This window comes from Thamnophis elegans, chromosome 4, assembly GCF_009769535.1.
Source record: "Thamnophis elegans isolate rThaEle1 chromosome 4, rThaEle1.pri, whole genome shotgun sequence".
In the NCBI taxonomy this organism is placed as follows: domain Eukaryota; kingdom Metazoa; phylum Chordata; class Lepidosauria; order Squamata; family Colubridae; genus Thamnophis; species Thamnophis elegans.
Window position 1 is genome coordinate 43,097,404 of NC_045544.1, and position 67,835 is coordinate 43,165,238.

At 40.2% G+C, this 67,835-nt stretch overlaps 2 long non-coding RNA genes across 3 annotated transcripts; one reads left to right on the plus strand and one right to left on the minus strand.

Moving 5' to 3' along the window:
• Positions 1-43,747: 43,747 nt before the first annotated feature.
• Positions 43,748-48,655, minus strand: LOC116508141. Its single transcript, XR_004255287.1, has 2 exons — positions 48,311-48,655; positions 43,748-44,062 (listed from the first exon to the last, which is right to left on the minus strand). It is a non-coding gene; the product is annotated as an uncharacterized LOC116508141 (long non-coding RNA).
• Positions 48,656-49,748: 1,093 nt separating this feature from the next.
• LOC116508123 lies at positions 49,749-54,504 on the plus strand. 2 transcript variants are annotated; one of them, XR_004255280.1, is made up of 3 exons: positions 49,749-49,975; positions 53,455-53,555; positions 54,177-54,504. It is a non-coding gene; the product is annotated as an uncharacterized LOC116508123 (long non-coding RNA). The 2 variants fall into 2 exon arrangements; XR_004255279.1 differs by lacking the exon at positions 54,177-54,504 and having other exon boundaries at positions 53,455-53,776.
• Positions 54,505-67,835: the final 13,331 nt, after the last annotated feature.

Genomic DNA, 67,835 nt, shown 5'->3' on the forward strand with positions numbered 1-67,835 from the left:
TGTTGGAGGAGGCGGCGGCGGCAGCAGTTATTCTGGGGGTGGGGGCTCATTGGCATCTTCAGCGGCAGCCCTGCCCCCAGTGAAAAAACTGAAGATGGAGCAGATCCACACAGATGATGTCGCCGCAACATGACTAGAGGAGGAATTCTGGGAGTTGAAGTCCACAAGTCTTAAAGCTGTCAGGTTTGAAGATCCCTGAGGTTTTTTTCCTAAAGGGTTATGGGTGCAAGGATCTTGTAACAACAGCTTTAAGATTTGCGTGCTTCAAATGCCAGACTTTCTGAGCCAACATTTTGGTTGCTAAGCAGGAGCGTTGTTAAGTGATACTGATACTATATAACACTTTTAATTAAGCGGGTACCTTGAATAAACATAACTTTGAGTTTCAACTAATACTGATTTCATTGTTGTCTTAGGTGACATCTCTGAAAAAAATTCAGGTGCTCAGGCATGAAAATGTGCCACTCAAACACTATACTTTTCTGTTCACATTGAAAAAAAATTAGAGTGAAATTAGAGTGACCAAAGTTACAATGGCATTGAAAAAAGTGACTGATGACCATTTTTCACACTTAGCGACCATTTTCACACTTAGCGACCATTGCAGCATCCTCATGGTCACACGATCAAAATTTTGATGTTTGGCAGATTCGTATTTTTGATAGTTTCAGTGTCCTGGGGTCATGTAGCTGCCTCTTTTGTCACCTTTTGACAAAGTCAAATGGGGAAACCAGATTCACTTATGTGAAAAAGTGACTGATGACCATTTTTCATTCGTTGCCAAACATCAAAATTTTGATCGTGTGACCATGAGGATGCTGCAATGGTCGCTAAGTGTGAAAATGGTCGCTAAGTGTGGTCATCACTCACTTTTTTCAATGCCATTGTAACTTTGGTCACTATACCACCTTTCTTGCCACAGTTCTTAAGTGAATAACTAATAAGCAGCTGATAAGTTAGTAACATAAGTGAATCTGGTTTCCCCATTTGACTTTGTCAAAAGGTGATTACATGACCCAATTTTAAATTTTGTTTCTTTGCCCGGCGAAACTTCTGAAATAATTTTCAGTTCCATTATTAATATTTTGGAACAAAACAATTTAAAACATAAAATAATTGCATATTGTGGAGACAACACGACCGCAAATTTTGGAGGAAAAGCGAGAAGAGGTACATATAATATTTTTTATATATTAAACAAAAACCTTAATCAAAACATTATTGGTGTTGGTTGTGCATTCAAACAGCTGCTGACTTGTTGCCCGTAGATGTGGAAAATATTATTGTTAAAATATATTCTTATTTCTATATATACAGTGTGCGCGTTGAAATGGTTAAAGAATTTTGTGAAAATGCGGAAGTCGAATATCACAAAATACTTGGATAGAGTAAAAAGCACTGGTTAGCTCTTTTGTCAGCTGTCAAAAGAATTTTGAAAATATACGATCCTTTGAAGTCCTACTTTCTATCACAGGATAAATGTCCTAGAATTTTATAAGAGTTTTTTGAAAAAGAATCTTCAAAAATTTGGCTAGAGTTTGTACACAATCAAGCAGCTGTTTTTCAAAATAGTATAAAACTTATTGAAGGTGACAGAATTTCGGTAATCGAAGTAGCAAATGAAATTAATAATTTAAAATTTCAGTATCAAGAGCGGTTAGAAAATATTTTTATTCTCATAACTATCCGTAATAGTATAAACCAGCTAGAAGAACAAGGTGCAATAAATCGTGCAGACATCATGAATCACATTAAAAATTTCTATAGTAACTGCGTAGATTATTTAGAAGAGTGGACGGTACATTACAATGATATTGAACATTTTCATTGGGTTGCATTAAAACAAGAACTTAATTGGCATGATGTGCAAAAATCATTCGATCATATTAATCAAAATTTCCCAAATAGTAATATTTCTAAAAATAATCTTTTTGATGAGGCATCATTATTAAAAAATATATATTGATAAGGAAAAGGTTGAATCTTGGGCATCAGCAAAAATCACAATAGAGAACAAATGGTTAGAAATATTTCATCATTTTGAAACAAACCATATTCCATACAATAATGCATAAAAAATTGTGGAATACGCTCTGTCCTTACCAGGAACGAATGCTGCAACTGAACACGTTTTTTCTACGGTAAATAAAGTGTGGACATCAGAAAAATCACAATTAAGTGTTGAGACTTTGAAAGCCATTTTATGTGTGAAATATAATTTAACAAATTCTTGTGAAAAATTTCATGACCTTTTAAACAACGACAGCAATCTACTAAAAAAAATTCACTCAAGTGAGAAATATGCCAAAGAGTAAAATTATACTGTACATAATTTTTGTCAATATATTTAATAAATATAAATGTAAATAAACGTATTATATTTGTAAATTGTAATTATGTTGAAATAAAAAAATATTACAATACTATTTTTGCGTTGTATGAAAATTTTTGTTGCTCCGTATAAAATTTTTAATCAAGCCGCCCCCCCCCCCCCCCGGTCAAAGGTGTCCCTCTTTACCAATCTGAAAATCTGGTCACCTTAAACTAGGCCATAATTGAGTCTGTTTCACCCTTCCCAATTCTTTAACCCACCTGACTTATTTTCATTAAAAAAAATAAATAGGTGGAATGTTGTAAAGCAGAATAATAACCTCCAACACAACCCTGACCCCCAGCAGCAAATAGTCTGCTGATAAATTAATACTGCACATTTGAATATGTATCACATATGGCAGCCATTTTGTGAATTAGAGAAACTTCTCCAAGCAGCCATTTTGCAAGACTATGGCACATTTAGAACATAGCCTCAAATGCTGAAATACAACTATCGGCCTGAAAAAAAGAATGTGGATGACTGCTTACAGAGAAAGGGCCAACTTGAAATAAAATAGTTTGTACATTTAACAAAATGTCTTTACTAGTGAAATTGTTTTATCTTTTCTGAATCTTTCTTTTCCGTCAGTGCTGCGTGGTACAGAAGTCATGGTTCCAAGCTTTTAAATTCACAGGCACGCAGGAGAGGGTTCCTCAAAGAGATGTTTATTTAAGCAACACAACTGACAACAACAGAACGGAACAGAACAATGCCCGCTTGACAGCTATTTATATTGACAGCTGTCAGGCAGGGAACCAATCGGGTGGTGGTAATTCTCCCACATCATTGTGACTGCCATCTTGACCATATCTGTGGACCACCCTCAATTGTTATCCCAGGGTCCAGAGGGAAAATCATTCATTGTCCTCAAGGCAATTTTTTATGATTAAGGTGAAAGGAAAAGGCCAGAAAAGTACTTTGAAATTCTAAAAAAATGGGGATTACTGCTCCACATCAGCAACCGTAGGGAACAAAAGAACAGGCAGTTCTCCTTTAGTGACCACAATTGATTCTGGTGATTCAGACTTTAAGCAAAATAGTCACTAAATGAACGGGTGACTGAGAGAAAGAGTGAGGTAGATTGCAAAGATTACCAGTTGCCACTACTTAATTGAGATAAAATTCCGTGTACTGTTTCTTCTGTCTGACTTATTGCTTTTCCCTTTCCTTCATAGGGCAGGAAACAAACTATATTTCCCCTGAGCTGCAGTTGCTTGCTTTATAAAGATACACCACTGGAGAAATGGACAAGACTGTGAATTCCTTCCATGTGTTTCAATTTGACTAAAAATTAATATTCATCCTGGGAACAGCTTGAGAAAACAAGGTGAAGCTCTGTGAATCATCACAATAAGATAAGTTTCCATTCTGCATAGTTTATCAAGCTCTAAAAATGTTTTAAGGTGCAAGAAAATTCCACAGATGATGTGTAAGGTGACCAGATGTCCCACGTTCAGTGGGACAGTCACGCTTTCCAATAATTTGGGTTGGTAGGTGGCTCGCTCGCTCCTCCTGCCATGGTGCTGCTCCCTCACTGAGGAGGCTGCCGCATTGACTTGCCTCCTGCTGCTGTCCCCAGGGGGGTGGCAGTGCCTATTGCTGCTCCCCAGCCGAGGGAGGGAAGCAGCTGAGGCGGCATGCCCACCATACAGTGAAACATGTCCTGGCACTTTAAAGTGCATGCCGCCGCTCTAGGCCAGCCATACTCATGAGTGCGGCTCGGAACAGCGAGCTCTCTAGTGGTGGTGGTGCTGGTGGCGGCGGCAGCAGCAGCAATGGCAAGAGCCCCGCTGCCCAGCCGGATTCACCAAAAGTGGCACCAGCAGCAACAGGACATGCTCAGGGAAGGGAGAGCCAGAGCCGCCTGTCCGGATTTGCACTCCAGCTGCCGCCACCGCTTCTACTGCTGCTGCTGCAGCCACCAGAGACTCCTTCCCCTCTGCCGCCCGCATGGAATGGGGAGTGAGCATGCGAAAGGAGGAAAAGGAAAGGGCGATGGCTCCAGGACCCAGAGACCTGCGGGAGCGCCAGAGGAACTGGCCAGAGGTTGGGGTGGAAAGGATTTCTTCGCCTCCGTCCCACCCTCCGGTGGCTTAAAGGGGCAGGACCCAGTTACCAGGCAGCCGGCATTGTGGTGGCAAACCTGTTACCATGTGCTTTGTTACAGAGGCACCTGGACTCAGCCCGAGAAGCAACGCCTCCAAAGGGCTGTCACCTGAGGCCGCCTCACCTTGTTTCCTCTGCCCTGCCAGGTTGCTCAATTCTCCACTCTCATTTTTCTCAGCCTCCGAGCTATTGGTGTGTGTGTGTGTGTGTGTGTGTGTGTGTGTGTGTAGGGTTTAAACCATCGCCTTGCGCCAGAATTGATAGGAAATAAAAGGCTGAATTGTTTTTAGCCTACTTAACTCCCCAATATGCAAAATATCACTTGGAGTTAAGTAAGACCTTTAAATGATATTTGCTTCAAAACGCTTAAGAAACTTGGTTTCCCTACCTTTCAAGGAAGGCTTGGTGTTTAACTAGTTCTAATCCATCTCAGTAACAGATGATATTTCTTCAGGCAACCAGCAAACTATGATTTAGATTCAGGATAGCATAATTCAAAACAAAAGGGAACTGGCAGAACATTCAAACCTTTTGCGACTAATCCCAAGAGGTTATCTTTTAGACTCAAGGTACTTTTCTCCTCTTGAAAATGCTTGTTTAATTGCTTTTTGCGCTTATCTATAGATAGGTATGATACGTTAATGAGTATTATTTATTTATTTATTAAATTTATATGCCACTCATCTTACTATCCAAAGTGATACTGAGAAGCTTACAATACAATAAAACAGCAATATAAAACCATTAAAATTAACAGGAACTTAGATAAAATTAGGAACCCAGTATATGAGTGACAATAGGTGGAAATTTCACTTTTACAATGCTATATGTATATGATATACTGTGTACATACACATACACATACACACGATTGTAAGTCAATTTGAATTCAAAATGTAATTGTATTGTGACTCAGCAGTTCTGCTGAGAGGGTTTTCGGGATACAAAATTCAGTGTTGTGACTCAGCAGTTCTGCTGAGAGGTTTTTCGGGATACAAAATTCAGTATGCAGCTGGGGCTTGTGGGAGGAAGTTTGGGAGATAAAAGGAAGGATGCTGCCACGCCCCAGTTGCTGGAGTCAACATCGTTCCTTCGTGTGTTCCATGTCTGGTACAATATTGCTTGCTTATTACTCGTGATTATCCCTGTTACACTTGGATAAGTGCTTTGGTGTTTTCATGTAAACCTGATCCGTGGAGAAGGTGGAAGAAGGGCAGCGTTTGTAAGAGCTTTTGTTTTGAATTCTTATCAGAGATTTATGTTTATGTTATTTCTGGGCTTGAAGCCAGTTTGAACTGAAAACTGATAAAGAAAAGTCCTTTTAAGTTTGCCTGTCTGCGTTTGTTAACGAGCCGTCAAGGGGGGGGTCAGAACAGAATTGTATCCACCTAATTTCTTTATATTAACATGAAGTAGGGTTGTGGGGAGTCAGAATAGTCAAGATGCTGGTTCCAGCCTATAATTGAAAACTATCTTTTTTGATCTCCTATTGCAGGTGTTCCCATCTTGAAGGCTGTGATATGTTACAAGGGCTGATCAGACTAATGGTTATGGGGATATATGGTTACAGGTTTTTTGTTTAGAACAGTACAGGTAGCCCTTGACTTACAACAGTTCATTTAGTGACTAATCAATTTACAATAGCACTAAAAAAAGTGACTTAGGACCAGTGGTGAATCTTACAGGTTCACAAATGTGAGCATGCACACGTGAACAATTTGTCCCACGTCCCATGGCGTTTTAAAAATGTCCCAATTTTTTAAAATTTTTTAATCAAGAACGCCCCCCCCCTCTCATCAATGGTGTCCCTCTTTACCAATGTTAAAATCTGGTCACCTTAATGATGTGTAATCCTTGCAGAGAAGTTTGGTTTGTTCTTTTCAAGGCCATAACAATTTTTATAGCTGCCTAGCTTTTGAAAGCTAAATGCACATTCATTATTTTCATTAGTTTTTTTTCTTCTTCATTTCTAAAACATTTCCCTTAGTTAGAAAAGTAATGGACACTTGCATACAAAATTTACTGAATGGCAGTTAGGAAGCTTTGATGCCAGGATCCTTATGTTTAATTCATGTCTAGGTTAAATTGATTTAGCCTCTCATTTGACCTGAGTCTAATCAAGCTATTTTATGAATCAGTGGCCCCAAACTTCAATCTAAATAAGTAATCCAAACATGTTTACCACTTAGTCCAAATTGATTACGTCTCAGTTTTCTTCTTAAAAGATAGAGCAGAATTATGCTTCCTGCTGTTAAATTACCTAAAATAACACATATTAATATTTGTGGATGAAAGGACGTTCAGAAGCGGTCAAGCTGATTATGGTACAGGATGTATGTAAACAACTTCAATTCATTCATATACTCCCTGTATCTAATAAAAGGAACTATAGTTCAGAAACTATACAGAGAGTTTTGTGACACTTAAGCCATAAGCTTTACTTCCCTTCATCTGAAGCAGGAAATTTATCCTGGGAGAACAGTACACTACACCACCAAGAATCATGATGGCAGAGTGGTTAGAATGCAGTATTGCTGGCTAACTCCACTCACTGCCAGGAGTTTGATTCCGACTGGCTCAAGCTTAACTCAGCCTTTCATCCTTCTGAGGTTGGTAAAATGAGGAGCCATATTGTTGAGGGCAATATCCTGACTCTATAAACCTCTTAGAGAAGGCTGTAAAGCACTCTGAAGCAGTACATATATCTAAGTGTTCTTGCTAGTATTATCAGGCCAATGTTGAAGCACAGGATAAATTGGTCTGTAGTCTATGAACATATATTTACATTTAAAATGTATAATTTAAGTTGCTTTGTTTTTGATGCCACATTCTGGAAATTGTCAGCTAGGACACACACAATAAATATTCCAAAAGTGCTTTTTCAAGAGGCAACTGGACTTTCACCAAATCGTCCAGTTGCCCCTTGAAAAAGCACCTTTGGGACAACCATGACCTGGATGACTGCAAATCTCCATAGACATTTCTCTGGAAATAATCTAAACATTATCAATGGTATTTATAAAGTTACCACTGATGATTAAAATCATTTATTCCTTATTAGATAAGGCTCACTTTGTGTCACTTAATTTAAATCGAAGCCACTTCTGGGCTAACAATTTTGCACAGTATCAGTTGAAATACCCTTTACATTTGGAAAATTCTACATCATCAAACATCACAGGGGAATAAACTGATGCAAATTGAAATCACTGTGAATTTTCAAGGCAAATAATTAACCCCAGAAATCCAGTTATGGGTTCAATGGAATCTTATTACAATATAAGTGATGGAGTGTATTTTCTACCATACCAAATGAAAAACAAGTTAGCTTAATGCATGCACGTTAAATTACACTGTAATCGTAATTTGGTTATTCAACAACTTCCAGTTATTTCCCAAGACTTGATCGATGACAGCTTTCATTTGCTTAAGAACAGACTAACCTCCATTTTATGGGAACAAGTTTTTTTTTAACAAATATTGCTTTTTCTCAGTACAATCACCAGATAAAACAAAAGAAGAGATAGAAAAAAGGAAGAAGAAAATATTTTTCTATGCTAATTGGAGGGGAAATGATTCCCTCAAATCCTGTCCATGTTTCTTAAAGTGCAAAGTTCCCAGCCTGGTGTTACCAAGACGTGTTAGGGGTACCATTTTTCATCATCTCCAGGTTGTATGTCTATTGCCATCTATTGGTAGCCAATTGGATCAATTCCTTGTAGTAAAAATTAAAAAAAAAGAATCAAGGGCAAGAACACTAGAGGAGTAAACTATATTGTGAATATAATGCAAAATATTTGCATGAAAAGAAGATACATTTTTAAAATTTTTATTAACAAATGATAGTTTTAGAAATACATTAAGGCAATCAGAGGGATGTGGTGGCTCAGTGGATAAGACGCTGAGCTTGTTAATCAGAAGGTCGGCAGTTCAGTGGTTCAAATCCCTAGTGCCGTGTAACGAAGTGAGCTCCCGTTACTTGTACAACCTAGCCATTTGAAAGCATGTAAAAATACAAGTAGAAAAATAGTTACCTTTGGTGGGAAGGTAACAGCATTCTATGTGCATTTGGCATTTAGTCACATCAGCCACATGACCACAGAGATGTCTTTGGACAGTGCTAGCTCTTCGACTTTGAAATGGAGAGAAGCACCTCCCCCTAGAGTTGGGAATGACTAGCACATATGTGTGAGGGGAATCTTAAGGCAATCAGTGATGACTAAGACTGGATATTTTTGAGTGGATGTAGACAATGAATGGGAAGCCTTTTAATCCACTGTTTCTTTAAGAATTTTATTGACAAGAATTAAAATGCAATTGTCTCCTATTAAAATACTGTTTCATGCTTTCCATTTTTAGAAGTATATTTTACTTCCATAATTTTTGTTTAAAAAGATTTTCAGTCTTTGGGGAACCATAAGTTAAATGGATGAGTCAATTTGAAACACCAAAATAAAAACGACATGCTCCTATGAGAAATACAACTTTTCATAGTAAACCAAATTAATGTTTCTTCATTTAAAACTGTAAGAAGACAGATCGGATTTTGCCAATGAAAATACTTGTAGTCATTTCAATGGTTGTTTTAATTGGCAAACACTGTCCAAGTAATGCCCCCTAATCTGTACAAAAATGTTATTGGGAGAATTTGAAGTAGACATGCATGACTGGTGGGCCACATTCATCCCTTCTCCTCACTCTGCATGTCACAACTGCAATGGGCTGAAACTGACAGCATTTTCAGACCATAGACCATATAAAGATCTCTCTCATCACCATCTCCTTATGGAAATACCTTGGACTGAAAGCAAGCCTTGATCTGAGGTAATGAAGAGAGGCAAAACATGAATGTGAAAAGGGGGAAAAGTTGGCTTGGATCTCTTTCAATAAAATTATGAGGGCCTAATTAATCTCTACATGGTGGCTGAATCACAGTCAACTACATGTTAAAATGGTTAGGTTTGTCTAATGGATCTTTCTAGGATCGGTAAAAGGTAACTACAGGATTCTAGAACTACAAGGAGAATTGGACTGTCAACTATTAGTCAGAAAACTTGGCTCATATTTTCACCTTACCTTTGGGGAGCATCTAACATTGATACAGAAGTCTAACCATCAAACAGAAGAAAAACATGTCTAAATTCAGCTGAGGACCATTAGGGAAACAATATCTATTTTTTTTTTTTTTGCATGTTATAGCTATGTAGCCATAAAAGATGTGGTGGCTCAGTGACTAAGACGCTGAGCTTGTCAATTAGAAAGGTCGGCAGTTCTGCGGTTCAAATCCCTAGAGCTGCATAATGGAGTGAGCTCCTGTTACTTGTCCCAGCTTCTGTCAACCTACCAGTTTGAAAGCATGTAAAAATGCAAGTAGAAAAATAGGAACCACCTTTGGTGGGAAAGTAACAGCATTCCGTGAGCCTTTGGTGTTTATTCATGCCGACCACATGACCATGGAGACATGGAGTCCCTTTGGGAATAGGGCGGCATGCAAATCGAATAAATCCAATCTAAATCCAATCTTCGGACAATGCTGGCTCTTTGGCTTTGAAACGGAGATAAGCACCACCCCTTAGAGTCAGGAATGACTAGCACATATGTGCCAGGGGAACCTTTACCTTTACCTTAGCCATGTGGTGGCTAAGGTAGTGGAAATTAAGATTTAAATTATTTCATCGAATATTACTCTAGCCTAGAATAATATCCTGAATGTGGTTGACCATAATATTGAGAAATCTTTCCCAGCTTCCTCTTGCATTTGTCCTGGGGTTTCCTATATGTAGAAGGCAGTATAGTTAGCCCTAAAAAGGTTGCCAATTCCATGTGTACACATTACTCAATATTATGCTGTGTCTATGCTTTGATTTACTCATTCAAAATGTTAAATATTCTAACTCTACATAATTTTCTAGAGTACCTTTCAGCTAAGGATCTCTAAGGATCTCTAAGAACTAGTTAAATGAATATAACTATTGTGCAAACTAAAATGGAAGTCTAATTGAACAGTTGTCAAAATCAATCATGTATTCTGATTTTTTTTAAAAAAAAAAACCCTATAATTTGCGACTTTTGTTGATCCCGGGGTAGCATACATTGTGCTGGAGATGTTTTCCAAAATGATATCCCAGTTCATACTAAGTCTGAAGCTCAGAGAAGTTCCTGATATTTGAAATGTTTATTTGACAAACCTAGTGCTGTAATATGGCATTTGCTTCCAATGGCAAAAAGTTGTGATATCCAAAGCATCCTGCAAGCAAAGTTGGAAGAGTTGCTGTTGTTGTGACTCTCACCCTTTTCAGTCTGACTTGAAGACTTTCCATTTATCCTTTTTTAAACAATGTTTTAATCCAATTATCATACAAATCTCTAGACATTTTTCTGTTTCTGCTGTTTTTACCCACATTTTATTTTTCATCTTATTATTAGATTAAATGTTCTTCCAAACTCATTTCTGCATTTTGCATTCCTTATTGTCCCTTAGACTTCTGTTTGGGCAAGTCTGTGGTCTTTTCAGTTCTCCTTAGGCAAGACAAGGTGACTGCTTTGTTGTTACTGCTTGTTGAGCTTTTTGCCTACCTTTGTGGCGCCTTTTCCAATCTGCAGTATCCTAGAAATGTTTTCCTTGTCTTCTTTGTTGCTCCTTAATTAGGAGTTTGATTTCCTGCCATGGAGCACAGAGCAGAACACTCCATTCTCAAGGAAAGACTTTTGTCCAGAAAGTGGAGAAACTAGAATAAATAAGAAATGGCTCCTCTGAAAGGAACAGTTTTTTCTGTACAGTATAGGATGTTGGGTTATAATCAACAAATATTAGGTATCTTAAAACCTTTATAAAGGAACAACACATGAGGCTCCATAATAATTGTGGAATTTTATGCCAGAACTATAAATTTAATGATGAATGTCTGAAAAGTGTTTTCCTAGAACTCCAAAATATTTTGCTCCAGCTCCATGTTTATCAATGCCTTTCCGCTTATTTTCACAGTTTTCTGAAAGTAAGCCAGCTCCAAAGCAATGAAAATCTCCAGCTTGTCCCACACCTTACTCATTTGTCCCAGTCTGCAGTCCTGGGAATGGAGGGTTGACTAACTGACCACCCACTCTCCATTCCAATTCAGCTAAATTCTGTTTGCATCCCTTTATGTTGAGAAACGTAGTGTGTCAAAGTATGAGCAAATAAGTTAAACTGCCAACAATCCTCAAATGTCTGCCTCTGCAATGGTGGAGGAATAATATTTTCTTTAGGTTCACCCAACCAAGAATTGAATTTAATAAGTGTTTCTTTGCCCTGTCCAAATGTTGTGTGCTTTTCCTTTTATAGAGGCATATGGAGTGAATGATTTTAGATCTGTAACAGTGACAAAAATGGTAGCTTAGAGTCAACTAACTGAGGTTTAAGTTTTTATTCTCCAGTTGTTGTGACATAAAATAACAGGAAGAAGGTGGGAAGGAAGGAAGGAAGGAAGGAAGGAAGGAAGGAAGGAAGGAAGGAAGGAAGGACACCACTGTAAAGAACTGCTTTCTGTCTTTCTACCTAATTTCAAATTTGATTCTGAAGGTTAAACAGAACTTAGATATTTTTAGCTGTAGAATATGTAAACCACAGAAAGTATGTAAACTTCATATACATATTTGCCTTTTTCAAAAGAATTCACTGCAGTAGGAAAAACATATTGCCCACAGAAAACTGGCAGCCTTGCAGGCCAGACTCATAGCTGAAATCCCTGGAATGTTTTTGTTTTGCATGCTAAAGCATATAGCTTTAGAAATAGCATTAAATATTTTCATCTCATGGGTGTGTTGCATTTCCTTAAAGATATATGTGCAATTTACCAATATTCCATTTATAATTTCCCGCTAGCCTTAGAAAGAAAGAGTTGACTGACCAAAGCCCTTTCATACATAAATGGAACTATAATACCAGAATATATTTTTTTTAACATATGTCCTAAGAAAAGCATTCTGAGTAGGTATCAGATCACAGTATATGCATTCCATGTCCTCTGGGATTCAAAGGAATCTCTAGATTAAAAGCCTTAGTTTGCATTAGTTTGCAAACCAGAGTGAGCTGGGTTGGAGTAAAACTGGACTTGCATTATGCTTGCGGCCTACAAGCCAAAACATGCGAAAACTGTCAATTCAGTTAGCAGTGAAGGCTGTATGTGGCAAGGGTATGAGCCAAGATGGTACCCATACTAAAAAAATGTAATGTGAAAGCTTTGATTAATCAAAACCATGACAGGTAGCATTGGTTACTATCTACAGCCATGGCATATGGAAGATTGTGATTTGGGACATACTGTAAGTGAATTAATTGTAAAAAGAATAAAGCAGTGCTGTCTGTAATAGGGTTTAAAAAAATCAAGATGATGGTTATGGCAGTGCAGTTGAAGCCCTGCCCCTTTATATAGGCATACATTATCAGTGCATGAAAATATAAGACACACATTCCGGTAGAGAGAAGTTCTCTGAGGAGATGGGCTCCAGCATGAGTCTGAAAGCTCAGGGGAAAATAAAACCTCTGGTCCCGGTGACTGAAACAGATTGGATCCTGCAACATTATCCTGGGACACATATATTTACTTTCATTCGTGATATTATCAGTGTGTATACCAGAGGTGTCCAAACTTGGGAACTTTAAAACTTGTGGACTTCAACTTCCAGAATTTCCCAGTCAGACTGACTGGGGAATTCTGGGAGTTGAAGTCCACAAGTCTTAAAGTTCCCAAGTTTGGACACTCCTGGTGTATACAAAAAAAGAGAGCAAGATTTCAGTCTTGGTGCTACAACCACCATCTTAACTTTCAGGTCAAACATACTCTCCTCCAGTTGTCACTGGAATGAAATACAAGAACAAAAATATACCTGTATGTCTATTTTCTATGTGTTATGTCTCTGTAAAACTAAGGGCATTTATACCGTATTTCCTAGCCCCAAATATGCGCATGTTAAATTTTTAATTAGTTGTTCCAGTTTTACACTAGCATTTTCCCTCTTATCCTGAAACAATATTGGCTGTAGACTTGATCTATAATCTTCCTTCAATGATGTGGTTCATGATGTTGACTTGAGATGGGCTGACATGTACTGACATGAATATATATATATATATATATATATATATATATATATATATATATATATATATACACACACACACACACACACACACACACACACACACACATATATATACATATACATATACATATACATATACATATACATATACATATACATATACATATACATATACATATACATATACATATACATATACATATACATATACATATACATATACATATACATATATATATATATATACATACATACACACACACACACACTTTTATACTGTTTGTAAGAGTTGCGTAGAGAAATCTCCCAGGTATGTTTACCATCTCATTGTTCATTCTTCTTATTTTACTTGAAAGGATCACACCACCAACATTCAGTGGGAAGCAAATTTGGGGGTTGATGCTTTGAAATTATTCATTTGTGACACAAACATGTGAAAGTCTGTTTGTATGAATCAGATCCAGGGTATTGGACATTTAGCTGGTAAAGAGTGAGCTCACTCCACCACCACCTGTAAGCTTTGAAAATACATTATAGTGCTAAGATAATTAGCATGATGAAATGGGAGAAATCTTCCAGCACCTGTCACCGTTACATGGCCTATATTTAGTGAAGATCACTAAACCCATACTTAAAAATAAGAAGCTGACAGTCACAAGAGTTGACAGTTGCAAGGTGAAGTGGGAAGGATCTTTCCTTCTGCACCAAACAATTACCCCCCCCCCCTTCATCTCCAGCAGAATTTATATAAAAGAGATGTAAAGAAAGAGAATGTAGAAGCTACCTAACTTTTGCACTGGAGTGAAATAAAATAATTACACTGCAGGCTACCAGACAAGGGTGTGGAGATACAGGAAAGGGAAGTATGGAAAAGGGTGGTTAGGGACATGTAAGAGGTGATGGATGAGAAAAATGTGAATAAGAGAATGATTGCTGTGAAAAAAATAAGAATCAAAATGTATATAGTTGGTTGCCAAGCAGTAAAGCAAGCAATGAATAGTTACACAGAGAAAATTCATATGGTTTATAGAGGAAATAAAACAAGGTGGATGTGGGCAAAGAGGATTAAACAAGGAATGGGTGAAATTAAAAATAAATTATTAAATTATTTGAAATGAAACTAAAATGAGGGAATGCTGGAATGAGTATTTCATGGAGAGCGTGTGTGTGTTTTGCAGACATATACATCCTGTAAAAACTTGTGAGCAGATGCTTTCAAGATCCATCCTAAATATAGACACCAAATAAAAGAAATACTGTAAAAATGCAAGGATTTTTATAAACTACAAATAGGAATATCTACATATAAAGAATAAAAGTAATGTTCTCTTCAAGTTAAATTCAAGTCCTCTTGACTTTATAAGACCATGTTCATGTAATTCTCTTGACAAAAATGTTTCACAATTGCCTTTTTTTAAAACTTTCCAGTCTAACCTGTAGACCTTATAAAGGTCTTCCCACTAGGCTCAAGCATGCTTAGTTTTTTTAGTTCTGACAGTCAGCTATTTTTTCCACTAGCTGAGACACTTAAGGATTTTGACACAGTACAAAATACAGTACAGCTTATGAAAGGGATTTTCATAAGGGGGGAAAGGGGAGTGGATTTTAGGCTTTCAAAATATGCTTTATTCCTAAATTTCTGAGGTCCATCAGTTAGAGCAAGGTTAAGAAATTTCAACATATTGGCCAAAGAACTTGTCATCAAACCAAAGGCCCTGAAGGAACAAGTAGATTCCCAAAAATGTGCTATTAAATTATATTAAATAAATGACCCTTAAAGGCCTATAACCTTTATTAAATTGGTATAATTTGGTTGTAGATTTTTTTTCCCGTATTCAATTATATCCAATTCTTGGAGATTGCCTGGAAAAGTCCCTGTAGTTTCCTTGGGAAGGTTTTTCAGAAGTGGTTTGCTATTGCTTCCTTCCTAGAGCAGAGAGAAATTGACTGCTCCAAGGTTACCCAGCTTAATTTGTGCCAATGGCAGGATTAGAACTCACACTCTCACCATATCTAGTTTGATGCCTTAACCATTACACCAAAATAGCTCTCTGTTGTAGTTACATTTCAAGGAAAAGTAAATTAAAATAACTTTTTTTGCCCCTACCCATAATATTAGGGAGGAATGAGAGGTGGGTTGCCAATTTCTTTACTACCAGTTCAGACAGAAACTCCCACTGCCACTACTACCAGTTCGGCCAATTCAGCCACACCAGCAACAACCCACATTTGGGAGAAATGTAGTCCTCCAAGCATATTGTACCATCTAAAGACCATTTACAGTCCATAATTTGACAATGGTGGGATAATCCTGGTGCAAATCTTTTACCTCACATCCCAAGCAGGATTCCTGCCAGGTGCCCTTCCTGGGTTGCTGGAAAGCAATTATTAAATTGCTCAACGTCAGGCCAGACATCACACAACTTGAAACATTTTCACTAAAGTACTTCTGGGATCTGTTGCAGCAAATTCTAATATGCCGAGTTATTCTCCTTCACATTCCCTTCAAAGTTTTTATATCATTTCTCTCTGTCTAAAATAATTTAGATGTTCAAATTTCTCCTACAACAAACTTTATGCATGTGATTCTATCAATGGGGCACGTTCTGCTGCTGAAAACCTTTTGAATATATTAATATTATTGACATAGTTTCAGAAGAAAAGAAAGAACATGCGAAACTCTGTCTTACATTCATACTTTGTAGACATAAGAGTGAATAATAGGCTCATTCCTATAGTATACTAAAGAAAAAATGTGTTCTTTGCAGTGGCACCACATCAGAATAATAAAACTTTCTTTTAACATAGTCTCTGTGCCAAAATTAACTACAGGAAGAATATTATTGTTACTTGTTGGAATTGTTATGCTTTCCCACTCTGATGTCCAAATTCAGCAGCTGAGCATTCATTTGAAAGACTTCCTCTGTTGACTTTTTGCCATTTTGCGATGGGATTAGGTCTGCATAAACTACTCTGTGCTCATATATACTCAGAGGTGTATATATTTAGCAAGGGGTTATCTGCTTAGTTGCTGGGTGGGTGTGGCCATGGTGGGTTTGGCCTAGTCGGCCTCCTACACCATGGCAGCAGGGGGGCATTTTTGCCCTCCCCGGGTGTTAGATTGGGTAATGGATAGGCACACACAGTCTTAACTGTAATAACAGCTCTTTATTAAGTACAACAAGTGAGAACAATCCAGCGAAGGTTGAGTCTGACAGCAGCCCTTTTATAGGGTTCTGTCAGACCCTTCGACCAATAGGATTAAACCTCTGTTCCCGCCGGAACAGAGGACCTTGGTGGAAACCACTGTAGTTAGAACTAATATCTAACACCGGACTCCAGACACTTTCCTCGAGCCTCTGGGAAATGGCCTGTTTCCGCCCTTCCCAAACCTCCAGTAGGCCCGTTTTTCACCCTCCCTGAGCCTCCAGGCATGCCCTGCACTTACCTGCATCCAAAATGGGAGGGGTGGGGTGGGGCCAGCAAGGAGTGGGATTTGGGGGTTCTCCGAACTGCACAGAATCTTAGCTAGCGGTTAAACCATTAGCTAGAGATTAAATCATAATAAACCATATTAATAATTGGCTGCTCAGGCCAAAGGTATTAAAAGAGACTTGCATGCACCATCATGGCTGGTCATTCTATTTTCTTGTTAGAGACAGGAGGAAAAAGGCATACACTAACCTGAGGAGAAATGGTTGGTTTATGTTTAAAACAATAAAAGGACAATTCTCCTAGTTTTGGAACCAGGATTGGCAGTTTATTCTTGGAGCATTGATGCAAGGCAGGTCGAGTGGTGGATTTTTTGTTTTTTTTCATGGTTTACTTTCTTTGCTAGGGCTTCCACTTCAGTTATTATCATTATAGATTATCTACTTTAAGATCAAGAGGAAACATGAAAATCTGTGACATTATCATTCTTCTATTTTTAATAAACCAAGAATAATCTTTGAAATGTGAATTAATTATAAGAGAGTTGGAAAACTGGACGAGACAGGAACAACTTTAAGCTTTTCTTTCGTAGCCTTTTCAAGTCAAATGTGGTTGCTTCTATTTCTATGGAAAATGTAGCCAAAGAGGTCATCATTACAGTACAAGGCTATGTTCTATCACTCATTTATTCACAATAAAGGAAGGAAGTTGCACATATGACACCTAATTTTGGCCTAATTTCTCTTTTAATGACTAGATTTACTGCTTCGTATTGTCTTTCCAGAAAGCAAAGTAGCATTTCCAAAGAGCAGCGCTGGCTGATTTTCAACAATACCTTGATTCAGACAAAGATTATGTGACTATCATCTATGGATAAACTATTAAATGCCAGGAAATAAAGTTCACCATCTGGTCCACTGAATAAATACCAGACAGAGTAATTCAAGTGTGGTTTTGGAACTCTGGGCCAAATGGGGCCATGCCTTCATTAAAAACAAAACCAAAGAAAATATAATAACCCAGTGTTATGATCATTATTGGATGCAAACACTTATAGCAAAAATAAAAATGCAAAAGGCTGTGGATGAAAAAAAAATGCATTTATACTCTCAACCTTGGAAGGAGGCTAGACAAACTGCTTCAGAAACGCATTATTAAAAAAAAAGTTTAAGTGTACCTAACAGAAAGGTGACAATCAGAAAATAGTAGAGAGTAAAATGTGGCCTTTTGGACAGGTTATTGAGAAATTCTCTTTTAACCATTTACCAAATGCATTGTTCTGACCTAGGCTTCCTGATAAAGCATAAATCACAATCTTAATCCCAAAAAACATCTTTTATTTATACGGCTGTGAATTACAGTCATTCACAGCCTGTAATGATTCACAAACGGTCTGTGAAGAGTCCGACAGATGTATGCTCAAGTTGCCACAGTCTTTCAGGGTAATGTTGATAAGCACCCACCTTTATCTCCCTTGAAATATTGCCAGGGACCTAATTGCCAATTAGTTTTGCAAGGTCAAATGTAACACAGAGTCAAACAGAACTTCTCAGAGCTTGAACTGATCAGACGAACTAATTGCTTCCTGCAAAGGCTCACATCTGTTTGCTCCTCTTTTATGTCTTATGGGAGGGGGCAATCATCTCCAAACCTTATTCCTGAGTCACCCCTTTTTTCTTAGTTGTTATTGCCTTCTGGCAGCTCTGCACATGCACACACTGGGAACAGGCTCACACTGTTCTTCTACCTTGCTGATGTCAGAGTCCGGAAGTAGCATATCACTATCAGATGGCCTTAGTTCCCTCTCTGCCTCTGATGCAGAGCCCTCATCCGAGCCTTCCCCAGACTCCACGACTGGGCCATATTCCTTCCCAACCTCCTCACTGTCTGACTCTGCTGCCAGCTCCACAGGCTGCCAGCGGACCACAACATGCATGTGATGTGGGTGACCATATAAATTTAATTAATTAAATGAATGAATGAATAAAATGTATGAATATGAAATACAAAGGATAATTGCATGTTTGATCAATGAGAGTGCATGATAAAATGAATAGTTTTGTAAAGTGGAATGCATTGCATCAATATGATTGTTGAATGCAATGAATTGTTGTATGACAGATGTAAAAAATAATAATCTGAATGATTTGCAGTGAATGTTAGTGATATTGTATGATGCAATGAGGAATATGGACCCAAAACCTAATGAATAGAAAACCAGAGTAGTTGCTTTTGGAGGGAAAAGAGAATGAGCACGGCAATTTATTTATAAATGGGAATAAACAAAAGCAAGGAATTGACTTTATGCATCTTGGTTGAATGGTTACTAAAGGAAGAAAAATGCATGGAAAAACATTTAAGAGGTATAGATGGCAGTACATGGTGGTTAGGTATGGTCTTTTGCAAAGAATTAAGGAATGAAGGAAGCAAAAATAGCTAAGAAAGTACTTAAAACTTGGATCTGTCAATGATAGATTTAAAACAGTGAGATTGGGATACTAAAATGTGTGCAATAATGATTGTGGATCTCTGACCTGTCAGTATACAAGAAGAAAATATTTTGAGTTGGTTTAATTATTTAGGGAGAATGAATGAGGATTAGTATACATCAAGTATATGAAAGAAAAGTAAATGGAATGAGAAGAAAGGAAAAAACTAAAAACATGGGTGGAGGGAGATCCTCAAAAAAATAGAGGTGAACACTTCCAAGAAAAAAAGGCAATGTATGGGAATAATTAATGTGTAAGCAAGATGTTTGTAAAAACTAATTTTAGCTATTTATTTCCTTTTCTTATCTCGTACCATTTCTTTCTTGGCTTACTATCTCTTACTGCATTTCTATGCTTTCCATAACATGGCTTACTTGAAAGTGATCATAGCGAAATTGATTTTGACTTTTATTGTATTGTATCTAATAGATTTTAAGCTAACATAGCAGAATATCAATTCTCTCTTGGTGAAATTTTGCATTACCAGATATGTGTGTAATGCTTTGGAAAGGATGCTACTGTCGCTTTGTGTTCAGTATCCCATAATCGGAGATATATTTCATATATTTCAATTTATATAACTATTTTTTTCATTATGGATTGGATATCAACCCAGTGCTCTGCTTGATAGAGTGTTAATACATGCAGGTTCCCCCTCCAGGGGTAGGATACTGCAAAATCCCCATTTCCTCCCCCATCCAGGGGTAGAATACTGCAATGTGCTCTACATGGGGCTGCCCTTGAAGAGTATTCGGCGACTTCAGCTAGTCCAGAATGCGGCCGCGTGAGTGATTGTGGGTGCACCTCGTTTCACCCACATAACACCTATCCTCCGCGAGCTGCACTGGCTACCTGTCGATCTCCGGGTACGCTTCAAGGTGCTACTTGTCACCCATAAAGCCCTTCATGGTGGTGGATCTGGGTACTTGAGAGACCGCCTACTGCCAATTACCTCCACGCGACCTATTAGATCTCACCGATTAGGCCTCCTCCGAGTTCCATCTGCCGGTCAGTGCCGACTGGCAACCACGCGGAGGAGAGCCTTCTCGGTAGCAGCTCCGACCCTATGGAACGATCTCCCCGTGGAGATTCGGACCCTCACCACCCTCCAGACCTTCCGCACAGCCCTCAGAATCTGGCTATCCCGTCAGGCCTGGGACTAAGATTGTAACCCGCCCGAATGGTATGAATGTTGTGGTTTTTTTTTAAATTATGTATTGTCTTATATGTTTAAAAGTTTGTCTTTCTCCCCCCTTCCCTTTTTAAGTTGTGAGCCGCCCTGAGTCCCCCCAGGGAAAAGGGCGGCATATAAATAAACTCAATACCAATACCAATACCAAAATCCCCATTTCCTCCCCCCTCCAGGGGAAGGATACTATAAAATCCCCATTTCCTCCCCCCTCCAAGGGAAGGATACTATAAAATCCCCATTTCCTCCCCACTCCAGGGGTAGGATACTATAAAATCCCCATTTCCTCCCCACTCCAGGGGTAGGATACTGCAAAATCCCCATTTCCTCCCCCCTCCAGGGGTAGGATACTGCAAAATCCCCATTTCCTTCCCCCTCCAGGGGTAGGATACTGCAAAATCCCCATTTCCTTCCCCCTCCAGGGGTAGGATACTGCAACATCCCCATTTCCTTCCCCCTCCAGGGGTAGGATACTGCAAAATCCCCATTTCCTCCCCCCTCCAGGGGAAGGATACTATAAAATCCCCATTTCCTCCCCCCTCCAGGGGAAGGATACTATAAAATCCCCATTTCCTCCCCACTCCAGGGGTAGGATATTGCAAAATCCCCATTCCCTCCCCATTATGCCCCTGTACATAATTTTTGTCAATATATTTAATAAATATAAATGTAAATAAACGTATTATATTTGTAAATTGTAGTTATGTTGAAATAAAAAAATATTACAATACTATTTTTGCGTTGTATGAAAATTTTTGTTGCTCTGTATAACATTTTTAATAAACCTTTAATAAGGTTTCCCTCTTTACCAATCTGAAAATCTGGTCACCTTACTCATTTGCATACTAATTTTTTTGCTTTTTAACCCTTGTGTAACTGTTAAAAGGCAAAAAATTCCTTATGCAAAGGAGGCCCATAGTTCTCTGACCTCCCCCTACAGTTAGCACTAAGCAGACTCCAAGTCACTGTGAGTTGGACTCTGGTAGCAACTAGTTTGGCTTTAATTATTTAAAAAAAAACTTTAAAATTCTTTCTTTTTCTTCAGGAAACTGGTGAGGCCCCGCCTCCCCTGCCTCTAGTGAGTGCACGTCCCTGGTCTATGTACTAGGTGTCTGGAAGAAAATGAACCCCCAAAAGTCAGATCTCATTTATTCCAGTTTAGAGTTTAAATTCATAGCTCTTTTAACACATTTAGATTACATCATCTCCTCCTCCTCCCTCCTCCTCCTCCTCCTTCTAAAACATTATCTCCCTTCCCCTCCAAAAGAAAAGATAAACAACCCCTCCCCCTCTAAAACTATTTATTTTGGTGAGTTGTCCTAAAAACTTTGCCCAAGCTGCATTTTCTATATTTGTTCCTTTTCACATATTACCCTGTTTTTAAAATTTCACATTTTCTGGAGTGAGCCATTCAAAAACATTATTTTGGTAAGACTGTTGAGCCAGAAAGTACAAGTGAAGCTTAGAGACTTGCTCTGTGACCCCAAATTCATTCTGTGTTGCTATAGCATCACTTCTGAGAAAATGGGGCTGGCTCTTTTTCTCTTTTCAATGGGCTTTTGTCAGCTGTTGAATTATGGCATTAAAATTTAAATACTACAGGTTTAATGGAGGATTATTATGACACCCTTGCACATTCTTTCTGTTGCTATGAGAAACAAACCCAAGAAAGAGCAGAAACATTTTTAAGCACTCCTCAAACAGTAGTCTTCTGGAACCGCATCAATATTACAAATATATTGTCTCCCATTATAGTTATGATGACTCCTACCAAAAGAGGTACAAACTAGAACAGCCTTTGTCATGCATTGATAATAACTGAATTTCCTTCACTCATTGTCCCTTGTTTGAAAGCTCCCAAGAGTCATCAGAATGCAGTGGGTTTGTAAGTTAAACAAACAAACAAATGCATCACTTTTTTCCCTTTTGGGATAAGAAAAACTATGCAAAATGTACAAATGTACTGCACAAACTCTATTGCAATTAACTTTTGTGTTTTTTCGGAGATGAACATGAGATACACAACTTCCATGCTCATCTACAGAGCTGTTTTTGTATCTTTGGGCAAAAAATTAGTTCTCATAACAAACCAAGCTCCTATGTACATCTAGCATTTGTACCTTGCACACCTGCTCCACCATCTTTTGAAACATTTGAGCAAGATACTTTGAGTCATGTGCTCTATATAATAAATAATAATTATCTATGCCACCCTACTCTCAGGAAGTCTGGGTGTCTCTCAATAATGAAGTAAAGAGATAACAATAAAATGAATTAAAAAAAAACAAAGATAAAAGATGGCAAGAACAGCAAAACGAGGGATTTCACTCTTCATTAATGGGCAAAAATGAGATTGAGACCCGTGGGCACTCACTTGTGAATTCTTCCAAAAAATACACATATTGATTAAACACAGAAGATAAAATCCCTTTTCTGGAGTAAGTGAAAGTTGAGTTTGTAACTTTCAGCCGTCTTATTCTTATCCTTGGAAAGGAAAAAAAAATAGATCAGCCTATCTAAAGGGATGTAATGATGAGTGTGACCACAATTCTTAGAATACCTATTTGCTGTGAATTCTGAGAATTATCATTCAACAAACTCTGAGGTCAGATGTAAAAAAAAGAAGAAGGGATGATGTTAGAAGACAGAGAACAGTTCGTTGTGATTTATAAGATGACTAATACTGGGAAAACACAATCAAATGATTTGAACTGACAGGCCACACCTTCATTTCTTGGGTCTGGTCTCCAAACTTTCTCCAATATTGTCATCTCTGATAGAAAATTATTAAGTATATGGGAAATGATCATACAAATTGTGATTTAATGTTATATAATTTATATTTTAAGAGGCTGACATAAAAATATATTTATTGGGATATTAGAACTGGGAGATACTACTACATAATTATGTATATATTCTGCAGTATTTTAATCACCATAGTATAATATTTCCATGTAATATTTTTACAATATTCTTCTTTCCTGCATGACTGAAGACAAACAAAATTCACACTCAAAAATTGCATCATCACTAGTATAACTTTATGTTGAATGGCAAGCATTACCTCCTACATAGTGGAAAGTAAGTGTGAGATCACATATGTAAAGGTTTTCACAGAAGAATTCATTAGCATTGTTTGTGAGTAGCTAAATGAGAAGGTTAATTGTTTCTAAAGTTACTTCTGCTCAACAGGAGGTGACAAGTAAATTTCCATGTTAAAATTCTCAATTTGCTTCAGTTTAAGAAGACATTGCTGGGTTACAGGGAAAAAACACTATCCTTCAGTGAAATATAACTTGTTGGAAAGAATGACTCAGATACTGCTGACAAAGATTCTGTTGTTTGCCAGTGACCTCTGCAATGAACAAGAATTTTGAATTTTACCTGTTTATGAAATTAGATGTTCATATTTCAAAATATTTATTCCTGATGTTAATGCTTTCTTTGAAAATGTTGATACTTCTTAGTGTTATACCAAAGCAGATTACAATATTTTATGTCTTGATTATATTTCCTAAGGAGGTGAACTAAGACATGTTTTTCGACTCTGTGCATTCTAAATATTCTACATCTCCTAGAATTCCATGTTTGCAGGGACACTTAGTGTTTGCCAATTCTGGGAAGGATAAGCTATTTGTAATATCACTTAAGCTTGTGGGTCCTCCAGTTGTTGCTGTACTGTAGCTCCCTGGTAACTCTAGCCAGCCTGGTGAGAAATACTGCAATACTATTTCAGTAGCATTGGAACGATCATATCTGACGAATACTTTGTTATATTAATATTTATTTGGTATTCTATAAGCTTTTTAGCAACCTTTTTGTCCTCTCTTCTTCTTAAGTGGACAAAATCTCTGTATTTTTCTAGCCGTCATTTTGTGTAGGCTGCAACTTTTACATGTACCTGTCACTCTTTTGTTCCTATTATATGACGACTAAATCCCCCTAAATCCACTGACACTGTTTAGAGCACATTAGAAATGCTGAGTGTATGAGGCTTGATCACTTGCAAAGTGATTGATATGATCTGGTCTCCAATGACCCACTTTTAAGGAAGATAGTTCAGTGGGTGGTGAACACTAATCCTTCGGGATTGGGCGGCATATAAATTTTGATAATAAAATTTTGATAATAAAAAAAATTAGATGAAGCCAGGTATTTAAATCCTTTTTGAACAGGATTCAGGCTGGACTAGCATGGAAATAGCATTGGTCAAACTTGTGAATGACCTATAGCTGCGATGGTGAACCTGTGGCACACATGCCCAAAGTGGCACGTGTAGCCATATCATCTGCCACTTGCAGCATTGCCCGTTTCTCTTCTGGATTTCTGTGATGATGAGTTGGCCTTCATGCGTGTGGCAGTGCCGGAAACTGGAAGAGTTGGTCTCCTGATTTGCAGCGTGAGCACGCATGCCAGCCAGCTGATCATCATGAACACATGCATACCAGTAACCAGAAGACTAGCATGGTGGCGTGCATATGCACACTGGAAACTGGAAATTCATTTTCCAGTGCACGCATGCCCGCTTGGCAGCTCCTCTTCTGGGTTGCAGCCCTGATGAGCGTGTGCGCTCCCTTTTTGGGACTCAGTGCTGAAAAAGTTTCTATAGGCCATCACTGACCAATAGAAAGCTCAGGATGAGAGGTATACATCTGTCCTGGCCCTGCTGGGTTACTCAGTGGAATTCAATATCATTGGTCATGGTATCCTTTTGAACCAGTTCCTCCTTCCTCTGTGGCAGGTTCCATTGTAGGGAGAAAGGTTGTGCCCTAGACTCCTAGAATGTGGAGTTTCTTGGGGCTTTCTCTCCTCCTTTTTAACATCTCCATGAGGCCTTTGGGTTTTGCAGTTTGATGAACGTCAAGGAACTTGGAAGATCCCATTACTACTGTACTACTTCATAATTCAACTGTTTTTAAAGGAGGTAAGTAAATTGGTCTTGGAAAACTTTCTCTAATAAATGCATGAGGATTCTTTTTCACAGCTCCCCCAGGGGTGGGTTCCTCCCAGTTCATCGGTGAACCCGGAAATAATTAACTTCCGGGAATGCTGGTACCGGTCCTGGCCCCTGTCGCTGCAAAGCACCCTTTTGCCGGCGCGTCGCAGCTCACTTGCTCATTCCCCCGCCCATCTGCAGCTCGCTCCCTCGCTCCCCCGCCCGTCCGCTCTAAGCCCAGCCTGCCGCTCACTGATTGGCTGGAGTCCAGCCAAACAGTGAGCGGGCTGGAGGTGAAGCGAAGCTTTTTTCGTGCTTGACCTCCATTTGAAAATTCCCTTCAGCCTTCGCTTGCTGCTTCCCCCTCAGGTAAGCAACAAAGCCCCAGTGGCGGGACTAGGGAGGCTTCGGGTGGGTGGCGGCGGCCCAGCTTTCGTGAGGGAAGGCCTCCAGGCCTTTGCTCACGAAAGCTGCGGGCTCGCGTGCACTACGCGGCCGAAGCTGGGTGGGAGGCGGTGGTAGCGGTGGCGGTAGCGGCGGCGGCATTAGCGGCGGCGGCATTAGCGGCAGCGGCGGCTGAAGGGGGCGGCGGTTGCGGCTGAAGGGGGGGCAGCCTAGCTTTCGCGAACTAGGCTTGCGTGCACTATGCGGCTGAAGCTGGGTGGAGGGGCGGCCTTAGCGGCGGCGTTAGCAGCGGCGTTAGCGGCGGCGTTAGCAGCAGCGGCGGTAGTGGCTGAAGCGTTAGCGGCGGCGGCATTAGCGGCGGCGGTAGTGGCGGCAATAGCGGCTGAAGTGGGGGGGCGGCGGCCTAGCCTTCCCTTGCAAAAGCCGCGGGCTCGCATGCACTACGCGGCCGAAGACGGGTGGTGGGCGGCATTAGTGGTGGTGCCGTTAGCGGCGGCAACAGTAGCAGCGGCGGCGGTAGCGGCAGCGGCGGTAGCGGCGGCAGTAGCGGCGGCAGTAGCGGCGGTGGCGGCATTAGCAAGCCACTCCCATCCGGTCACATGTGTAGCAAGCCACTCCCACAAAGGAGGCCACGCCCACAGAGTAGGTTCAAACTATTTTTGAAACCCACCCCTGAGCTCCCCACATGCATGTTTCTTGATTTGATAGCTGATTTCCATCAGTTCAAATTGTAACAGTTTTCAATTGATAATATATGCTGAAACTCAGACAGACTAAAAATGGTTCCCAATAAGGAGCCATTGTGGTGCAATGGTTAGAATGTAGTATTGCAGGCTAATTCTGCCTACTGCCAGGAGTTCGATCCTGACTGGCTCAAGGTTGAGTCAGCCTTCGACCTTTCCAAGATTGATAAATTGAAGACCCAGATAGTTGGGGGCTCTGCAAACCATTTAATGAGGGTTGTAAAGCACTATGAAGTAATATGTAAGTATAAGTGCTATTGCTATTATATTCTTCAAGTCAGGTAAGACATTTCACATTAAAGGACACAATTTAACAAAAATGAGAACAAGTACATGCATTTCATACTTTGCAGTTTTGTGTTCCAAATATTTTTTCTCCTCTGAGATGTCACTTCACTCTGCCTTTCTAATACAGTAATAATAACAATAAGGAGGTGTATCGAAATCAATGATCACAAAACTGGAAGTCACTTCTGGAGCATATCACAGGATGAAAAGAAGTTTCCATAGAAGGAGAACTTTGGAAGGAGAACCTTCCAATTTAAGAATCCACTTTAGAAGAAGGATTTTCTTATAGGATATGATGACTCAAAAGAGAAAGGTCAGCAGCATTTATTGCTTGGGTATATTGTATGAATCCCACCAACTATACAGTAGTTTGTCCATATGGTAGCCTAATCTGCAAGCCCAATCAGTGGAGTACTTACTTTTAATATCTACTTTTTTCTTCATTCCCAGATGTTCTTGGATTTGTAAGAATGGCTAGTAACAGTTTAAAAAAGGGGGGGGGGAATCAAAGCCAAAACACCCATCATACAAAATAATACTACATTGTGTTTGTGTGTGTTTAAGTTATTTTCATAACTTCATTACTTTGGCATTTTGACATGTTTGCAATTCTTTCTCTATCACTAATCTATCTGAATCAGAGAAAGGATTGGCCTCTAATACCGACAGTTGTCTTTCACATCATGTCACACATCTGACTCAGAATGCTGATGGTTTCTTAATTTACTACATTTAATTGTGGCATTTATTTACAAAGTTCAGCTAACTGGGCCACATTAGGATCTTGCAAACTGCAATTGGTCTATTGTGTCACTCCAAAATAAAATATGTTCCAGTGCAGAAATCCAGAATGATCACGGTTCTGTTTAGAAGCTAACAGAGATACGCCCATTTCAAAACCATTTTAATTAATAATATTGATCTGAATTAAATATTCAATATAACATAGACTAAAAGAAAGCATTGGCTGAGCAGAGATAATGAAATGCAAGTTCTGCTTTCAGCAACAAATGGTTTAGTAAAACTTTATAAAGCATCCATATGCAATAAGTAATGAAATCCATTCAAATATCATTGATTTTTAAATAGATCATTAGATTATTTTGCAATGCCTCAGATTAATTCCAGATTTAAATCTCCATTTACCCAGCCAGACTACATTATGTTTTTGAGTGAGCCCATTGACTTTTCTGTCCCCCCCAACCTCTCCAATTTATCCCCCAACCTCTCCAACAGCTGGACATTAAATTTAAATTCTTATTCTTGTTTTGCTTAAAGTTGAAGCAATAATTCATGTTAATTCCTTTCAGTTAGAAGTTTTTGTAGAATGAAGGATGAGGTTCTTCTTCTGGAGAAGAAACAAAATGTCCCTATTTTATTAAGAAAAGGACTCTGAGGAAGAATCATTTGCTTCCATCATTCCAATGTGTTTGTGGTTAAAGAAGGAATATGGGTTTTTATTTTTCCTCAGAAATACTACAAATAATATTAAATAGACACTAGAAATTGGATTGTGTATGTGTGTCACACTCCATATGTTTCCTTTCATTTCCATAATACTTTAAAACTATGCACCATCAAAAGATGGCAGCTAGGTTTTAGAACCCAATTGGGATGTCCTACAGACATTGGTTTATGGAATTTTTTCTAATTTTGTTTGTTTAAATTCTGCCTTTGTTATTTGTATACCATATTTTTGGAGTATAAGACGCACCTTTTTTCCTCAAAAAAAGAGGCTGAAAATCTAGATGCGTCTTTTACACTGAGTACAGCATTTTTTTCCTCCCGAAACCCAAAATGACCGTGCATAATCTTTAAGAGGCTTTCAGAGTGCTCCTGGGGGCCGGGAAGGGCAGAAATAAGTGAAAAACGGGCTGTTTTTCACTCAATTTTGCACCCCCCCCCCAGTCCCCAGGAGCACTCTATAAGCCTCCTAAAAACTATGTATGCCCTTTTTTTTTTTAACAAAAATGTGCCCATTTTCTGATAGTTTTTGCCTTTCCTCTCTCCCTCCAGGAGCACTCGACAAGCAATGTTCCCTCTAATTTTTTTCAGTGTGAGCAGAAAAGTATAGTGTTTGAGCGGCATATTTTCATGCCTGAGCACCTGAATTTTTTTCACAGATGTCACCTAAGACAACAACGAAATCAGTATTATTTGAAACTCAAAGTTATGTTTATTCAAGGTATCCGCTTAATTAAAAGTGTTATATAATATCAGTATCACTTAACAATGGTCCTGCTTAGCAACCAAAATGTTGGCTCAGAAACTCTGGCATTGAAGCATGCAAGTCTTAAAGCTGTCAAGTTACAAGACCCTTGCACCCCTAACCCTTTAGGGAAAAAACCCCAGGGCTCTTCAAACCTGACAGCTTTAAGATTTGTGGACTTCAACTCCCAGAATTCCTCCTCCAGTCATGTTGGCTCAGAAACTCTGGCATTGAAGCATGCAAGTCTTAAAGCTGTCAAGTTACAAGACCCTTGCACCCCTAACCCTTTAGGGAAAAAAACCCAGGGGTCTTCAAACGTGACAGCTTTAAGATTTGTGGACTTCAACTCCCAGAATTCCTCCTCCAGTCATGTTGGCTCAGGAACTCTGGCATTGAAGCATGCAAGTCTTAAAGCTGTCAAGTTACAAAGATCCTTGCACCCATAACCCTTTAGGAAAAAAACCTCAGGGATCTTCAAACCTGACAGCTTTAAGACTTGTGGACTTCAACTCCCAGAATTCCTCCTCCAGTCATGTTGCATCAATGTCATCTGCGTGGATCTGCTCCATCTTCATTTTTTTTCACAGGGGGCAGGGCTGCCGCTGAAGATGCCAACGAGCCCCCGCCACTAGAATAGCTGCTGCCGCCTCCTCCTCCTCCAACAACAACACCAACATATTTGCTGCCCAGTGCTGCAGCCGAGGTAAAGCCTCCACAGCTCCCACAGGTGCCCCCGCCCATGGCAGTGGCGGCGGTGCCTCCCCCTACGCTTGGAGCATCTCAGCTGGGCTCTGGGTTACCCCTGCCGCCGCCTCCACCTCCGCCGTGCTTTTGAGAAGCCATGAGGCCTTTTTTTCCTGCTCCCGCCCCCTCCGCCGCCTTCCTACTAGCTCCCGCGGCCAAATGTCTCCTCAAAAGCACGGTGGAGGAAGAAGGGAGAGGGATAATGCGGGGGCCAGCTGAGGTGCTCTGCGTGGAGGGAGAGGCACCACTGCCATGGGCGGGGGTGCTGACGGAAGCTTTGGCAGCTTCACCTCAGCTGCAGCGTTGGTGGCAAATCCGGCAGTGCTGTTGGAGGAGGAGGAGGCGGCAGCAGATATTCCCCTCAGCTTCCGGAGCCTGTGACAGAAATCACTGCGCGCAGTTAGAAATGGCTGCGCGGTGTTTTCTTGCCACGTGCGCGGCCACGCAGCCACTCACCTTAGAGGGAACAGTGTCTACAAGCCTCCTAAAGGCTATTCATGTCTTTTTTTTTTTTTGAAAAAAAAATCAGCCCGTTTTCACAAAAAATGGACCATTTTTGGGAGGTCTGCAGAGTGCAAAAACTTTTTTTTTTAATTGCCTCTTCAAAACCTTGGTGAGTCTTATACTCTGGTGCGTCTTATACTCTGAAAAATATGGTAGATAACTTGAGATGGCAAACATAATTCTTCCTCCTCACAGCAACAACCTTGTGAAGTGGGTTGGGCTTCGAAAATAGGAGGAGGAAAGAATTTCATGTCATTAATTGGAGTGGATTTTTTAAAAGTTACCGTATATGTGAAACACAACAAAGTTATTCGTGCAGAGGTGTTTTTGAACTTTTTGAAAGTTGAAAGTTTTGAAAATTGAATTGTATTCAATTCAGTACAAAAAGTAGGCATGCCAAGGACAAACTGGATTCAATCTAAATTGTATCTCTCAGATACAATTGGTTATGATCACTTCTAGGTAAGGGGGGAAAGTGCCCAGTGGTGGGATTCAAATAATTTAATGAACAGTTATCTGCCCTGATGACCAGCTGGGTAGGAGTGGCTTGGTGATCATGTGACTGGGTGGGTGTGGCCAACTTAATGTCACTCATGTGGATGGGCGCTTTGCCTTAGCTGTTACAATATAATAAGGGTTAACCGGAGAGGCAGTTTCTGTAAGCAGGGCAATAAAGATTAGGCTAGAAACAATACCAGAATGTTTCCTTCCTGCCTTTCTCACAGGATTACCCTGTAAAGTGGGGAGGGGGAAACAAAATGAGATTTCTTCCAACAACCGGTTCTCTGAACTGCTTAGAAATGTAACAACTGATTCTCCCGAATAGGTGTGAACTGGCTGAATGCCACCATTGGAAGTGCCTGAATTCTAGGAATTCAGTCACTTCTCCCCTTCATTTCACATTAAAACATTTTAAACATTAAGAGAGCATTTTTGGTGAAGCTCTAGGGCCTTGCAAGGTTGTATAGTAGTTAGGTGTGGAGAGCTGGCCTACTTGTGTCTAATTTACTCCTTTGTTTGTTTGTTTGTTTGTTTGTTTGTTTAATTTGTCAAGCATGTATAAGGTAACAGAAATAAGTAGAAACATGATTATCAATACAGGAAATGGATACAAATAAATGGGGGACAGTAGGACAAGGGACATTAGACACGTTGGTGTGCTTATGCACGCCCCTTTAGACCTCTTAGGAACGGGATGAGGTTAACAGTAGACAGTCCAAGGTTAAAGTTATGAGGGTTTGGGATGAAACCACAGAATCAGGTAGTGCATTCTAGGCATTGACCACTCTGTTACTGAAGTCGCATTTTCTGCAATTGAGTTTGGAATGGTTTACCTTACATTTGTATCTATTGTGTGCTTGTGTATTGTTGCAGTTGAAGCCGAAGTAGTCATTGATAGGTAGGACATTGTAGCGGATGATTTTGTGTACTATGCTTAGGTCAGACCGAAGGCAGCGTAGTTCTAAGCCCAAAATTTCAAGCCTGATGGCATAAGGTATTCCGCTGCAAGCAGAGGAGTGGAACATTTTGCATGAAATATCTCTGGACTCGCTCAATTGTATTAATGTCGATATGCCGATATGGGTTCCAGACAGATAAGCTGTATTTGAGAATTGGTCTAGCAAATGTTTTGTATGCTCTAGTTAACAGCGCAATCTTTTCAGCCGTAATTAGGAAAACTAATTCAATTGCACTTACTCATAACAACAAATTAATCTATTCATGGAATAAAACATTCCAGGAAAATCCAGGAAAACAGGGCAGTGCAATAGCACTTAGATTTATACAGGTAGTCCTCAACTTACAAGCACAACCAAGCCCAAAATTTCTCTTGCTAAATGAGACAGTTGTCAAGTGAATTTGCCCCATTTTATGACCTTTCTTGCCACAGTTGTTAAGTGAATCACTGCAGTTTTGAAGTCATTAACACGGTTGTTAAATGAATTTGGCTTCCCCATTGGCTTTGCTTGTCAGAAGGTCATAAAATAGGATCACATGACCCTGGGACACAGCAACAGTCATAAATATGAGTCAGTTGCCAAGTGTCTGAATTTTGATCACTTACTATGGGGATGCTGGAATGGTTGTAAGTGTGAAAAGTGGTCATAAGACTTTTTTTCAGGGCCGTTGTAACTTTGAATGGTCACTAAATGAACTGTTGGAAGTCGAGGACTACCTGTATATCATTCCATAGTATTTTACTGCATTCTCTGAACCATTTACAAATGTCAGCATATACATTAAAGTCAGTTCTAAACTCCATTGTAAACTTCCTATTCAATCATTATATAAAGTGTTTTTATTATATTAAATATTTTATAAGTAAATGCTATTTTTTGGATACAAAAACAGCTTCAAATGGTTTCACTTTGGATAGATTAATAGCACTAGATTTTTAAAAAACCATGTCACTTCCAGTCAGACAATTTATATTTGCAAATATCAAATAGACCCCCAGAAAAACAAGTCTGGAACTGTTTTAAAATATTAATTCTGCAGGAAATATCACTGAAGTTTAACAATTTTATGGTATGCTGACATTTGAACACAGAAAGGCAGTGTTGAATCTGAAGACAATTAGGTGGAAGAAATAATTTTGAAAGTTTGCAGCATAACTGGCCAAGAGGTTTCAACCAATTAAATTAATGACTGCCTTCAGTCTCAAATGTGGTACTATGGGATAAGCATAAGGTACCATTTTGGCAACGATATTTGCACTGATCAGTGATCATAATGTTATTAACTTCCTTCACTTGGATAAAAATTGCATAATTTATGTCTGTGCTTTTGTGTTCTTTCTTTATTTACTAAAAATATGCAGTTTTGTAAAATCTACTTTTTATTGACTGATACTGCTAAGTGCATATTTGAATAACATGAACATATCTATGCCAGAGTTAATGATACGAGATTTCAATTAACATTGTCCTTACCAGACCTCAGGATAAGACAGAATGCTACTAACGGTTGATTTGGCCCCCGGATAACCAATCATAAATACATGGTGATATCAGAAGAAATAATAATGATCCCCAACATCTCATTGCATCATCATTATCAGGCTTTAGCATAAGGCCTCCTTCTGAGACAGCTATAACCAAAGCAGAGGTGATATTCAGCCAATTCTGACAAGTTCTGGAGAACCGGTAGTAGAAATTTTGAGTAATTTGGAGAACGGCAAATAGGCTGGCCGCGCCCCTGCTGACTCCCAGTTGATCTTCTTCTGTTGCCCTGAACAGGATAATGGAACTGGAAAGCAGGTTAGTGGGGTGGGGAGGGAATGGGGATTTTGCAGTATCCTTCCCCTGCCACGCCCCCAAAGCCATGCCCACAAAGCCACGCCATGCTCACAAAGCCATGCCCACAGAACAGGTAATAAAAATTTTTGAATCCCACTACTGGACCAAGGTATCATTACGAGCATGGGACTTCAATCAATTTCAGGATGAGCATTTTAAAAGTGATAATATGTAGCCTGTTAGAATCACCTAACCTGATTAATTATTGGGGGGTTCACCTGTTTACCTCCTCCTGCATCAAGAAGAAATCTGAAGGAATATCGTAAAAGAACTGAAGAAATGTTGATAATTTTTGTCACTGTCATTTGGAAAGCTTTAATGCTAAATTTAATTTTGATTATTGGTGGGGTCTTTTTTCCCCATGAAGTCATAATATTTTGTTAATACATGAAGAAAATGTCAAAATAAAGTGTTCTTCCTTAGAATGTTTCTTGTACTATTTGATAAAATTATTCTCTTTCTGTTACAACCCCAATGTTGAAGAATATTACTAAGTCCTAAGAGAATGTAAGAATGTAGGCTTGATTTTTACTGGAAAATCTAGATTACATAATTCTTGTGTGAAAATAAAATTTGCAGTTTGAAGTAGTACAGTCTATATGGACGTATTAGGTAACACGTTTGTTCACATATGTTCATACTATTGCCTAATATTGTGGAAGAAACACTACCGTGCTGTATTTTCTGTCTCAACTTGCAATGTCTAGAACACTTACCTATACCAAATTGGCATTTTCTCCTGTAGAGAATAATTAAGCTATGCTTTTCAATTGAATAGCTACTTCTTGCATAACCTATTCTAAAAGTTAAATAAAATTTAATTCATGACTAGAGTTACATACAAAGAGAATGCCATTAATTGCCAAAGTCTTTAGAACAGCCAGATTTAATAATGTCAGAATTTTTAAAAAATAAGAATTGAAGGTGGTTTTAAAACAATATAATTCTTCCAAATCCAAATAAAGAACATATGTGCCAAGGTTTTGCCTGAAATGAGACAAATTTCATTGCACTGCATTTACTCTGCAGATATTACATTATGATTCTGTTCCCTTGGCACCATCCACTGCGTTATATATCATGACTACCACATAATTGCTCAATTTACTTTATATAACTGTACTTGTGTGCTGGATGTAACTTTTCTCTTTTACAACATATGCAGCAGTGACAATGCTGTGGTGTTAACCTTAATCAACTGTATTTTTTAAGAAACCTCAGGAAGATACAGATATAAACTCTTCTGCCTTAAATGGATGTTTAGTTTTGTTTTCCCTTTTTTTCCTTTCCGGTCTGCAAGTTATTTCTGCCTAAAAGAACTACTACTGTAAAGTATGTGAACGACCACTTAAAAGCAACTGTATAGGTATAGTAATAAAGTAATATCCTAGGGCTCTGGCATAAATTTCAAACAAACATGTGAAAGAAGAAAAAGAAGGAATTGGAAGTAAAAGATCCTGTTTTTAGAACTTTTTAAAAATAATTAACACGTTTAAGTTATATAATCCTCAAATGATGTTTTGTATGTTACAAAATCTAATACTAAAAATACTTGAGTTTGTTTAAGCACATAGTCATCTCTTAGCAATCACATAGATAGGCCTTCTCTGTCCCCTTCCAATCAGGGGTGGGCTGCTGGTTCAGTGCCTCAAAAATGTTGCTTTGTGCACGAGCACATTTGTAAATAAAAAGGTGTGCACATGCACAAAACTTTAAAAAATGAAAATAAATTTCCACTAAAAATTCTTCTGTCCATGTGCAGAACTGAAAAACAAGATGGCGGCCCTGTAGGAGAACCAGTTCGGGACCGTGGCAGGCATGGGGCGCTGCCAGTTCCAGTGACCCAGGCCACCAAGTTACTATCAGTTTGGCCAAACCAGGCCAAACCAGTAGGAACCCATCTCTGCTTCCAATGCATTTATTGGTGTAATAATTGAATCATCTACTTTCTGCTTCTTCCTCTTCTTGTTCTCCCCCCCCCCCCCCATTACATTCGTAATGTCTCCAAACCATAACAATTTGAGGCTGGTCATTTTTGCCTCAAGTGTGGATTGATTTATTCTATGATCTATTTGTTTGCTTTCTCGGATATCCATGCTCTTCCCAGAAACTTCTCCAACACTAAAGTTCAAGAGTGTCAACTGTCTTTCTATCTGTTTTTTTTTTCAACATCCAACTTTTACTTCTACAGATGTTTCACTTGTAAATCTGTCTTTGCTGTTTGGGATTTTCTTTTCCTGAATGGGAACAACATCAACCAGATGTCCTAGACCTAAAGGCTTCAATCTAGCAATAATTCATAAACATCATTAGTACTTCAAAAGATCCTCAGCTCCTTTTCAGATGCATATTGAGGGCTTTCTAAAATATGGGACCCATTGTCCTGCACTTTACATTATATATCCATATGATTTTCATGTTAAAACACAGTGTTTATTATTGCCTTCCTCCTTGAAGTATGAAATAATGCCTTTTCCATTGTCAGTAAAATAATAATATGCCCCCATTAGTTCCCTGTATTGCTGTTGCCTGGTTTAGCTGTTATTTGCTATCAGTGGGCCTTGGGTTTATCTGCTGGAAGCACATATTTTGGCATACACTGCCAAGATGTTTTGTTCATCCCTTCTAGACCAAATCCATGTTGGACCCAGGGTAGCAGGTTTTGAGGGAGACTTTCAGGATACAAACAAGGAAAAACCTTGATCTTTTTTTTTAGACTTTATTAGGAATACAGAATGGTAAATTTAAAAAGATAGAGATGCATGTTTAGCCTAAAGAAAAAGTTTGGGTTTTAAAAGAGGGAATGAGAAGAAAGAAATGATAATTAGTAGGGCCATCTAAGATGGTGATTCAGCTTCAGAGAAATTGGGCGCATGTTTTGAGCACATACAGACTAAAAACAGCATAGAAATATATGTAGACTAGACTGCTTTTTGTTTCTAGAAAATAACCCCATAATTTTGCATGTGTGGGCTTAAATTCTTGATTTGCCGAAGGCACCTGTTTCACCTAGAGAAAGTCAAAAGACAATTAGAGTAAATTCTTCCCAGGGGGAAGAATTGCTTTCCTCTAGGAATTAAATCAATTGGCCCTCATAAACCTGTAACATAAAGGAGGGATTAATCTATGGATTAGCTGTGGGTACATTCTGATCCAACAGAAATCTCTAAAAGGTTTTTTCTTGATGTATTTTTAAAGTCCTGCAATATACTACTACTATGGCTGGGTATTTATACAAACAGAAAAGTTATAAATTTTATATTTATATTTATTTGTAGCATTGTATATAAGTAGAAGAATCTATCTACATAGGCTTTTTCTTTCATTCTTTGGAAAAGACTTACAATTCTCAGAAACTGCAGAGACAAGTCCCTGCAGTTTCCTTGGCAAGATTCTTCAGAAGTGGTTTACCATTGCCTCCTTCTTTGGGCTTGGAGTGAATGATTGACCCAAGGGCATCTAACTGGATTTGTGACTAAGGTGGGACTAAAAGTCACTACCTTGTTTCTAGCTCGATGCCTTAACCACCACACCAAAATAGCTCTCTTAAACTTTTTAATTTGCAGGGAGTTTCTTCTGGGGACAAAACCTGCTTATTAAAATTCCTCAGAACCTCTGATCAAGGGAAAAATCTCTAGGGATGGCTATGTTTGAATTGAACTTGTGTTTTTTTTGTTTGTTTGTTTGTCACAGAATCCATTAAATGCTCGTGGAATGACAGTTTGAAAACCTCCAATACAATTTCTCATGTTGCACCATCCTTCCATTACTGCTTCTTTGGCTATAGTCAGAATACCAACTGGCACAGACAAAAACAAAAAGGCAGGTACCTATTCCAGTTTGCAATCTGCAGCAGGTCCATAGGATAAGAAGTTAGAGCATGGAATATAAACTCTTGATGAAACTGGAATGCATTTAAAGCAGCAGAGAATTAAAACATGGGAGCAAATAAAATGAAAAGACAGAGGATGTGGGAAATTGTTGACAATTCTCTTCTGATAGACTGTCCAATGCCCTACAAATAGGTCTTCTCCTCAGGAACTATGAGTTTTCTTCCTAGTAAGCAAATTCCTTCCTGTTTGTTGATAGATTGTGGTCAAGTGTCTGCCCCACAACATATTTCTGCAGCTTCTTGTCAACTGTAGGCTCCTTCAAACCCAAACATTAATTGGGAAGTGAACACATATTATTAGTGTAACAATGTTTTCTTAAAAAATTATTAGGTTAAAAATACTATTGGATGAAGAAATGTAATTTTTAATGTGATCTGAACTGTTACAAAATCTTTTGTAGTGAAAGATGTTGCTATGCTCATTTTCTAATGGAGAAGAAGGATTAGATTGGGTTTAAATACAGGTAGTCCTCAACTTTCAACCATAATTAAGCCCAGAATTACATAATTCGTGTCAGTTGTTAAGCTGGTCATCACATGACCCACCTGACTTTAAGACTTTTTTGTGATGACCTTAAGTGAATCTGCAGTGAATAGACATTTTGTCAGAAACTAGAAGTAACCACTAGTTTCTGTCAGAAAATGTAAATTGTAGTCATGTGACAGAAGGATGCTGCAAATGGCCCCAAATGTGGTTGCCACGTGCACAAAATGCAACCACAATGCAATCAAAAGGCAGCACAAAGAGATACTTCTTAGTGAGTTCGAGACCTTAATGTTTTTTAAAGATATTCTTGTACCTGTGTGATTATGGATATATGCTGTTTTTTTCTACTACAGAAAATAGAACAGTTGTGAAGTAAAGGTGTTTTTGTCTGCTCAAAAGTAGTATTTATTGGGAAGAGAGAAATCTCCGCAGAGTCCTTTTATGATAGAGATGACTGTAGGCTTTGCATAAAGTGAACTGCAATTCTCTGGGAGTTTTCTGAGGGTGCTAATTCCTTGACCAAGACCTATGTTACAGCAATTGCCTTAAATCTTCAAAATAGGAAAATGAAGCACGGTTAAAACTAGATTGTAGACCAATCACCTTTGCTGTAGATCCTATCAGTCAAAGAGTATCAGCTAACAAGGAGTAGAAGTGGAGAGGGAGGACTAGAATAGAGTTTGGGCCATTCTGATCTCTGAAGAGAATGTTGCACAGAGCTGGCCCCTGCTCTGTGGAACATACATAGGGTGACCAGACGTCCCGCATTTGGTGGGACAGGCGCGCCTTCTCATAATTTTTCCCGTGTCCCGGGCCATTCCCAAAAGATCCCACTTAATTTTGGCGACTTCTTTGACTCGCTCCCCCGCCCATCCGCTGCTGCTCGCATGGGTGGGGTAGCGTAGCGAGTGAGCGGGCAGATGGGCGGGGGAGCGAGCTCGCCTTTCCAGCCCCACTTCTGAATAAGCCGTGGGAAAGCCTCCGTGAAAAGAGCCACCTGGGGCCGCCGCTTCTTCTCCGAACTCAGAGTAAGTGACAGGCGGGGCGAGTGAGCAGGCGGATGGTGGTGGGATCGCCGCCCGCTGCACTGCAGCTGACTTGCCCTGGGCCGGGCGGGCTGGGAGGCTTTGGGAGTCTGGGCGGGAAGAGCGCGGAGGAAGGCATAGCAGCGCTCAACCCGACTCTGCTACTTCTGCTGGAGGAGCCCCTAGATAGGGAAGGCAGGTGGCGGGGCGGAGCAAGGGAGCGCAAGCGGCAGATCCCGGGCTCATATGCAGACGGAGCTCTCCAGGCACAGGAACTCTGGAAAAGTGCTCCGCTCATGCACCCACCAAGACAGAGCACGCTCGCTCGCTCGCTCCAGCCCTGCCTGCCGGCACGCTAAAGTGCTGGCATGACTTTGAAGTGCTGGATTGCCGCTTGCCTTCCACGTTGGACCGCACGGAAGGCAATTCAGCACTTCAAAGTTATGCCATCAGTTTAGAACTTGGCCGCCATTCAGCGAAACATGTTTCGCTGAATGGCGGCCGAGGGGCACGCTAAAGTGCCTGCATGACTTTGAAGTGCTGGCTTGCCACTTGCCTTCCACGTCGGTCCGCGCGGAAGGCAATCCAGCACTTCAAAGTCATGCCGTCAGTTTAGAACTCGGCCGCCATTCAGCGAAACATGTTTCGCTGAATGGCGGCCGAGGGGCACGCTAAAGTGCCGGCATGACTTTGAAGTGCTGGCTTGCCGCTTGCCTTCCATGTCGGTCCGCGCGGAAGGCAATCCAGCATTTCAAAGTCATGCCGACAGTTTAGAACTCGGCTGCCATTCAGCGAAACATGTTTCGCTGAATGGCGGCCGAGGGGCACGCTAAAGTGCCGGCATGACTTTGAAGTGCTGGCTTGCTGCGTTTCCCTGGAGCGCTCGGGCTCCTTTTCTGGGCAGAGTTGGAGCCTCTCCTCCTCCTCCTCCTAACGGAGGGGCGCCCTAAAAAAAAAAAAGAAAGAGCCAAGCCGTTCCAGAGATGTGAAGGGAAGCTCTGGGCGAGAAAGCGGCTTTCAAAGCTCCGTCGAGCCCCACGTGTGGATTTGTTTATTGTTTGCTCGGGGATCCGGATCCGGGCCACCTGTTCCTCCAGGGGCAGCCCAAGCCTTTGAGCGGCGAGCGGAGCTTTCTCCCGAAACGGCACTGCTGCTCCCCTTTGGCACTTCGCTCTGGGAGAAAAATGGAGCACGACGGACTTTCCAGCGCGGATCAGAAGCTGATCCGGGAGAGCTGGCAGAAAGTGAGCAACAGCCCCCTGGAGCACGGCGTCGTCCTGTTCACCAGGTAGGGCAAGATAGGTTGCCAGACTGGAGGGCGCAAGTGAGAACTCTTGAACGAGAGAGAGAGGGGTGGGGTGGGGGTTGTGGTCGCCTGGTCAAGTTTGAGGCTGGGCGTTTTAAACATCGGAAGTAGCCCACCATCCTCAGCGAACTTAATCCAAAGCTCCCTCCGCCAGGAATGTACCCTGGTGGATTGATCAGCCACTGACTTGGGGCTAAAGCCTTGGTTTCCTTCCCATTTCCCTTCTTTAACCTAACCCCTCCCTCCCCCGCCTCTAAATGCCTTTTCAGGTCATCTGCTCCCTGCTCAGTGCCCTCCAGATGTGCTGGATTACAGCTCCTCTCATCATCATTTCTAATAAATTGCTGCGCTGGAGAGGATGGGAATCGAGAGGTGGTGCTCTGAATAAAGGCTATTTGGGAGCACCACATGGGGCTTTGGTTGCTGGACAAAGGTTAGAAACCAGGCTGGTCTTCTCCTCTCTTAGCTAGCTGGGAGCAGGCTCCTTTTTCTGTTTTCCCCATTTCTTGATTCTTGAGTGTCTCTTGTCCTCATTCAAATAATTCTCTATTGCTCTCTATGGGAAGCTAGCAAAACAAAACAAAAAGTTTGGGGAGAAAAACAGAAACTGTTCTTCACATTTCCCATGCATTTGTGAGTTTGCTCCATCGGTTGATTTTAGAGCAGGATGCACAGTGGAGACAACTCTGCCTGGCTAAATTCATATACATGACAGCAGAATCTTCAAACATTAAGAGAAAGGAGGTAGCTGGTTTTAACCAACTTAGAGCTTTAAGACAGAAGAGATTCCATTTCCATGCTGTGTTCTTAAACTGATAAACCTACAAACACAAAATGTAGGGACTCACCTTTGGCCCAGTGGTAAATTTATGGAGGATGTGAGGCTCCAGGAGTATGTCCAGTATGGCGCTTACAAAAAAAATGGTGCATAAGGGGAAATCAGCAGCGGGGGGGGGGAGAATGTGAATATTTTGGTCAGAAGCATTCGTGACCAGAGGTTCTACTGTATAACATCTTCACTTAAGACTTAAGATTCACTTAAGATATAACATCTTCACTTAAGATTCAGTTAAGAACTGTGGCAAGAAAGGTGGTATAGTGACCAAAGTTACAATGGCATTGAAAAAAGTGACTGATGACCATTTTTCACACTTAGCGACCATTTTCACACTTAGCGACCGTTGCAGCATCCTCATGGTCACGTGATCAAAATTTTGATGTTTGGCAACAGATTCATATTTATGATGGTTTCAGTGTCCGGGGGTCATGTAATCGCCTTTTGTGACCTTTTGACAAAATATAAAATTTTTAATCAAGCCCCCCCCTCCCCCCCGCGGTAAATGGTGTCCCTCTTTACCAATCTGAAAATCTGGTCACCTTAAACATACACTCTTCAGAGATCAGAATGGCCTAAACTCTGTTAGCCCTAAAAGGCCCTAAAAACCTGGCTATGTTCCCAAACCTTGGGTGATTGATATAGCAAGGGCCCCATTTCCTGGTTGTGTTGCTAACTGCACTGTATCCTAACTGCCATGTGTAGTTTGGTTGTGTTTATTGCTTTTTTATTGCTTTAAAATGTTTTCAGTATTTTGATTGTAATATGTTTTTTGAATTGTAAACCTCCCAAAGTCACTGACTAAGATAGGTGCCTATAGAAATTGAATGAATGAATGAATCCATCAATGAAAGAATGAATGAAATTGTTCTGATTCTTCAGAACAATGTTAGTTTTTTTGATCTACTTCAACAATGCAGGAGTGGGCTTCAAAAATTTAAGCAATTAGTTCTCTGCCTGGTTGCTGGGTGGGCGTGTCTGTGGTGGGTGTGGCCTAGTTGGCCTCCTGCACCATAGGGGGGGGGGCGTTTTTGCCCTCCCCAGGCTCCTAGGGCTTTCCTTGAGCCTCTGGGAGGGCAAAAATGGCCTCCCACAGCTCCAGAGGCCCTCCGGAATTTCTGGGAAGCCCATTTTTCACCCTTCCCGAGCCTTCTGTGTGGGCCCTGTACTTACCTGGCATCCCAAATGGGCTGCTTGGGGACTCCTGGAAGGGGAGGGGCAGGGTGGGCGGGGTCAGCCAGGGGTGGGATTTCCTAACTGAGCAGATTCTTAGCTAGAGGTTCTCCCGAGCCTGTGCGAACCCGCAGCAACCCATCCCTGCTCTTATGACTGCATATACATGGTCTATTCAGAAAATACCTTCAATATGCTCAATATGGAATATTCTTGATAATTGTGTGCTGACAGTAACCTATTGTTTAAAGTAATAATGTCATTGTGATTACTACTAAATAGAAAGATTGTGCCTTCCTATTTAGCGAAACTGAGGATGTTTTCCTTCTTTGTAAATTCAAAACATATGACAATTATGAAAAGAAAACCCAAACAAACAACAGCTGTATGTATAAGACTATGCAACTCTCTGCTGGTTCAGATAATTGGGTGACAACTTGTGATCAGTGTATATCAAATCTATAACAAAAAGTGATTCTTGTACTTTAAAAAAATTAATTTTAGAATGTATGATTGCATGTTTTGTTTGAATCATTTCGATTTCTAATTCAATTTTTAAAATGATTGCAGTTCAGTATCTTCCCACTGGCTGCAACAGACCTATCACAGACTTTCCATTTTCTTAAAACAGGTCCATAGTTAGCTGCTACTGCACAGCTTTATTGTCTGGATGTGTTTCTTCAAGCAGGAAGTTGGATTCACCTGGCCTTGAATTGATAACTAGGATGTAACTAGTTTGTAGACAACATCTGCATGTGCAAAACAGAACATTTATATTAAAAAAATATAAAAAAGCTTTGTGGTTAGGAAGCATAAATGGCTTTGAATTTGCTCCAACATGCTGTTGAGAAAGAAAACAGTTTTTTTCTCATTTTCAAACCATGTCTTCTCCATGCATCTGCCCAACAATTCAAGTGTGTAATTGTACGCTGTTAAAAAAATTGCTTCTTAGGAAATCAGAATTATTTTTAAGTTCTGGTACTAATTTTCAATTATGTATGGTTTTTTTTTAATGCCTTCCCTTTTATATGTAGGACATTTAAGGCTGAATACACATTAAAGAGAGAGGAGCTTTCAATTTCAAAATGCCCAGCTTTTTCAACAACAACAGAAAATACGTAACAGACTAACTTCCATTCAGTGACCTTACTTGGGGAGAAGCAGCAAGGCCTGCAACCTGAGAGTTGTATATAGGTATAACAATAGGTACTCCAGTATGCAAAGTAATTTAAGCTATTCACATATTATTCTGGAAAGAAAGATATATCATAATGTTTCCAAGATGGTCTCCATCCCAAATCACTGGACAACGCAAGAGAGAATCGCTTGGATGTGTCAATTTGTGTGAAAGGTGGCAGCAGTTTGGAATGTAAGTAAACATTTCCATGACTGCCACTGGAAAATCTTCAGGCTTTGCTGATTCCAGCATTGGCAAGGTATCCATTGCTGCAGAAGTCCAACAGACTTTCACAGATTGGCTTTCAGAAAGCTGTGATTAATTTTGTGTTGAACCCATCTTCCAGTGATGAAAGCTTTGTTTCTCTATAAAAAAAGAGAAATAAAATATTCTGTTTTTCCACATGATTCACAGGGTGCATTGCTAAACAATTTATTTCTTTGATGTCAAACAACAAAATTTAATTGTTACAAAGCAGAGGCTGCTTTCTCACTTGTTACATCATCCTGCAGATATACTACCTGTTCACATTTCCTGGTTTGTAAAAATCTATGGAAAGAAAATTTTCTGATGACTTGCACTAGCATCTAGGAGTAGTATCAGGGAGTAAATAATGAGAACATTGTGTTGGAGGGGTCCTTGCTGCTCTCTGAGCTTGTTTTCTTGCATACATTTCATTACCCAAACTAGGTAACATCATCAGTGTTAGTCCCCTCATTTCAAACCTGAACTACAAATATTCTCCATTATTGGCATCTATATTTGTCACTCATTTTCTATCTTACAATACATACAGTAGAAGGATTTTTCAAAAGAGAATAATGAAGGAGCAGTCATGGGGCAAAATTAGGAGGCAAATCTTCATCTAAGAATGAAAAGTGCTAGATATGCAGGTTTATTACAGTTATGCTTTATTAAGAGTCTGTGAAGTCCTGGTCTGACACTCAACAACACGTTAATTTATGTTCCCAGGTAAAAGACCCATACAAGCACGCTTATCTAGTCAATTTCACACAAGGAATTTCCGACAGTGTAATTGTATTGGCTAATCCCATCTGGTTATTTAGACACTTCTAAACAAGTGGAAAATCCCCCAAAAGTTCACCTTTGCACATGCATATCATAACAGTGGCAATGCCAACTTTCATAGTATGCCAAAGTTCTAAAGGAATAGAGTAGGAACTGAGTTTTATAGAAGTCTAGGAATGGAAAAGAGCAAGTTCACACCAACCTTCTCTTCCCCAAGTGAAAAAGTTACTGTGTTCCATCTCATTATCAAACCAGATTAAATGCACACTGAAGTTGACAATATTTAGGAACAATTGAGATCTGCTTAGGCTGAATGGAGAATGCAGGGCCATGATGGTTATTGTGAAAAAGCAAATATCATGCTAGGAATCCCGTGAAATACTGAGGAGAACACATAATAACAGAGTTGGAAGGTATCTTGGAAGTCTTCTACTCCAACCTCCTGCTCAAGCAAGAGACCTTATACCAGTGATGGCTTATACCTTTTTGTTGTCAGATGCTGAAAGCGCACATGCGCACCCATAATGTAATGTGCATGTGACCCCCTGTGTGACTTGCCCCCTGCACATGCACACACACCCCACGTTCCCCCAACCACCACACATGCACATGTAACCCCCCGCAAGTTCCCCACCCCCTGTGCGTGCATGCATGACCCACACACATGTGCCCCACCCCCACACATGCATGACAGAGATCCGAAAACCAGCTGGCTGACAGGAGGCACATGTGCATGCATGGTAGAGCCGAGCTGGGGTGACAGCTCACGTGGAATGGCCTTATGCCATTCCAGACACATGGCTACCAAGTCTCTTCTTGAAAATTTTCAGTGATGGAACACCTACAACTCAAGGAGGCAAGCTGTTCCATTAGTTAATTGTTCTCACTGTCAGGAAATTACTCCTTAGTTTTAGGTTGGATCTCCCTTGATAAGTTTCCATCCAGTACTTCTTGTCCTGTCCTCAGATGCTTTGGAGAATAGGTTGACCCCATCTTTTCTGTGACATCCCCTCAACTATTGGAAGACTCTACATGTCCTTCTCTTTATTAGACTAGACATGTCCTGCAACTGTCAGCCCCCTAATCATCTTTGTTGTTCTTCTCTGCACCTTTTCTAGAGGCTCAGCACCTTTTTTTGTATCGTGGTGACCAAAACTGCATGCAATATTGCAAGTGTGGTCTTACCAAGGCATTATAAAGCAGTACTAACACTCCACATGACCTTGATACTAGCCCTCTGTTGATGCAGCTTAGGACTGCATTTACTTTTTTGGTAGCTGTAGTGAATGGCTGACTCATATTTAAGTGATTGTCTGCTAGGAGTCCTAGATCCCTCTTACAGTTGCTGTTGTTGAGCTATGTACTACCTATTCCATAGCTGTGCATTAGGTTTTCCTTGTCAGAAAAAGTGGGAAACCAGCAAGGAAAGAGAGAATAGTGAAGGGAAAAATAAAACAACCAGTAGAATGAATAAGTATAACACAGACACTGGAGAGCTGATGAAGACCTAGAATAACTAGATCTCATAAAGCTCAATTATGTTGTTCTATATAGTTAGGATTTTGTTGAAAGATACTCTGGTTAATCTTGGATGGAAAAGCAGGGTAATCTTGCAATGTGTGTTTCATAACTGCTATTTATTGGTGAAAGGGATTTCCAGAGAATGCAGAATGAAACAATGGACAAGGTTTGATGTTTTAAATAATGAAAATGGTTTTTCAACATAATATGTTGATAGATAGCTGGAAGGAGTGGTAGGCAGTGGATTTTAATAGGCAGTACGTTAACAGCAGCCCTGTACTCATGTTTAATATCACTGTGGTCAAAAACGAAAGGAATGCAAATTAAGGCCATTTCTGAATGAAAGTGGTTGGCAAAACTCACTGGAAAAATACATGCAAACCACATCAATGATAATGTACATCAGATCTCCTTCCTCAAGCTTAATGAGCAAGGCAGGAACCACAGCAAAATAAACTTCCTAGTAAGGAGATATTTTAGTGCCGGATAACAGTGGACAAACATGGTCTATATGAGTTCACCAGGTGTTTCTATATTATCTATGATACTGGCTGCTGGATATTTTTATATGGGAAGGTATCTGAGGGCTACATACTTGAGCAGAGTCTGGACCTACAGAGTTAGTAAAGGATGATGGATCATCCCCACAGCAATCTTTGTTTTTGATCCTCAATGCATTTAACATTTCTTTGGGGAGCTAAAATTTCTTTCTATTCTGTTGTACTGCTGTTGAAAATGGGCAGGAAAATGGCAAAATAGGATGTCATTGACATAGTAAAGATAAAGGTCCCCCTCCCACATAAGTGCTAGTCATTCCTGACTCTAGGGGGCGGTGCTCATCTCCATTTCAAAGCCGAAGAGCCAGCACTGTCTGAAGATGTCTCTGTGGTCATGTAGCCGAAGACACACAGAACGCTGTTACCTTCCCACCAAAGGTGGTTCTTATTTTTCTACTTGCATTTTACATGCTTTCAAACTGCTACATTGACAGAAGCTGACAAGTAACGAGAGCTCATTCCGTTATATAGCGCTAGGGATTCGAGCCACTGAACAGCCGACTGTCAAGGATGTCCTTGACATATAGGCCCCTAAATGGACCTTAACAAAATAAGGTTGTGTTTTGTCGATTTTAAGGTACTGTTCAACATTGAGAGATGAATAAATTTCCTTAAGCAGTATAAGTTCTACTGAGTTCAGTTCACATAAGTGTATATAGAGTTAGTGAATATTAGGGTTCAACTTTTCAACTCTCAATGATCAGCCTTTAAATTTGGGGATTTACAAAATTGCAATTTGATGTAAAATTCTATCTCATGTATAAAAAAAACACATCCTCTGTGATATTAAGAAAAAGGCATTTCTTTTAGGGACATTCCTATTTTTGCCATGGATTGCATACCTGCATAAATAGTTTGAATTCTATATTTGACTAATCTCCAGTCTGAAATGAATCCAGCCTGAAATGAATCCAGCTGATAAAGATTAATGCAGCAAAATGGTATTGGCAGATTAGGATCCATACTAGTGCATATTGTATAATTTTGGCTAATGTGATCTTGAAGCAGTAGATCCTATGAATACAACTGTAATGAATAGGATACGTCATTCAGAGGTGTAATATTATTAATACACAATTGACATGGTTCATACTGCTTGTAAAATATTTGTAAGTCCTTGATGTACTATGGGTACTCTAGTGTGGCTTGCATAAAATCTACAAAACTTTCTCCTATTTGTTATGGTTCAGGAAAGAGTCCTTTTGGACTGCTTTCAAGGAAGTCTACTGTTCATAAGTCTACCATTTTCTGATGCTATCTTGACACACCACCAGCAATTATAGCATATTAGGAATACTTTCCAAAAGCATCTTATTCTTGAAAGTTATTTTTGAAAGACCATTAAAACTCCTGGAATATCCCTCCCCCCCCCCCAACTAGAAGTCCATAGTTCAGAGAACAGGCCACCCACATGAGTAAGAAATTTAAAAAATAATAAAATTATGTTGAAATCAGTCGAAAATGCCTACATTCTACCCACCTCAGCTGTAATCACAAGCGCCCTACCTGAATGCATTCCCATCGTTGTTATTTTTGTAGGCAGATGAGTTGAAATGAAAGTGAATAAATAACTCTCTAAGCAGGGTCGTTTTCAAAGCGGTGTTTCTTTCACAGTGGTGAGTCGCTCCCTAAACACCTACAAAGGAAAGCTCTGTTGGAAGGAACCACACAGAATGGAATCCATATTCTGTGATATTTTGATTCTCCAGGGAAGGCGAAGGGGTGAACTACCCCCTCCCCATGTTTCCTGAACTTTTTCATGAGCCCTCAAATGTTTGTACAGTGAATTTCTAGCCCTTTGATGGGCATCCCTCTTCATTCTGCCTTGCTCTGCAGCATGGTTAGGATCCAAAGAACATCACAATCTGAACACTGTGCCAAAGGCTACTGAGTTTGTGTTTTACAAACATAAGCTGGTCCCGGCTCCTCCCCACATCTTTGTCTGATGGCCAAGGTTTTCAAATGTTTTCAAGCTGCCGAACTCGGACCTCTGATCTGAATGATATCTTTTTCATGAGAGAACTAACCCTGCACTTTCAATTCGCATGAAGCTTTCCCCCCCTCCCTTTAGTCTCTCATAGAATGCTTCTACGTTCTTGTGGAGAGTACATAGTTTGAAAAATCCTGCCTTAACTCATTCTCTTTACCAAACTGAAGGGGTCTTTCTCTCACAAAAGATACCCTGTTTTCCCAAAAATAAGATCTCCCCGGATAATAAGCCCAATCGAGCTTTTGAGCGCATGGGCTAAAATAAGCCCTCCCCAGCTGCCATGAGGTGACCACAATCACTGCCTTTTGCACCTCAAAAATAATAAAACCTCCCTGGATATAAGGCCAACGGCTTATTTCGGAGGTCAAAAGAAAGTAAGACCCTGTCTTATTTTTGGGGAAACAAGGTAGCTTTGTACATGGTTTGCTCTTCAGATAGAACGATAGAAAATCCTACTGCCTATACTTAACCTCTCTGGCATGATTAAACTATCTTGTTCAGTCTTGACTATTGATTACATATACTGTATAGATTTAGTTGTCACACCAAGGACATTCTGAGTTGAAATCAGTAGCAGACTTCTACATCCCCACATGAAGTTGGGTTAGTCGACTCAACACCAGTTTTTGAGAAACGTCACAAGAATGACTTCTTAGCACTGGACCTGTAGAATGGATTCTTCTTCATAGCCCATGGAATTGTCCACCTCCCTCTGAGGATCCCCTCTGAGGATCCCCTCTGAGGATCCAAGAGTCTTGTGTTTCTCTAAGTTTTTGGCTACCCTACAGAGCAGCTGAGTTATTCTGTTCTCTCACATAGCTGCTTGCTTGCTTTGTTTTTCATCATTTCATCTCCATGGACAGCAAACATGGAGAGGTGAAGTTCAAGGATGGGGCTGGAGGCCAGCTGCTTGCTGCTTTTTGCCCTTCACATTTTCCAGCCGGATGGAGAAATCACTGGCTTGGTGTGGGAACTGAATAGATGTAAATAACATTCAGAGCAGTCTTGTGTGTTTCCTCATATTTATGTTTGTTGCAACACTGCTGGAAAGAGCTAGAGTGGAAAAGAAAAGGATGATGCATCCATAGTATGCCATTATGGAGCAAAAAGTTAGCATCGGTCTTAGGTTTCTCAAGAGCAGCACTGAATACTTCCAATTGAATGAAGCATACAGTCCACTTGTGAGTATGGTTTCCTTCTACTCAGGCCTGTTTCTTAGTAAATGTGTTTGCAATTTGCAATGTCTGAGATCACAAGAATGTTAGAACTCCAGTAACAATCTTCAGATACTATGTCCTCAACCATGCATGCTTTGTTCCAGTGACGTGCGGTGAGGTTTATGCCTGGTGAGGCTCAGCTGGGCATCCTTTTGCGAAGCCTCAGCGGTGGGGGGGGGAATTTGTGGCCTCGGCGGTGGGGGGGGGGGAATTTGCATCGCGGGAGCCACCAAGAGCCCGGGTCTGCAGCAAAGGCGCTTGGCGGCTCCCATGATGCAAAGTGCCCCGCTGACCTGGCCTGCGGCCGCTGCTTCTCCAAGCTCCGCCGCTTGAAGTCTCGGATCGCCTCTGGGGAAAAGCTGAGTGAGAAGCGGAGCGAAGCTTCTCCGTGGCCTCCCGGCGCTGCGCAGAGCCTGGCTCTTGTAAGGAAACCCCCGGCTAAGCGTTTTGTGGCTGGCTGAAATGCGTGGACATTTCCAGCCACCCACAGGGAGACTAGGAGGGAAGGAGTCGCTCCTTGGGAGTCTATCTAGCCAGCAGCCCCAGGAGACACCCCCCACCCCCCAGAGAAGAATTGGGGCCACCAAAACTCCCACACCCACCCACCTTTGGGATGCAAGAGACAGCAAGGCTTGCAGCGAAGGGAATCTGGACCCTGGGAAGGTTGGGGAGGGGTGAAGAGCGAGCCTCCTCCTTCTCCCCCACTCCTCTCTCCTCTGAAGCGCGCCCTCCGAAATAACCCGCCCAACGTAAGCGTGCTCAAGAAGACATGATTGGCTGCTTCCAGATCAGGAGGCGGGAAAATTAGTGCCTCTTTTCCGTCTGAACTTCTTTGCCTTTTAACTCTTTCTTAACTTTTAGAAGGCGAAAAATTCCTTATGGAAAAGAGGCCCCGAGTTCTCTCGCCTCCTGCATTGGTTAACACTAAGCAGACACCAAGCCACTGTGACCAGGAATCTGGAAGCAACTATCTTGGCTTTAATTATTTAAAAAAAATATTTAAATTTCTTTTCTTTTCCTGAGGAGAGTGGTGAGGCTCCGCCTCCCTTGCCTCTAGTGACTGCATGTCCCTGCTTTGTTCCATTTATGCCTGGATCTTGTTGCTTTCATCAGAATAATGGAGTTTGTGTTTGAGTTCATGCTGCAGCCTCTGTCCCATTCATACCTACATACAATGTCACAATGCATGCATAATAGAAGCAGGGCTTGTGTGGCAATGCTGCAAGATCTATTTAGTCAACCCAACTCCAATTGCCATGTTATAGACCCTCTAAACCTATGGCATGTGTGCTGGAAGTGGCATGCAGATTCATCTCTCCAGGCACCCCAGCACATGCAGAAACCAGAAACTGGAAGCTCAGTTTCCTGGCATGCGCATGCGTGCCAGGGAACTTCCAGTTTCTGACACTCCCGGACATGCATGCCAGGCAGCTGTTCTTCCAGTTTCCAGCGCTCCTCTGTGTGTATGTGCGCACACTCCTGTTTCGACACTTGCTGCTGAAAATAAGATGCCCCACTTTCTTTGCAGGCAGCAACTTTACAAGCCTCGCTGCCAGCATGGTAAAAGGATTATTGTTGAAGTAGCAGGCTGGAAAACAATGTATTTTCTTTTCACCTCGGAAATGGCAGGACAGCATATCAATGTAGTTTCAGCATTAAAAATAAAAGACAATAACTCTGTTTTACAGAAAACACATATAATAATTTTTTAAAAGCTAACAATAAGCTATCAGTTCAGAAATCATAATATCCTTCATGTCTTCTTGGAATAAATGGGCTGTGAAACTGAAGATTTTAACCTACAGGTAGTCCTTAACTTACAACTACAACTGGGAGCAGAATCTCGGTTACTGAATAAAATGGTTGTTAAGTGAGCTGTTCACATGACCCTTTTGCTCAATCACTGTAATCCCAGGAATCTCACTTCCAAACATTACACAATTGTCCCTGTGGTGAAATACAACTTTTTTTTAACTACCAGTTCTGTGGGTGTGGCTTGGTGGGCATGGCAGGGGAAGGATACTGCAAAATCTACATTCTCACCCTACTCCAGGGGAAGGATATTGCAAAATCCCCATTCCCTCCCCATTCTGTGGCCAGCCAGAGGTGGTATTTGCCGGTTCTCTGAACTGCTCAAAATTTCCACTACTGGTTCTCCAGAACCTGTCAGAATCTGCTGGATTTCACCCCTGAATTGTCCTGGTTATTAAACAGAGCAGAGCGGTGTATTGGGGGGAGGACAGTCCTTGAGGAGGTGAAATCCAAGCAGGATTTTTTAGCTCTTGAGTGGAGAGACACTTGTGCCCAGATTGCACCGGACTTTCCAGGGTCTCTCCCTCCCCTCACCCTCCAAGTCACCCCATCTTCCTTACCTTACTATGGATTTCAACTTACTCTTGTCCTTGGGGGATGGATAAAAGAGCTGCCTGCCAAACGATTTCAGCTTCTGCCTGTTTGGATTTGAAATCCTTCTGAAAAAGAGTTGCCCCCCAAAGATTTTGAGCTTTTAATTGTGTGTGTTACCCAGAGCATGACATGGGCAGCTATATTATTAATATTGGACTTTCAGATATCCTCTGCATGCCTATGAGACAATTTAATACAGCATAGAACTGTATTACAGCATTAAAGAAACAGCTGAATACAGTTGGCAAGATATAAAGGTAAAGGTTCCCCTTGCACATATGTGCTAGTCATTCCTGAATCTAGGGGGCGGTGCTCTTCTCCATTTTAAAGCTGAAGAGCCAGCGCAGTCCGAAGACGTCTCCGTGGTCATGTGGCCGGAATGACTAAATACCGAAGGTGCACAGAACGCTGCTACCTTTTCACCAAAGTTGGTTCCTATTTTTCTACTTGCATTTTTTATGTGCTTTTGAACTGCTAGTTTGGCAGAAGCTGGGACAAGTAATGGGAGCTCACCCTGTTACGCGGCACTTATGATTCAAACCACCAAACTGAACTGAACCACCAAGCTCAGCATCTTAGTCACTGAGCCACCACATCCCCATATGGCAAGATATATTGTGATATATGGCAACATCTATTGTGGTATTAAAGATTTTAGAAGAATCTTTTATAGTCTTGCAAAGAGCTCCTTTCTGACACTTTCAGACATGTTCTGATGCATTCTTGTTGGATTAGGAGCCATCTGATCAATTCAAAAGCAAGGCTGCCCAGAGCTTATGTATTGGACTATAGAAAGAAACTCTTTTCATATATTGGGGTTGCTGTTTTGTAACCAAAGGCAAAAATTACTGTGAACCCACCCACCCCCTCAAAATACACAAGGGCTACATTTCAGATACCTCCTATTAAGGAAACATTGAGAAAATTAATGGTCCTGGTTATCTTAAAATAGTGTTTAAAAGGGTAGTTAATTGGAATAGGTAAACATATGGACAATAAACCATCTCTCCCACAGATGTATTCCTGTTTCTTTTCAGAGTTGGCAAAGGAAAGGACATCATAAACCACAGCTTTCTGTTCATCCATCACAATAGCTACACTGTTAGATGTCTCTCCATGGGTGGCACGAGACTCAGAGGTGAGAGAAATACCAAGCTGTGCAAGAACAAGACAGCAAAAGTCCAATTATTTACTGTAATTTAAGCTCCCCAGAGGAACCAACAGAATGACTCTGAAGTTCCTGCTTAAGAGATTCAGTAACATATGGCAAAAGGCTAGTTCCTAAAGCAGAAAATCTCGGTGTACATCTTCCAGTTATAGTAAATCTCGTTCATACCAACCTGAACCTCTGTGCTGTGCCAAGAAGACAAATATGCACTTATTGCCCCCAAAGGACATTTTGCTGCTTTGGAGATTCAGCTCCAGAAGTAGTGAGCGTGCAACTTTCCCCTACTGACCACTAGGGAAATAAAAAAAAGAGAGTGGTTTTTTTTCCCTTAGTTTATTTATTTAATAAAGCAGAACATAGAAGAGAGAGATAAATATAGAAGGGAGCAAACGAAAGAGAAAGAGAAAAGAAACAACAACATCATGACAATAAGAGTAATCAAATTTTAGTGCTTCTCGTACATACACACATGCATGCATGCACGCACACACACACGCACACATTCACACACATATAAAAGTTTTACATAATAGTTTCAATAAAAGATCATTATATTTTATTGTAATCTGCGTGCATCTGCTACATCTACAGGCACTGCGTTCATAAGGCACAAGTAACATCAAGTATTCAAGCCACAAGTTAATTGGCATCATGAATTTTCCTTTAAAATGTTAATATTGAAGAACTAACCTCTTTGCATAAGAGTGTCATGAAGAATCCACTTCCGTTGTCCAACTGGCAATTTCTATGTAGAAAGGATATAGTTGAAAAAAATATATCTGTGAAAACATTGAACATTGTCTCAAAGTCAAAGGAATAAATATAATTATTTCTTCCTTATTATAACTTTAGGTTCCAAAACAACTGTTAGGAATATAATTCTAACAGTTGGGTTGGCAATATATAAATCATATAGCAATGCTATACCTATTTCTTTAAATCATACTGTAAAATGTGATGGGTTGCTGTTTTCCTCAATCGGCCATAAGAGGGAGCCAGAATGACTGTTAGCTCTCTGTTCGTTAGATGCTGGGCTGATCTGATCTGTGTGTTTTGAAAGCTGGCTGTTGGAAAGTGCTGTGAGCTATTGTAAGTTTTGCAACTGCTAGCAAACTTTTGCGTACTGAACTAATTATATGATACTGGACTATGTTATTTGGATTATCCCTTAACTGAAAGACATTGATGACTGACTGTCTTATCCGTGTATGACTTGGACTGTTTGATGGCCTCTGATACCTCTATTTCCATGAAAGTAAAATCCTATTTAAACTGCAGTGTCTCTGTATGCTGGTTTGTGTGTTCTCCAACACAACTCTCACAACGCTTTGCTGAACGTACTCGCTCTCCCAACGGGGAGCTTATCTAAAAACAACTATTTTAATGAAGCGTTATTCCTACAAATAGCCCTTGACTTATGACTGGTTGTTTTACAGATATATTTAGATATATGGGCCTTGAAATGGATTCTTTATATCAGTTTCTGACAGAAACTAGCACTGGATGGCAAGTGACAGGTGATATTTATATTTTAATACAGAAAATGAGAAAAATAATCTGTATCATCCACTAATTGATTCACTATAAAGCTCCTAGGATTCATCCAAATCTTCTATAAACAAATTGTTTATTAATTTGTGGTCTAGATTGCATCAATTTAACATGAGAAAAGGGATTAAATATACATTTGTCTAAACATAATATACCAGAGTTTCCAAACTAACAGTAATACTGGTAGGAGATACGTATCTATCTATTATATTTTGAATCTCAAATAGACTAATTGGCTAAAGATGTTTAAATATTCTAATAGAGTTTAGGAAATTGAATTTGCACTAAGGAAGATGTCCAAAATTTGGTATTATTCAAAGAATATACATAGAGGTAGAATTCAAAATTCTGAAAACTAAAACCGCAGGGAAGCAAAAACATTTTTCATTTTTCTTAATAAACCTTATTTCTCCTTTTGGATAGGAGTTCTGTCTCCCTATTATACCTAAGCTGCACTGTTTGTCTTGTTATTACTGCTGGTAGTAACAACTCACATCCAAGTGGCTTTTCTTCTTCCCCAGCAGCCCTACCTTCCTTCTCATGCTTCTTAGCAGGGTCCACTGGCCCACTGAAGAAACTTTCAGAGGAAACTTTCACAGGAAAGGAAGGAATGGGAAATATTCCACCTTTATTGCGTTCAATTAAGAAAATATTTATGGAACACTTACTTACATATCTAAGGTACAATTCAAGGGGGATGTGGTGGTCCCACAGATGTTGTAGAAGCATAGCAATCCAAGGCTACATGGTCAATACTGAGGAATGCTGGAACACTTTGTTTTCTTCCATAAGTCTCCTGGCATAATCATCTGTGTGTATCTATTATACACCACTATATCTTTTCTTCAAAGCCGATAAAGGCTAGGGGAAAGTATCCAATATCAACTTGGGTGGATTTTGATGGCTCTTTTTGGAATGGGGTGAAGGATAGAAACAGTAAAATAATGCAGAAAATGAGAGTGCAAGATCTTTAGGAGATCATTCCTATTTATATCCCTAATCCCTCTCCATTTACCCAGGATCCCTCCAGAATTGCTAGGGAAGGAAAACCCTTTGTTTTTACCTCTGCCTCTTTCTGGTTTTCACAGCATCTCTTGAAGGCTTCATGTTGATTGCTAGGAGAGTGAGTTGTGGTTGTCTACACAGAAAACATCCTCCCCCACACACACACCAGCATTACCAGTATTATTTTTTTCAAGCACTGCCAAAAGGAGGGGTAGAAGTACCTCCTGGTTCTTCTTACAGCAGTAATTACCCAACTAAAAGGTACGGTCTACAGCAGTCCCAGAAGTAAACCCACAGTAACCTCTAATACGTCAGCTGTCCCCTTTCAGAAAAGAAACAACTTGTCCTTTGTGGTTCTTTATTTGATATGTCTTCTGTACAACCTTTTTCCAGAAATTAATGAAAGCCAAGGAAAGAATATTGAGGAAAACTTTTCTTATGCTGATTGTTTTGCTATCTTAAAAAGTAGGAGGAGTTAGGAAATAAAAAGGAAAATCAAGAACCAGAATACCTATAGTAGCGAATTAGCTCATAGAATCTCTTCTGGGCATGGCAGAATTCTCTCTTCAATGGGGGTCACTATAATCCAGAGAAGGAATGGAATTTGGTGGCACTCAGTTTGGCAGTGTTAATTCCAAAGGGGAACAGATTCCAGAAAGAACAGGGAAATATTAGACCTATTCATGATAACTATCCTTGCCCTGGCAGTGTAGGGAGCTGAAAACACAAGAAACTTATTGTGAGCCTGTGTATCAACAGATTTGTTCCAACCATCCTCACCTTACATTTCAATCATAAAAAGTTATTCTTAAGATCCACAGATTTATAATCGCATTCTATGGTGATGTTGCCAATTTCTCAGATATCTAAAACTCTAGAAAATTTCCCTTCATCTTCAGGAGAACCATCATGCCTAAAGAGCTGTGGTGGCACAGTGGTTAAAATGCAGTATTGCAGGCTGACTCTGTATTCCCATTTCCAGGAGTTCAATCCTGACTGGCTCAAGATTGACTCAGCTTCCATCCTTCCAAGGCTGGTAAAATGAGAGGGCAATATGCTGACTCTGTAATCCATTTAGAAAGGACTGGAAAGCACTATGAGACAAGCTATAAGTCCAAGTGCTATTGCTAATTATGGTTTAACATAGGAGCTGTTCAGATGGCTTTCAGAAGAAACCCTTTGAACCAGGTTGGCAAGGGTGTATTGGAAACACTTGTGCAAAGAATATTCTGCTATGAGAGTATTGAATGGAAATAAAATCCAGGGCCTTTTTGAAAAGATCATAGAACAAGATGCAACAACGAAGAAGCTCTTGAAAGGAGTTATTTTCCTCCAAATCCTTTTCCTATTGGTTATTAGAACTAGAGAGGGCAAAGTTTGGGCCTCTGACATATCAGAGAAGGATATGCAATTGACCAAGAAATAAATATAAAGTGGAAACTGCATCTGTGTTTGCAAGTGTCAGTTCTCTCAATTTCAATTAAGTATACCCTAAAAGGCAAACAAACAAAATAGAGTTACATCTCTTTTTTATGAACTTGGCATAAAATAATATTCAAACATACAGGTAATATTATACCTGTGCTATAAATATGGCCAAATATGCAGATTATATTATACCTATGCTATAAAGTAACTAACAAACATCAGAGATATATTTTGGAGAGCATCCAACATGCTGAAAAGGCCTGATTCATGTGTCACACTTTTTGATATTATAGCCACTGTGAAAGTAAGAAGCTGGGCCTAAATGCCCCTAAAAACTCAATATATAAGGAACTCTTTCAGCTTGGTGTTATCTTTCTTCATTCATTAAATGAAAAGGCAACTGCTCACTGACCCAGAGCATCTCAAGTTAAAGTCCAGTGTTTTCATATTATGCGTGATACATGTGCGTCACTTGCAAAGCCAAGTGAAATAGTTCAGATGGTTTATCAATGCCTTTCAACCAAGGCCCAGGATTTGTATATGAACATGGCTCACAACAGAATGTCAAATTTTCTCAGCAAACACTGAGTTCTAGACACCAAAAGATATTCTTTGTCAACCTTCTGCAATGTGTACCTTGAAAAGAAGGGAGTGAATAAAAAGTGCGTCAGAAAATTTCTTTTTGGCTGGAAGCTGTAAGGATCTGTGTTAAATTACAACGCTGTGATCATAAATAAAGAATGTCTTAATTTTTGAAACAAGCCATAAAAATATATAATCATACAGACTACATTCACGTCAGCTTTACTGCCTGCTGTCTGAAGCGGAGACCCACCTTCCTCAATCAAAACCTCAAAACCTGCCAAGTTGCTTTGATATCTTGAGCAGAACTACTCCTTTCTCCATCCTGGAAGTTATTATTGTTGTTGTTGTTGCTTGTTATTTCCCATTAGTAATTTTGATACATTAAAAAAAAATAGAAGAGAAAGATATTTGTTTGCTAAAATCATGTAAAATTGTGTTATTTAACTGTGTTATTAAAATGTGCTGCTAATACCCTTAGGTGGTTGGTACCCTGCTTATGGAAAGAGAAGAGAGTTTGTGCTTTTTCAAAATGCCAAGAGCAGTTCAGTGCTGAACGAGAATCGAACAGCAGTGTGTTCAAGTCCACTTTAAACAAGGAAGTTCCCTAGTGCGTTTGAGTCACTGTCTCTTGCTCACTATAGCAATTCTAACTTACAGAGATGTTGTTATTATAAAGAAACATCACTTCAGACTTGTGACCCCCATATTGATGACCCCCTTCCTCATAATTGCCTGCAAGATAGATCCAACAGGAAACGTGGCCAGATGAGTTAATCCCACTTTAATGCATAATACATCAAGAAGTTGCAGCTTCCTTCTGTAGCATCAGTGGAGCTGCAAAAGACTGTGCTACTCGGAACAACATACATTTTTAAAAGATACTTGGTTGATTCCTAGGATGCTGGCAGCAACCCTTATCAACCGTCAGGGCCAGTCAATGATATTTGTGATACATTTTTAAATGTTCAGTTGACTGAGTTTCATGTCTAATGAATAAGTATATAATAACAATAACAATAATGCAACATCTATTCCTGGGAATGTTCCTTGTAATAGTGAGAATGAAATTATATCTCATCAGCTAAACTCAATTATTGTAGATTTCCTCCCCATGAAATTATTTAATAAATAATTGAATATATTCAGTACATTCAATAAATAATTGAATATAAATAATTCAACGCACAGTAACTGTAACAGAGACATCTGTCAATATAGATGGTCTGTTAACATGTATTTTCTGCACATTATACATGTTGTAACATATACATGTTAACTGCTACACAGTATGTTACAACATATTTTAAACAGATATATACTGTCAGCCTCTGCTTCACTGCTGTTTTTCGGCTGCCATTGAAACGGGGAGGGGGGCATGGTATTTGGGAGGGGAATCATTATGTACTGGAGGATTGTTATTAGGAGTTTTCTGACCATCTCACTGCGCATGTAGAAGAAGGGGGTTTCCCGCCAAGGCCAACTGTCCAGCATTCCAACCTGATGATGATGCTTTTTGAAGACATCTCCCACCTGACGGTTGGGAGAATTATTATTGGACTATGAACTGGGGTGCCAGGGGAGGGGATTGAATCATACATAATATCTATTGCTTTCACGCCTTTTTACTCAGACTTAGCTTTGCTTTGCTTCTATTCGTTTGTAATTTGTAAAAGTACACTTAATTCTGAGGCATGGAGTTGAGTGGTTTCTTTCCTGATTATTAAATGAAGATGCATCTGACATTAAGCTAAGTCTCACCTCGCACCCAACCTGGAGCGAACAACTTCCGAGGGGGGTGCATTCAATGAAAAAGAAAACAATGTCTTTACACGGCAGTGACTAAGAAGAAGATTTGGCAGCAGCTGCAGCACCATCATTAATGGAAATGTTGGCTGACCTGCAAGTGGAGGAACCTACTGTTCGACCCAGGTGGACTTGGGGAGTGGGACAGAAAGAGGAACCTGAAGAACCAGTAACTGGGGTCAGGATGTGGAGGGCCAGAAAACCAGCTGCTGACTGGCGTGGACCTGAAGAGGAAGATTTCATCATGTCCCAAGCCATGAAACTCCTTGGAGAAGCATGGGGAAAACGTGAATTGCCGAGTCAAGATGACCCACACTGCTCTGCCCCCCCCCAAGGGAGAAAAAGCCTGAGAAGCCTCCTAGCAAGAAAAAGGAACCTGTTTTGAGGGGGGGGAGATTTCTCGACACTTTGGACCGGAGGAAGGAGGGAGCAGAAGCCCCAGTTCGTCTGACGACAGTGACTAAGACGACGCGCACCACTGGGTAAGTTCCCGCTCAGGGCCCATGCTTATCCCAGTTGAACTTAGAGTGCCCTCTAAAGAGAAAATTCTGGCTCTTTTAGACTCTGGTTGCTCACGTTGCATTATAAGCCTAGGTATAGTTGAAAAAATGGGCTTGAAACTGAAAACTTTAAAAATCCCGATTGCATTTTGCCAATTAGATGGCTCTATTGCAGGGAGCAGTCCTGCTCATTTTACTACAGAGCCCATCAAAATGTGGCTGGGAACCCACCAAGAGATGATAACTTTTATTGTAGCACCAGGAATGGACCGGCCCATTATTTTAGGACTCCCCTGGCTCCGGAAATGGAACCCACACATTAACTGAAGAGATGGGTGGTTATGAATTTGGTCAGCCACACCCCCTGGGGGGAGGATGGAGGATCCAGAGCCTGACGAAACTGTCCCTAAACTAGCGGCCAGAGGACAGGAAAGAATTGAGGGGGAGGAAAGGATTCCGAAGGAATATTGGGACCTGAAAGATGTTTTCAGTGAAAAATCTTCTGATATGTTGCCCCCTCATAGGGCCATAGATTGCACCATTGATATTCTACCTGGGGTGAAGCTCCTGAAACCCCAAATTTATTCAATGACCCCTAGGGAGATGGACAAAATGAGAAAATGCATTGATAAAAACTTGGAAAGGGGCTTCATTGAACCAGCGAGACCCAAAGTAGTGGCCCCAGTGTTATTCAGAGAAAAAAAAGATGGCTCCTTTCGTTTGTGTGTTAATTTTAAAAATCTTAACTGCATTTCTGCCCCAAACCTCTACCCTTTACCATTGATGAAGGACATGCTGGCAAAACTGGGGAAGGGAAGGATTTTTCACTAAATTGAACCTGCGGGAAGCATACTATCAGGTCAGAATTAAGGAGGGGGATGAATGGAAGACTGCATTCAACTGCCCCCTTGGTTGTTTCCAATTTCGAGTAATGCTGTTTGGCCTTCAGGGGGCACCAGCGGTATTCATGCAGTTAATTAATGTTTTGCATGACCATCTTTATAAAGGCATGATGGTCTATCTAGACGATATCCTTATTTACACGGAAACACATGAAGAACATGTGAAGCTTGTCCGCACAGTTCTGAATAAACTCCGTGCAGCAGAACTAAGGGACAATGGAGTGTCAGGCTGCTTTCGAGAAGCTGAAACGCCTGTTTGCAGAGGAACCGGTCCTAAAACACCCAGACATGGATGCAACTTTTTTCGTCCAGGATGACGCTAGTGATGTGGCAGTGGGGGCAGTTCTGCTCAAGGGAAGTTGCAACCCTGCACTTACACCTCGCGTAAGCTAACCGACACTGAGAGACGTTGGGCTATCTGGGAGAAAGAAGCTTTTGCTGTTCGTTGGGCTTTGATGACCTAGCGTCACTTTCTAAAGGGCGCAAAACACCCTTTTGAAGTGTGGACTGACCACAAGAACTTAGAGGCTTTAAAAAACCCCAGGAAACTCTCTCCCAAACAGATGCACTGGGCACAACATTTCAATAGGTTCAATTTTACTTTGAAATACATTCCGGGAGGGAAGAATTTTATGGCTGATGCTTTGTCCAGACTTCCGCAGTACAACAGCTCAAAGCTTAGTGTTGTCCAGCCAGTCGTGCCCATGAGAAGTCTGGCTGCTCCTGTTGTCACTAGGAGTCAGATGACCTCTAAGTTAGAGGTCACACAGGACTTTGCCTCTGAACTCAAGGGGGCTCTTATGACTGATGAGTGGTTCCAGCAACATATGAACAAGTGCACCATGAAAGATGGACTGGCTTGGATTGGTGCTACATTATACGTGCCTGCATCCATTAGATCCACGGTCCTCCAACAGGCTCATGACTCTCGCATGGCTGGACATTTTGTCAAAACCTTGCATCTCGTTAAGAGACAATTTTGGTGGCCTTCATTGAAAAAAGACATTGAATCTTATGTGGCTAGTTGTCCCACTTGTGCTGCTGCTAAACGCCCTCTGGGAAAACCCCAGGGATTGCTCCAGGCTGTGGCCCACCCGGAGGCCCCGTGGAAGAAGATGTCTATGGATTTCATTGTTGAACTTCAGGAGAGTCAGGGAAATACAGTGATCTGGGTTGTTACTGACTTATTCTCCAAGCAAGTTCATTTTATTCCTTGATCCAAGATCCCATCCACCAAATCTCTGGCTAAGATGTTCATCTCACATATCTATCGCTTGCATGGGGTGCCGGACCGCATCATTTCGGATAGGGGTGTCCAATTTACCTCGCTATTTTGGAAATAATTCCTGAAACTGATTGGCTCCGCCCAAGGCTTAAGCTCCTCCCACCATCCTCAGACTAATGGGGCCTGCGAGAGGACTAATTCTGTGCTGGAACAATATCTTCATTGTTTCATCAACTACCAGCAAGATGATTGGGTGGAATTGTTGCCTCATGCTGAGGTAGCATAGAACAATTCCGTGCACAGTAGCACGGGCTTTACCCCTTTCCGTGTTGTTTATGGACAAGATTTTGTGCCCATCCCAGAGATTCCTTGCGAGAAACCACAAGTGTCCTCCCTCTCTGAGTGGAGTGATCGCCTTCAGGAGATGTGGCCTTTGACGCACCGGGCGCTGGATGCTGCACACTGCGCGCACAAGAAACAGGCAGATAGGAAGAGGTGTAAACCTCATGACTATAAAGTTGGTGATCGGGTTTCTTTATCCACTAAGTTTCTTCAGACAACTCAAAAGTCTAAGAAATTGGGTCCGAAATATGTTGGCCCTTTTCCAATTGTCAAGATCATCAACCCTGTTTCCGTCTGTGTCCAATTACCTAAGCATCTCAACCAGGTTTATTCTGTTTTCATGTTAATCTCCTGAAACCGGAACATACTTCTCCGTTGACTCCTCTTCCGCCTCCACCCGCCCCGCTTTTGATTGAGGGTGAGCAGCATTTTGAAGTCCAAGAAATTTTGGACTCTCGTAAACAGAGAAACCGTATTCAGTATCTTGTAGCTTGGAAACATTTTCCCCCATTGCACACTGAATGGGTTGACAAGTCCCATGTGCGAGCTCCTCGTCTGCTCCACAAGTTCTACTCTACTTACCCCAACAAACCCTGATATCTATGTGGATTGCTAATTTCTCCCCTTCCCCTTTTTCTCTTCTATGTCATGTCATTCGTTGGTTTGTTTGTGTTCTTTCGTTTCTGCAGGTGTGACCGTCCTTTTCTGGAGGAGGGCCGGATGTCAGCCTCTACTTCACTGCTGTTTTTCGGCTGCCATTGAAACGGGGAGGGGGGTATGGTATTTGGGAGGGGAATCATTATGTACTGGAGGATTGTTATTAGGAGATGTTCTGACCATCTCACTGCGCATGTGGAAGAAGGGGGTTTCCCGCCAAGGCCAACTGTCCAGCATTCCAACCTGATGATGATGCTTTTTGAAGACATCTCCCACCTGACGGTTGGGTGAATTATTATTGGACTATGAACTGGGGTGCCAGGGGAGGGGATTGAATCATACATGATATCTATTGCTTTTGCACCTTTTTACTCAGACTTAGCTTTGCTTTGCTTCTATTCATTTGTAATTAGTAAAAGTACACTTAATTCTGAGGCATGGAGTTGAGTGGTTTCTTTCCTGATTATTAAATGAAGATGCACCTGACATATACTGAACTCTGTGCATAATAGAGAAATGACAGATACATTTAAATTAATTATCCATTCCTCAAGTGAAGGCATGAATAACATCATGACAGCAATACAATTCAAAAATTAAAGGTCTAAAGGAAAAAATTTATGCATTGTTTCTATGAGCATACAAATATATCAACATGCAAAACAAAGTTGAATTTATCCTCCTAATATTATCCGCTACACTCTGAAAGGCTTGAAAAATAAACGATCCAGTTAATATAATCACTTCTTTCTCTTCCCTTTCAGTCAGTCATGAAAAATGTAGGAAAGAAAATGAAGAAAGAAAATGTTTGCTTGTGTCCTTTCTGTATCTTCTGAAAAATACAATGTGTTCCAAGATTTGTTTTCAGTTTTGCGTGCCGTCACCGTATCTCAAGCAATGTATCTGCTTCATGTTCATTACTGCATACAAACTTTCTATTCATAATTTTCCTCGCCAGTATAATTTTTGGAGGTTATGCTGGAATTTCCTTCTGTGGTGTATGGTAAATAGTTCACCTGAGGGCTTGTTCCAAATAAAAGTTTACATTCCTCTAGCATCTCCTTTCAGATGCAAACGCATGAGGTATGTGGGTCTTCTATTGAATAACTATCCATATTGACATGTTCCAGGGGCAAAAGGAACATCGCGTTCTTACTTTCTATTAGCAACAGGAATGCCCAACCCCATTTCCTCTCATAAATATTTTATAATAAACTTTAAAAATATGCCAGTCCTCCCCACTTCAGGTACAAGAACTAAGAAAGTTTGAAATAATTTCCCCCAAGTGACTTGGGCCTAGCAGTGGGAGGTCAACTACAGCAAACACAATCTCCTCCTTAAACTGAGAGGAGATCATTTCTTTTGAAGGCTATTCCAACAGGTCACATGGTGATGGGAAGCAGTGGAAGACCTGAGTATTTTTGAGAAGATTTCAAAGGTATGAAGAGGGGGAAGGATATTACAAGAAATGTCCAGGTGTGGGGCTCTCTATGTTTCTTTAGCTAACACATGCAACCTTCAGTAGTATTTTTTTTAATGTGGAGAAGTGTAACAGTAATTTGCATGGTTATGGTGCAAATAAAAGAATCATAAATAGTGATGAACTTAAGCATCTATGAACAACCTAGTTGTTCATTGATATGCAACCACAAAATGAGCTTGTCTTTTAATCATGATTCATCTTGAAACATTATTTACTTCCAGAGGAAAACTTAAAACACGGCTATAAATACAAGTACTTAGTTTTCTGTCTTTTCACTAAACAATACCTTTGTCTTGTCACAAGACAAAGAAGACAAGACATATCATTTCATACCACATCTCTTGAGGATTCTCTATTCATGTCTGTTATTCATTGCTATTATTTTTAATGTTTGTTAGGCTTGCTAAATAAACCATCATCTGACCATAAATTCTATTTCAAGAAGCTAAAGTGTCTATGTGTAAGGTTTTTTTTAAAAAAATGAAAGTATTTGTGGATTCTTCCAACTGAGCTGCAAGTAACAGGAATTATCATTTTGTTCAGTTGATTTATGTAGGACATTTCAGACCAGAACAAGAAAGTGGCAGGCTCTGTGGCTGTTTGAAGCACTGCAATGGCTTTCAGAACCAATAAACTTTCAATTTGCAAGGATTTTAAAAGATCTGAGAATGAAAAAGGGAAGTTCATGTGCTGCACATAATGAAAATTTAGAGGTGCGGGTACGCAGACTGAATTATTGCATTTGGTACCTTTAGCTATTATGGCTTTATTCACAGCAGTTAAATGTTTTCTTTGAGAAATTGCCTCCTAATGTTCAGCTGTATCTGCTCTCCAGAAATTTAAGACTAACATTCCTGCTTTTTAACAGTAGAGATAAGTCTTTATGGGAGGATGCTACAGATAGAGCTGCAAGAATATAATCTGAAAGATGGTTTCCTTAAACCAATGAAAAAACTAAAAACTTGAGACAAAAAAGTACTGTGTGCAGTCCATTTTTAAAATGTTACTAGCTATTAAAAATATTTTTTACGAACTAAATGCATTTGTTATAGCTAACATTCATACCAGTAATTATACAGATGAAAATCTCCTTTGTCAGATGTTTTGCACTTGACTTCATTTCTGCAGAAAACAATGAAGCACATTCAAATACAGATTTCCTTTAAGGTTACTATTGGCCTGCAGTGATCCGCCTAAAGCTTTTTTGCTCAGAAACCAGACAGGATAAGCAGCTATCAGGATAATTCCATCAGTCTTGAAAAATGGAAATTTATAATAAATTCTTAGGAAGTTTTTTTTGTCTACAAACATCGAGTATTACAGTAATACGACTATTCAATAACTAGACTTTTGGGGGGTGGGGAGGGACAGGAGATGATGAAATATGATTTTTGCTATAATATGAAATATTTGCTTAATATGAACAATATTATTATTGCACTATAGTTACCTCTTCTAAAAATCCTATAATATTGGTTTGTGTCAATATAGCATTATAATTCATTTATGCATTGTCTATCCAATGTAAAACCACAAGTAGTAAAGTAGATAACTACATATAGTTCTTGACTTAAAACAGTTTGTTTAGTGACTGTTCAAAGTTACAATGTCACTGAAAAATGTGAGTTGTGACCATTTTTCACAGTTACAACCATTGCAAGATCCCCAGATCATGTGATCAAAATTCAGATGCTTGGCAACTAGTTCACATTTATGACCATCGCTGTGCCCCAAGGTCATGTGATCAACTTTTGAGACCTTCTCATAAACAAAGTCAATGGAGAAGCCAGAGTCACTTAACAACTGGCTTACTAACTTATCAACTGCAGTGATTCACTTAACAACTGTGGCAAGAAAAAATGATAAAATAGGGCAAAACTCACTTAACAAATCTCTCACTTAACAATGGAAATTTTAGGTTCAATTGTGGTTGTAAGTTGAGGACTACCTGTACTGCCATTCTGATTCCTGGTTAGTATTGATGATACAATACAATGCAATTTTTAAAGTGACTATCCAGGGGTTTGTGCCCTGAAGACAGATGTTTTGGCAAAAATATGACATCTTTAAAATTAGGGTAGAAAAAATGTTCTTTTTTCTTTTCTTTTCCCCGCTAAGGTTTATTCTTTACTCCCTTTGCATTCCTAGATATTATGTGGAAAAAAGAAAATGACAATATCAGGACTATAATATTTCTGTGATACCATCATACTAAAAGTCTTTCATAACAAGTGGCATTATTATCTATCTGTCCAGCTCTCTAGTGTCAAAAGATCAAAATCCACTTAGTGACCATATTGTCTCCTCTACCACTACTGCTTGGCCAGATGATAAATCCTTGGTCCCCATAGATTGCACTGATTGAGATAGATCACAATCTCATTTTGCCCCAACCCAATATTTTAAATCCATAATTCAGTCACAGGAAGGATTGGTTTCTAGTGGTGCTGTGTATATGTTGGAATTCATAGCTGTCAGGTTTCCATGTCATTCTCCAAAAAAAATAAAAGTTTGAGGCTTGAGTTTCCTCAAAGTTCCAATTTATTAAGAGAGTCATGTTGGCACATCTGGGAAAACCTGAATCTGAAAGCTTCCAGGTTTTCCCCACCCAGTTGAAAGTTCAAGACCCTGCCCCAGCACCCACATGTCCATCACATGCCCAATCAGCCACTGTCACGAAGGAAGATTCCTCCCATCCATGTCAGTCAGGTGCAGGGACAAAACAGCCTTGTCCCTCTGTGAAAGAATGTTATTATGGCTACCAGTGAC